The 72,089-nt window shown below is 45.3% G+C and overlaps 1 protein-coding gene across 2 annotated transcripts; it reads right to left on the minus strand.

Moving 5' to 3' along the window:
- Positions 1-25,544: 25,544 nt before the first annotated feature.
- Positions 25,545-59,384, minus strand: LOC123448808 (protein SUPPRESSOR OF QUENCHING 1, chloroplastic). 2 transcript variants are annotated; one of them, XM_045125827.1, is made up of 28 exons: positions 58,873-59,384; positions 57,902-58,002; positions 57,759-57,815; positions 57,589-57,683; positions 57,092-57,191; positions 55,413-55,471; positions 54,510-54,637; positions 54,086-54,206; positions 53,728-53,815; positions 51,100-51,178; positions 50,650-50,710; positions 50,459-50,534; positions 49,642-49,752; positions 48,935-49,030; positions 47,956-48,078; positions 47,089-47,286; positions 46,808-46,909; positions 46,433-46,497; positions 45,679-45,772; positions 36,330-36,487; positions 35,331-35,383; positions 35,128-35,249; positions 34,839-34,946; positions 27,972-28,064; positions 27,647-27,683; positions 27,273-27,520; positions 26,092-26,241; positions 25,545-25,929 (listed from the first exon to the last, which is right to left on the minus strand). In XM_045125827.1, the coding sequence occupies exons 1-28, from the start codon at positions 59,249-59,251 to the stop codon at positions 25,762-25,764; spliced, it is 3,270 nt and encodes a 1,089-aa protein (XP_044981762.1). In that variant the 5' UTR covers positions 59,252-59,384; the 3' UTR covers positions 25,545-25,761. The 2 variants fall into 2 exon arrangements, with proteins under 2 accessions (XP_044981762.1, XP_044981761.1); XM_045125826.1 differs by having other exon boundaries at positions 54,086-54,215.
- Between the last annotated feature and the right edge of the window lie 12,705 nt (positions 59,385-72,089).

Here is a 72,089-nt window from a genome sequence, read left to right on the forward strand (position 1 = left end):
CATCCCATTGGATATTCTGACTCAGACTATGTTGCCCAACGTGTGGATCGCAAGTGAACATCAGGCACCTGCCATTTCATGCGACGATCCTTAGTCTATTGGTCCTCAAAGAAGTAGAATTGTGTATCACTTTCCACTTCTAAAGCTGAGTATAATATTGTTGGCTCTTGTTGTGCTCAACTGTTATGGATGAAGCAAACCCTCAAGGACTACGACATCAACATGAAGAATGTGCCACTCTACTAAGACAATGAGAGTGCAATCAAGATTGCAAACAACAAGTACAACACTCGAAGACCAAGAACATCCAGATTCGTCATCATTTTCTTCGTGATCATGTACTCAAGGGCAACATCTTCCGCGACCACAAGAAGACTAAAGAACAACTGGCAGATATCGTCACTAAGCCATTGGATGAAAAGAGATTTTGCAAGTTGTGGTGTGAGCTAAATATCCTAGAATCTTCGATTGTTCTATGAAAGGACACACATCCTAACACTTATGCAAAACGGATGACTTAGATGTGCAACACACGAAGTGATGATTTTCTTCAATCAATGAAGAATAACGCTCTAAGTGTGAATGAATTAATGAAGAATTTGATTCTCAGGACCCTACGACAAATGTATGCGGTGTCTGAAATCATCACTCATATACCGTGGGTTACGCCACCAACTCAAGTTGAAATTCTTCAAAATTGAGATTTTTGCAAATTCTTCAAATTTTCATATTCCTCAAGTTTGCAAATTCCTCAAAATTCAAATTCTTCAAACTTTTCAAAATATGTTCTTAATTGACTATATACCTATATATATGAGCTTTCAAAGTCCTCAACAGCATTCACTCATTGCTAAGTCTTCATGATGTTTTTCTTCTAAGTGAATGTGACCGGACTCGTTCCCCCTCTATGCTAAGCTCAACCCAGTCTGTTCTCAAATTCTTCATATGCATTCTATTTGAAACCCGTTCAAAATCTTCGTCGAGTCCTTGTCACCTGAATAATTTGCGAACAAAGTCTTCAAAAAATTTATCAAAAAGTTTAGATCGTTACCGCTCAAACCGCACCCACTTCCCACGATTGGATAAGCACGATCTTCACTAACTCCTCCGCTTAATGCGTGTGTGCCACCTGTCGAGCGGAGAGGAAGGGCTAGGAGCAATCTGGTCCGAAAATTTTGGGCTGGACCATTTTCACCTCGGCCATAAATACCCCACTCTCACCCCTCACTCAATTTCTTCCTCCCATTTCCACTTCTCACCGCTCGAAGCCCAGACCTAGCGTCGCCACTAGAAATCATCGTCGCCAGTGAGGTAGAGCTTCACTCCCTCGACCTCGTCGTCGCCTTACTCACACCGGCCGCGGATCTCCTTCCTTAGTTGCCACCGTAGATGTCTTCAGTCGCCAAGTTAGGGCGCTGAATATCTGAACTGACGAGCTTCAACTTCACCTCCACCTGTTTGTCGTGTTCTTCGTGCTCTTTGACACGGGTAATTTAAATCTAATTTTACTGCCCTTGTAAATCTTTGTGTTTCCATAAAATCTTCAAAAAGTGTTATTCCTTAGAAAATTCATCAGATGAACACTTCCATGTCTAGAACACTTGATAAATTTCCCTAAGTCACTCTATTCTTCAAGAGATTCCTCAACTATGTACATTTTTGAATCTGCACAACTCTGGAACCCAAGATATGAACACTTAACGAAATTCTTCAAAAACAGTATTGGTCAATTTCCTCAACTTGAGTCATTTTTGAAAATCTTCTCAGAACGCATATGACCTCTTCAAATTCTTCGCACCTATACTCTGTTCACAGGTACAAAATGTCTGCTGACGAATCACTAGGTTCTCATCAACTTAACTCATTTACAGTATTTCTTGAACAAACTCATCACATTCCTCAAAGGTTCATATTCCTCAAGTGAAGAAATTGGCCGATGAGAAGAAATCACAAGGGAGGAAAGAAGCCAGAGTACAATACTACCTTTGAAATACCCAAAGACATATATGATGAATATTGCACCCCTCTCGAAGAAATTTATGGGAAGGACACAAAATAAAAAGCGCAAGACGCGCTTTGCAGACAATTGAGAGGATATGGGCTAGGGAATGGAAGGAGTATAGGTATGTGACTCCAAAATATATGAAGAAATTTGATTTGAAGCCTCCATGCCAAAGACCTCCTCTAGGCAATTAACAATTTGCTCATCCCACAAGCCTTGCCACTCGTGAAGACTATCCTGAAGAATGGGCAAAGCAACAGGCCAAACTGCACAAAGTTGCAAAACAGGTCGTGAAGAGATTCAATGAGGAATCTGTTGCCTCCTCCTCAAATATTGAGGCCTCTGGTACTGAACCTCCTCCGAAGTGAGCTATGCTGAAGAAATCAGCTATCAAGCCAAAGTCCTCAACTGCTTATTCCTCACAGCAAATTCCTAAGTCGGCTCCAAATGTGATAGCAAAGTCCTTAGCAACTGCCACACAGTCTTCTCCATCACTGTAACTGAAGACAAGTCAGCGTCCAATGGGGACTTCAATTCCCTCAGGACCCTCTGCTGTTGGCTCTGCACATACTTCTTCAAGTGCAACCATGAAGAAAAAGATGACCGTTGGGCGAGGAAAAAGGTCTACCCAAGAAAGGTAGTCATCAATGTTCCCTTTGGATCAGAGGAAGAAGAAGAAGCTGATGTTGAAGTACTTGCTGCAATCATGAGAAATAAGCAAGAAAGGGTTGCCAAAGGCACCATTATTCCCCTCATGTTGGATCCAAAGGTGGTGTTAGGCTTCATTGATATGTGGTACAAAGATCCTAAAACGCCTATTGATGACTTGAAGCTTCCACCTGGACCTAATCATATGCTGACGGCTTCCATAAATGAAGAAAAAATGGAAGGCACAGAAGTCCAAACAAGCCAAAAAAAGCACAGACTCAGAAAGAAAATTTTCCGAAGAAAAATATTATGTCTTTGACCCGTGATCAACTCGTTTTCACACAAACTGAGATCAAAAACCTCAATGAAGAATACAGTCACTTTCATGCGGACTGGAAGGGCACAAAGTGAAATTCGTCAATGTGGCTACAAAAGTCATCACAGGTCACAACAAAAGGATTGCAACCCCAAAGCAATCACAAATTCCTCAGGCCAACTACACTGTTGAACTGCGTGATGACTCTGACAGGGATGAAGAAATCCATGTGCCTAAGGAATCTGCACCTATTGACGCCACTCCTATCAGCCCAGTACCCTCTTACGAGGTGGTACCACTTGGTGTCGAATACGTCATCCTAGAAGGGGATGAAGAAATGGAAGAGAGTTGATATGTTGCTTCCACAGAGCAGATCGATGAAGAAATTGAAGTAGAACCACAACTTTCAATTCCTCAAGTATCATCTCCTCAACCTCAACACATATCAGATGATGGAGTTGAAGAAAAAGATGAGGAAGTGGATATTGGCAGCACCACTCCAGTCGTCAATGGCGAATACTAGGAAGCACCTCATCCCAACTCACCAATGGCAACTCCACTTCCTCAAATTCCTCAGTCCCCTACAGTCACTGGAGAAATGCATATAGGGTGTGATGTCAAAAAAACTCTGATGAAGTCCATTCCGAAGAATGCATCAGCTGCATTAGCTAAAGAAATTGAATCAAACAACCACTAAGGAAACTGCTGCGCCAGAAATTCATGAATCTGCACAACATATTCCTCAAACTGAAGAAACTATGGCTGATGGAACTATGCCTCCTCAGGGTAAGGAAACTGCTGCTGAATCTCATGTTGAAAATCCTCAGTCTACAATGGTCGTGGCTGAAATTGCTCAAACTGAAGATCTCCGAAGACTTTTGCTGAAAATGCTCAGACTGAAGATCTCCGAAGATTCTGAAGTGGTCGTGGCTGAACCACATGAGGACTTTGGCAACAATGCCTTCTCACCTTTTGATTTGAAGCCTTATGCGTCGTGGATTACAAAATTCATCAAGGCCAGATCCTCAATTCCTTACAAGGTCGACTTTCAGAATCACTTCACCTATTTGCCTCCACTCAAAGTCCTCAAGAAAAGCTTTAAATAGATTGAAGGAAAAGGCAAAATAGTGATTGATGAGGGATCTCGTCCCCTTGATGGACAATTTCGTAAGGCTGCTTCCTACTCCACCAATGATGACACTGCATCACAAGACTTAACCGCAAAAGCTAAAGATCCTCGCGAGTCTGCCCCGCGCATGATGACTGGTCGTGAGCTTCTACTTAGTCTTCATCGAAAGATCAATCACAATCACAAGTGGGTAAAGCGTCGGTTTGGTTCCATTGTGCATGATATAAATGCAACGCAAAATGCAGTGAAGAAAAATCACTATTATCTTCATGAAATCTTCGAACGCACATGGGCCATTCTGTCTCACCTCAAGACTCGTGGAGAACTCACTGAAATGGAGTTTCAGGAAGATTTTGATTGGTCCTGGCCGCCCAAGAAGAAATTCAAGAAATTCGAGTTCCTCACTTGGTGGCAAGTTCATATTCCTCATCGCGCATAACTAATGAAGTTGAAGACCTTGATGACACTACTGTCGGGCCAATCACAATGAATGACCCCGACAACGCTGGCGCTCCTCCTCCATCAACAAGTTGATACTCTTCATGGGTGTTAGTCCCCAGTTTTATCCTTTTTCGTCACTTGATGACAAAGGGGGAGAAATCTAAGTTAGTCTTCAAACGGGTCAACCTTATGGGCTTATGAACTTTTTTTTAAGTTGCAACTCTCGCTCTTCTAAAGTGTTTGGTTGTATGAGTTGTAACTTATGCCTGATGGTGGTCTTACACTTTTGAACCGTCTTTCCTCACATGCTTATTCCTCATGTTGATTAATGCATGCATGCTGAAATTCGTCAGATATCACTTTCCATCATGCATTTCAATTTCCTCATGATATATGTCAAATGCTTGCATGGTTTACAAGATATAGGGGGAGATCTCCATGTATAAATCCTCAATGTGCATTCGCAGTCCAAAGCAAATTCCTCAAATATGCACATCTTCATGGGGAGTTTCTTTATATCTTGCACTCAAATTCCTCAAACTATGTACTTGCACTTCATATTATTATCCCCGTTGAAAACTTAACATGTTTGTCATCAATCACCCAAAAGGGGAGATTGTAAGTGCATCTATTGCCCCTTAGTGATTTTGGTGTATTGAAGACTTATAGGTTAAGAGAATAATGTGTTTGTGAGTCTACACAGGCTCTATAAGTCGCTGAGGAGTTTGAGTTATTCGAAGAATATCGAACACTAAAAATGTATGTCTTCGGCTGAAGACTTTGGTATTTTCTCGATGACTTGGAAAGTGAGGAAATTGTTGTGTCCGTGAAGAAATTGATGCGGGGACTTTGAAGCGTGAAGACTCTTGTTTTCGTAGTTTCATTTCCTGTCTTTGAGTCATAGGACCGTTGTACTGTTAAAGGGGTCGATGTAAAACTATGGAAAAGTTTCCAAGTGATGCTCATCTCAAAGCCTACACATACCAATCCTTCGAGTGAAGCCTTTGGACATCTTTTACAGTTTTAGTCAAATTTTTCAGTGACAGAGATGAAGATCTTCTCGTCTCTGAGGAATTTCCTCTAACTGAGTAGTTAGGTTTTCGCGAGGGCAAATTACCTACCACTAAGGAGCATGAGTGATATGAGGACTTTCATAGTTGAGATGTTTCGACCGTTATTGCGCCGCGCGCGAGCTGTCCCAACCTTATCCACATAATGGTCATATCATTGGGGCATTTATGTCAAATCATGTCGGGATTGCTCTCACGCTATAAATAGCTGCTTCCCATAACCACTAGCTGGTTGGCTGCTCCAAGAGAGAAACTGACACTTGTCATTTGAGAGCAACCCATTCCTCGAAGACTTTGAGAGAAAATCATCAGTGAGGAAAAACCCAAAAAACCAAAACCAAAACCCAAAAACCCCCAAAGTGATTGAGCATGACTGAAGAGATTGTTCATGTGTGGAACTGACGCTTGTTACCTCTGAGGACTGTGCATCCTCCAGACGGTTAGGCGTCAGGGTCTAGAGTATCTAGCAGTCAATTGTGGATCGCACGATGATAACCCACAAGTGTAGGGGATCGCAACAGTTTTTGAGGGTAGAGTATTCAACCCAAATTTATAGATTCGACTCAAGGGGAAGCGAAAGAATATTCTCAAGTATTAGCAGCTGAGTTGTCAATTCAACCACACCTGAAAGATTAGTGTGTGCAAGCAAAGTATCAGTAGCAAAGTGGTATGATAACAACGGTGCCAGAAAAGGGTCTGTTCACGTCAGACTATTCCTAACTTGTTGTATCAATGGCGCCAGAAAATAGTCTTGCAGCAGGTAACAGCAAAGTAACAAGTAACAATAGTAGTGACAGCAGTAGCAAGGAACAGTAGTAGTGACAGCAACAACAAGTAACAGCAGTAGTGACAGCAGTAGCAAGTAACAGCAGTAGCGGCAAAGTAACGTAGCAAGGACCAGTAGTAAAAGACTCGTAGGCAGTGGATCGGTGATGGATGATTATGCCGGATGTGATTCATCATGTAACAGCTATAACACGGAGAGACATGTAACTAGCTCCCGTTCGTCAATCTAATGTAGGCATGTATTCCGTATGTAGTCATATGTGCTTAGGGAAAAGAACTTGCATGACATCTATTGTCCATCCATCCCGTGACAGCGGGGTCCTAATGGAAACTACGGGATATTAAGGTTGTCCTTTTAATAAAGAACTGGACCAACGCATTAACACTTGGTGAATACATGAACTCCTCATACTATGGTCATCTCCGGGAGTGGTTCCGGATATTGTCACTCCGGGGTTGCCGGGTCATAACACATAGTAGGTGACTACAACTTGCAAGATAGGATCTATAACACACATATATTGGCGACAACATAATAGGTTCAGATCTGAAATCATGGCACTCGGGCCCTAGTGACAAGCATTAAGCATGGCAAAGTAGTAGCAACATCAATCTCGGAACATAGTGGATACTAGGGATCAATCCCCGTCAAAACTAACTCGATTACATGATATATCTCATCCAACTTATCACCGTCCAGCAAGCCTATGATGAGATTACTCACGAACGGTGAAAAGCATCATGGAATTGGCGATGGAGGAAGGTTGATGATGATGATGGTGACGATTTACCCTCTCCGGAGCCCAGAACGGACTCCAGATCTGCCCTCCAGATGAAGAACACGAGGTGGCGGCGCCTCCGTATCGTAAAACGCGATGAATCCTTCTCTCTCATTTTTTTCCGGGCGAAACGGAATAAATAGAGCTGAGTTTGGAGGCGGTGGAGCCTCGTGGGCCCCACAAGCCTGGTTGGTGCGGCCTGGGGGGGGGGGGGGTGGTCGCGCCGTCTGGGCTTGTGGCCCACTGGCTCACCCCCTCTGGTGGATCTTTGCGCACGTATTTTTCATTAATTCCAGAAAAATTCTCCGTAAGTTTTCAGGTCATTCCGAGAACTTTTATTTCTGCACAAAAACAACACCATGGCAATTCTGCTGAAAACAGCGTTAGTCCGAGTTAGTTCCATTCAAATCATGCAAATTAGAGTCCAAAACAAGGGCAAAAGAGTTCGGAAAAGTAGATACGACGGAGGCGTATCACACGGTGACCGAGTTTGTGAGGGTTTGGAAGTCTGCCCTAAAGACTTACCAAGAGTGTTGGGCGAGGACTGTGTGTCCTTAGCTCAATGAGAATACAGTAAGGACTGTGTGTCTTGGGACTGTGTGTCCTTTGGTTTAAATACCAAGCCGCTCCAAACCAGACGTACAACTGTCACATCAGTTGGAACTGGGTCATCAAATCATTGTCTTCACCGAGTACCTGGTTCTATTTCCTCAACCCTTTCATTTCCTCAGTTGTATGTTGATGAAATTGATCGTTACTGTTTGAAGAATTTGACTGAAGACATTCACAATTTCCTCACTCCAAATTCTTCACTTGACTTGTTCTTCACCTGCATATCCTTAACACGCTACTTGTGCAAACCGAATGTTTCATTTCATCATGAAGACTATGTTGTTGTTTTTTTTGCATGTTTGCCTAAGTACTTAATTCGCTGATCGCCGTTCGCATTTGAGGAATTTCCTCACAATGAATTTCCTCAGTGACGAATTCTTAAAAATCGCCTATTCACCCCCCCTCTAGTCGATATAATGCACTTTCACGATAGTTACCTTCTGCTCAGTGCTATGTCCAAGCAAACTAGCACAATTCCTCCTCTACTCAAAGGCTCAGTCATGTTGTTTCACGGAATTGCAAATGTGAATGACTAAATACTCACACATCCTGAAATAGCAACATAAGTACTCCCTCCGTACTGGTGCATAAGTCATCTTACATTGTGCACTGCGGCCAATGCAGAGGAGAAAACGAGAGAACTTAGTATTTATTTACTAATTAATACAATTGCATGCAATTAACTGACCACTCCATGTCGTGCTAGGTAGTCTCAGGTCATTAAAAACATACACGCCCTACATCTCTTATTGGTTGATTCCTTTATTCAAGTCAAAAAAACAAGAAGTGAGGTGGGAGTTAATGCATCACACCTAAGTGTTTTGGGATTATTTGGTTTTTGTAAGATGACTTATGCACCGGTGCGGAGGGAGTACCTCTTCGGGAAAACAGGTGAAGTACAAAAATAGTTCTGCATCAATCTATCATGTGTCTCAACCCATTTTCTCCGGATGTACTCATGGCCAAACACAGAACCATCATGCTTTGAATTCTTCCTCTTTTGCATGACTACTAGCATAGCAATGTCGTCCTTTTTGGTCAAATTGGATTCCTCATCTGATGAGGGATCGTCCACAAACTACAATACTTAAATCATCGTCATCCTACACCTTAATGCACGATAAAAAACTTCAAGTTTGTGCGGATTTTTACCTTCGAGGAATTATGTCGCACACATGGTGTGCGCGGTGGAATATACCGGTCGGAGACTGGTTGAAGCCTTGATGGTGCTCACGTCGGCTGTCGGGGGTGGACGGTTGGGTTTACTGTGGCTAGCTAAGCAGTCCACTTGAGGCCATGCAACATCGTCGCCCTGACCAAAGCAGTGGCCTGATACGTCCATTTTGCATCATGCTTTCATGTTGATATTTATTGCTTTTTGGGCTGTTATTTCACTTCACGGTACAATACTTATGCCTTTTCTCTCTTATTTTGCAAGGTTTACATGAAGAGGGAGAATGCCGGCAGCTGGAATTCTAGCCTAAAAAAGGAGCAAGTTTGAGATGCCTATTTTGCACAACTCCAAAAGCCGTGAAAATCAACGTGGATTTTTTTGGGAATATATAAAAAAACTCGGCCGAAGAAGTGCGAGAGGAGCACAACCAGGGGGCCACAAGCCTGGTAGGCGCGGCCACCCCCCTGGCCGCGCCTAGGGGGCTTATGGGCTCCCTGCTGGCCCACTGGCCCCCTCTTCTGCTATATGAAGGGTTTCGTTCCGAAAAAATTTAGGAGGAGGCTTTTCGGAGGATTCGCCGCCGCCACGAGGCAGAACTTGAGCAGAACCAATCTAGAGCTCCGGCAGGATGATCCTGCCGGGGAAACTTCCCTCTCGGAGGGGGAAATCATCGCCATCGTCATCACAAACACTCCTCTCATCGGAGGGGACTCATCACCATCAACATCTTCATCAGCACCATCTCATCTGCAAACCCTAGTTCATCTCTTGTAACCAATCTCCATCTCGCGAGTCCGATTGGTACTTGTAAGGTTGATAGTAGTGTTAATTACTCTTTGTAGTTGATGCTAGTTGGATTACTTGGTGGCAGAGTTTATGTTCAGATCCTTGATGCTACTCATTACCTCTCTGGTCATGAATATGATTATGCTTTGTCAGTAGTTAGTTTTGTTAATGAGGACATGGAATAAGTCATGCTAATAGTAGTCATGTGAATTTGGTATTCGTTCGATATTTTGATGTGTTGTATGTTGTTTTTCCTCCAATGGTGTTATGTGAACGTCGACTACATAACACTTCACCATTATTTGGGCCTAGAGGAAGGCATTGGGAAGTAGTAAGTATATGATGGGTTGCTAGAGTGACAGAAGCTTAAACCCTAGTTTATGCGTTGCTTCGTAAGGGGCTGATTTGGATCCACTAGTTTAATGTTATGGTTAGACTTTATCTTAATTCTTCTTTCGTAGTTGCGGATGCTTGCGAGAGGGGTTAATCATAAGTGGGATTCTTGTCCAAGTAAGGGCAGTACCCAAGCGCCGGTCCACCCACATATCAAACTATCAAAGTAACGAACGTGAATCATATGAACATGATGAAAACTAGCATGACAGAAATTCTCGTGTGTCCTCGGGGGCGTTTTTCCTCCTATAAGACTTTGTCCAGGCTTGTCCCTTGCTACAAAAGGGATTGGGCCACTTTTCTGCATGGTTGCTACTTTTGTTACTTGTTGCTTGCTACGAATCATCTCACCACACAACTACTTGTTACCGATAATTTATGTGCTTGCAGATTTTACCTTGCTGAAAACCACTTGTCAGATCCTTCTGCTCCTCATTGGGTTCGACACTCTTACTTATCGAAAGGACTACGATAGATCCCCTATACTTGTGGGTCATCAAGACTCTTTTCCGGCGCCGTTGCCGGGGAGTGAAGCGCCTTTGGTAAGTGGAACTTGGTAAGGAAACATTCATATAGTGTGCTGAAATTTATTGTCACTTGTCACTATGGAAACTAATCCTTTGAGGGGCTTGTTCGGGATATATTCACCTTGAACGGAAGCACAAAGAGTTTCTCCTCAACCTGCTGCACCTACTGAAAATATTTTCTTTGAATTACCTTCGGGTATGCTTGAGAAACTACTCGCTAATCCTTTTACAGGAGATGGAACATCACATCCAAACTTGCATCTAATCTATGTAGATAAAGTTTGTGGTTTATTTAAGCATACAGGTTTGCCTGAGGGTGAGGTCAAGAAGAAGGTCTTTCCCTTATCTTTGAGGGATAAGGCGTTGACATGGTATAGGCTATGTGATGATACTCGATCATGGAACTACAATCGGTTGAAATCGGAATTTCATCAAAAGTTTTATCCTATGCATCTAGTACATCGTGATCGGAATTATATTTACAATTTTTGGCCTCGTGACAGAGAAAGCATCTCTCAAGCTTGGGGGAGGCTTAAATCAATGTTATATTCTTGCCCCAACCATGAACTCTCGAGAGAAATTATCATTCAGAACTTCTATGCTCGACTTTCTCATGATGATCGTACCATGCTTGACACTTCTTGTACCGGTTCTTTTATGAAGAGAGATATTGACTTCAAATGGAATTTATTGGAGAGAATTAAAGGCAACTCTGAAGATTGGGAGCGTGATGAAGGTAAGGAGTCAGGTATGAATTTTAAGTTTGATTGCGTTAAATCCTTTGTTGAAACAAATACTTTTTGTGATTTTAGCGCTAAGTATGGACTTGACTCTGAAACAGTAGCTTCATTGTGTGAATCATTTGCTGCTCATATTGATCTCCCCAAAGAGAAGTGGTTTAAATATCATCCTCCCATAGAAGTCAATGTAGTTTAACCCAATCTAGTTGAAGAGAAAGTCATTGCCTATAATGATCCTATTGTTCCCAGTGCTTACATTGAGAAACCACCTTTCCCTGTTAGGTAAAGGATCATTCTAAAGCTTCAACTGTGATACGTAGAGGCTACATTAGAACACCTACACCCCCTGAGAAAATTAGAGTTGAACCTAGCATTGCTATTATCAAAGATCTCCTGTCCGATGATGTTGAGGGACATAATATTCACTTATGTGAAGATGCTGCTAGAATTGCTAAACCTCACGCTAGAGATAAACATAGGCCTGTTGTTGGCATGCATGTTGTTTCTGTTAAGATAGGAGATCATTGTTATCATGGTTTACGTGACGTGGGTGCTAGTGTCAGTGCAATACCTCAATCCTTATATGATGAAATTAAAGACGAGATTGCACCTGTTGAGATAGAACCTATTGATGTCACTATTCAGCTTGCCAATAGAGATACTATCTTCCCTGTGGGAATTGTTAGGGATGTTGAAGTCTTGTGTGGTAAAACGAAGTATCCTGTTGATTTCCTCGTTCTTGCTACCGCACAAGATAGCTTTTGTCCCATCATATTTGGTAGACCTTTTCTCAATACTATCAATGCTCATATTGACTTTGAGAAGCAAATTGTCACTGTTGGCTTTGAAGGTGTGTCACACGAGTTCAATTTCCCCAAGTTTGGTAGACAACCTCATGAAAAAGAGTTGCCTAGTAAGGATGAAACTATTGCCTTAGCTTCTATTGTCGTGCCTCCTACTGATCCCTTAGAGCAATACTTGCTTGAGCATGAAAATGATATGCATATGGATGAAAGGGATGAGATAGATAGAGTTGTCTTAGAACAATATCCTATCCTTAAGAATAATTTGCCTGTTGAACTGCTTGGGGATCCACCCCCACCAAAGGGTGATCCTGTGTTCGAGCTTAAACAATTGCCTGATACTCTTAACTATGCTTATCTTGACATAAAAGAGATATATCTTGTTATTATTAGTGCTAGCCTCTCAGAGCATGAAGAAAAGAAGTTACTAAAAAGTCTGAGAAAGCACCGTGCTCCTATTGGATATACTCTTGATGATCTTAAGGGCATTAGCCCCACTCTATGCCAGCACAAGATTAAAACTGATCCTGATTCCAAACCAGTTGCTGATCATCAACGGAGATTAAAACCTAAGATGAAAGAGGTAGTGAGAAAAGAAATACTAAAGCTCCTGGAAGCAGGTATTATCTATCCTGTTGCTCATAGTGATTGGGTGAGTCCGGTGCATTGCGTCCCTAAGAAGGGAGGAATTACCGTTGTCCCTAATGATAAGGATGAATTGATCCCACAGAGGATTATTACTGGCTATAGGATGGTGATCGATTTTAGGAAATTGAATAAAGCCACTAGGAAAGATCATTACCCTTTTCCTTTTATCGACCAAATGCTAGAAAGACTGTCTAAACACACACACTTTTACTTTCTAGACGGTTATTCTGGTTTCTCCCAAATACGAGTTGCACAATCTAATCAGGAGAAAACCACTTTCACCTGCCCTTTCGGTACCTTTGCTTATAGACGTATGCCTTTTGGTTTATGTAATGCACCTTCCACCTTTCAAAGATGTATGATGGCTATATTCTCTGACTTTTGTGAAAAGATTGTTGAGGTTTTCATGGATGACTTCTCTGTTTACGGGTCTTCTTTTGATGATTGCCTCAGCAACCTTGATCGAGTCTTGTAGAGATGTAAAGACACCAATCTTGTCTTGAATTGGGAGAAGTGCCACTTTATGGTTAATGGAGGCATCGTCTTAGGACATAAAATTTCTGAAAGAGGTATTGAAGTCGATAAGGCTAAAGTTGATGCGATCGAGAAAATGCCATACCCCATAGATATCAAAGGTATAAGAAGTTTCCTTGGTCATGCTGGTTTCTATAGGAGGTTCATTAAAGACTTCTCGAAGATTTCTAGGCCTCTTACCAATCTCTTGCAAAAGGATATTCCTTTTGTTTTTGACGATGATTGTGAGGACACCTTCGAAATACTTAAGAAGGCTTTGATAACTGCACCTATTGTTCAACCACCTGATTGGAACTTACCTTTTGAAATCATCTGCGATGCTAGTGATTATGCTGTTGGTGTTGTCCTAGGGCAAAGAGTTGATAATAAGTTGAATGTTATTCACTATGCTAGTAAAACTCTAGACAGTGCCCAAAGAAACTATGCTACTACGGAAAAGGAGTTTTTAGCAGTCGTGTTTGCATGTGAAAAGTTCAGGTCTTACATAGTTGATTCCAAAGTCACTATTCACACTGATCACGCTGCTATTAAGTACCTCATGGAGAAGAAAGACGCTAAACCTAGACTTATCAAATGGATTCTCTTGCTACAAGAATTTGATTTGCACGTTGTCGACAGGAAGGGTGTTGATAACCCCGTAGCAGATAACTTGTCTAGGTTAGAGAACGTTCTTGATGACCCACAACCTATTAACGATAGCTTTCTCGATGAGCAATTGAATGTCATCAATACTTCAGTAGTTCACCATGGTATGCTGATTATGCAAACTATATGGTTGCCAAATATATACCACCTAGTTTCACATACCAGCAAAAGAAGAAATTCTTCTTTGACTTGAGACATTACTTTTGGGATGATCCTCACCTTTATAAGGAAGGAGTGGATGGTGTTATTAGACGTTGTGTACCTAAACATGAACAGGGACAGATCCTACAGAAGTGTCACTCCGAGGCCTACGGAGGACAACATGCGGGAGATAGAACTGCACACAAGGTATTGCAATCAGGTTTCTATTGGCCCACTCTCATCAAGGATGCCCGTAAGTTTGTCTTGTCTTGTGACGAATGTCAAAGAGTAGGTAATATTGGTAAACGTCAGGAAATACCTATGAACTATTCACTTGTCATTGAACCATTTGATGTTTGGGGCTTTGATTATATGGGACCTTTTCCAAAATCCAATGGGTATACTCACATCTTAGTTGCTGTTGATTACGTCACTAAGTGGGTAGAAGTTATCCCCACTAGTAGTGCTGATCACAACACATCTATTAGGATGCTTAAAGAAGTTATTTTCCCTAGATTCGGAGTCCCTGGATATCTAATGACCGACGGTGGTTCACATTTCATTCATGGTGCTTTCCGTAAAGCGCTTGCTAAGTATGATGTCAACCATAGAATTGTGTCTCCCTATCACCCTCAGTCCAGTGGTCAAGTAGAACTAAGCAATAGAGAGATTAAACTAATTATGCAAAAGACTGTCAATAGGTCTAGAAAGAATTGCTCTAAGAAGCTCGATGATGCACTGTGGGCTTATAGAACTGCCTATAAGAATCCCATGGGCATTTCTCCGTACAAAATGGTGTACGGTAAATCATGTCATTTACCTCTTGAGCTAGAGCATAAAGCTTATTAGGCAATCAAAGAGCTCAACTTTGATTTCAAACTTGTTGGTGAGAAGAGGTTATTTGACATTAGCTCGCTTAATGAATGGAGAGCTCAGATATATGAAAATGCCAAGCTGTTCAAAGAAAAGGTTAAGAGGTGGCATGATAAAAGGATACAAAAGCGTGAGTTCAATGTACGTGATTATGTCTTGCTATATAATTCTCGTTTAAGACTTTTTGCAGGCAAGCTTCTCTCTAAATGGGAAGGTCCTTACATTGTTGAGGAAGTATATCATTCCGGTGCTATCAAGATCAACAACACGAAAGGTAATTGTCTGAGAGTTGTAAATGGGCACATAATCAAGCATTATATCTCAGGTACTCCCATAAATGTTGAAAGCAATGTTATCAATACTATAACTCCGGAGGAGTACATAAGGGATATTTATCAGCCTGTTTCAGACTCCGAAAACGAAGAGGTATGTGATTTGGTAAGTAAACAGACTCCAAAACTTTTCCAATAGGATTTTATCTCCGTTTTGGAATTTTTTAAAAAATAGAAAAATTGGAAGTAGTCCGGAAAGCGCGCGAGGAGGCGACAAGCCTGCCAGGCGCGGGCCCACCCCCTGGCCGCGCGTGGGGGGCTTGTGGCCACCTTGTGTGCCTCCCGGACTCCGTTTTCATGCGTAGTAATCCTTCTAGTCTGGAAAAAATCATTATATATTCTCCCGTAAGGTCTGACCCTCGTATCACGCGATTTTCCTCTGTTTTCGTTTCGAGCCTGTTTTCTGCCGCAGATTTAGAGCAAGATGTCGTCCCAGGAATCTGTGGGGGAGAACAATCTCCCTCAAGTCTATGGAGAAGTAACCAAGGGCAAAACTAAGGAGAAGAATCAGGCGTGGGATGAAGCACAATATGTGTTCAACAAGGAAGAAGTTGAAGAAGTGGATTTCCTCCAACCCTACCTCCACCTACTGTCTCCATCCTTGATTGAACTCTTGAGGTTTTGTGAAACAACTCGTGCTCGCAATACTTATCTCACTCGTGAAGTTGTTTTGCTGGAGAAACATATCACAGATCTCCAAGGTATAAATCAAAGATTAATGGCCCTCTTGGAATCAAAGATTGCAACAACTCCACCACCATCACCTCCAAAGGAAGACAACTAAGCATGGGTATGGGCAATCCCCTTGGCTTGTGCCAATCTTGGGGGAGTTGCCCTGGTATCGTATCACCATCACATCTTTTGCCTTTACCTTTGTTTTAGTTTGTTCATTTTCAGTTTTATTTTTCTCTAGTAGATTAAAAGTCTTAGTGTTTTAGTCTTGAGTTTTTCTTTGTGTCACCCCCGATGTATTCGAGCTCGTGAGCCATATAATAAAGAGTGTCTTAGTTGAGGGCTTTGCCTCTTGCCATGATCAAAACAGTGAGAAAAGAACAAAAACATGAAAGATCATGTAATGATCTTATGGGAAGTGATGGCTTCACATATAAAAAGAATGTTGATTGAAACTTGTTGAGGGTAGACAAACGTAGACCTTGGTCATTGTTGCACTTAATAGGAAGTGATAAAGGAGGAGAGGTTCACATATAAATATATCATCTTTGACACCATCTATGATTGTGAATACTCACTAAACTATTGCATGCTTAGAAGTAGACGTTGGACAAGGAAGACAACATAATGAATTGTGTTTGCTTGGTTCCGAACAATGTTATATGATTAGAGATCCCTTAGCATGTGACGATTGCTTCCACCTCATATTAGCCAGAACTCCCGCACCAAGTAGAGATACTACTTGTGCATCCATAAACCTTCACCCAGTTTTGCCATGAGAGTCCATCATACCTACCTATGGATTGAATAAGATCCCTCAAGTAAGTTGTCATCGGTGCAAGCAATAAAAATTGCTCCCTAATATGTATAGTCTATTAGTGTGTGGAAAATAAGCTTTGTACGAACCTGTGATAAGGAAGACATAAAAGCGACAGACTGCATAATAAAGTTCTTTATCACAGAAGGCAATATAAAGTGACGTTCCTTCGCACTAAGAGGACACGCATCCAAACCTCAAAAGCGCATGACAACCTCTGCTTCCCTCTGCCAAGGGCCTATCTTGTACCTTTACTTTTTGCCCTTGAAAGAGTCATGGTGATCTTCACCAATTCCTTGTTTCGCCTTTATCTTGGCTAACGTCATATGCTAGGGAAAGATCTATATTCATATGTCAACTTGGAGGTAAGCATTCATGAATTATTACTGTTGACATTACCCTTGAGGTAAGCAGTTGGGAGGCAAAACTATAAGCCCCTATCTTTCTTTGTGTTCAGCTGAAACTTTGATCTCATGAGTACCACGTGAGTTGTAGCAATTGTAGAGAACGAAAAGATGATTGAGTATGTGGATTTGCTTTACAAGCTCTTATTTGACTCTTTTCGATGTTGTGATAAATTGCAATTGGTTCAATGACTAAAGGCTATCGGTTGCTAATTCTCGGTAAGGTTCTTGATCCATACTTTACTTTGTGAAGGAATTTTGTCACTTTAGCAGGAGAAATTATATGTTGGTATTGTTGTTCTGATCATGATCATGATGCATGTATGTCCGTATCTTGTTTTGTCGACACCTCTCTCCCTAAACATCTGGGCATATTTATTGAGCTCGGCTTTCGCTTGAGGACAAGCGAGGTCTAAGCTTGGGGGAGTTGATACGTCCATTTTGCATCATGCTTTCATGTTGATATTTATTGCTTTTGGGGCTGTTATTTCACTTCACAGTACAATACTTATGCCTTTGCTCTCTTATTTTGCAAGGTTTACATGAAGAGGGAGAATGCCGGCAGCTGGAATTCTGGCGTGAAAAAGGAGCAAGTTTGAGATGCCTATTCTGCGCAACTCCAAAAGCCGTGAAAATCAACATGGATTTTTTTTGGGAATATATAAAAAATACTAGGCCGAAGAAGTGCGAGAGGAGCACAACCAGGGGGCACAAGCCTGGTAGGCGCGGCCACCCCCCTAACCGCGCCTAGGGGGCTTGTGGGCTCCCTGCTAGCCCACTGCCCCCCTACTGCTATATGAAGGGTTTCGTTCCGGAAAATTCAGGAGGAGGCTTTTCAGAGGATTCGCCGCCGCCATGAGGCGGAACTTGAGCAGAACCAATCTAGAGCTCCAGCAGGACGATCCTGCCGGGGAAACTTCCCTCCCGGAGGGGGAAATCATCGCCATCGTCATCACCAACACTCCTCTCATCGGAGGGGACTCATCACCATCAACATCTTCAACAGCACCATCTCATCTCCAAACCCTAGTTCATCTCCTGTAACCAATCTCCATCTTGCGACTCCGATTGGTACTTGTAAGGTTGCTAGTAGTGTTAATTACTCTTTGTAGTTGATGCTAGTTGGATTACTTGGCGGAAGAGTTTATGTTTAGATCCTTGATGCTACTCATTACCTCTCTGGTCATGAATATGATTATGCTTTGTGAGTAGTTATTTTTGTTCCTGAGGACATGGGATAAGTCATGCTAATAGTAGTCATGTGAATTTGGTATTCGTTCGATATTTTGATGTGTTGTATGTTGTTTTTCCTCTAGTGGTGTTATGTGAACGTCGACTACATAACACTTCACCATTATTTGGGCCTAGAGGAAGGCATTGGGAAGTAGTAAGTATATGATGGGTTGCTAGAGTGACAGAAGCTTAAACCCTAGTTTATGTGTTGCTTCGTAAGGGGCTGATTTGGATCCACTAGTTTAATGCTACGGTTAGACTTTGTCTTAATTCTTCTTTCGTAGTTACGAATGCTTGCGAGAGGGGTTAATCATAAGTGGTATGCTTGTCCAAGTAAGGGCAGTACCCAAGCGTTGATCCACCCACATATCAAACTATCAAAGCAACGAACGCGAATCATATGAACATGATGAAAACTAGCATGACAGAAATTCACGTGTGTCCTCGGGAGCGTTTTTCCTCCTATAAGACTTTGTCCAGGCTTGTCCATTGCTACAAAAGGGATTGGGCCACTTTGCTGCACCGTTGATAATTTTTTTACTTGTTGCTTGCTATGAATCATCTCACCACACAACTACTTGTTACCGATAATTTCAGTGCTTGCAGATTTTACCTTGCTGAAAACCACTTGTCAGATCCTTCTGCTCCTCGTTGGGTTCGACACTCTTACTTATCGAAAGGACTACGATAGATCCCCTATACTTGTGGGTCATCATGGCCTCTCGGAGAGGTCTTGGTGGTCGCTTGGCTGCCCATGCTAGCTCCGGTGGTGAGCAACGCTACTCCGGAAGGTGACCTTGGGCTGCTCGAGCCATATCGAGCGCCTACGCTCCGGCCAATAGGCAAATGGGCTGCAATAACGATTGCAGGGCGAATCCAAATTGATGCGTCGTTGAGGACTCTGACAACAGAGATGAGTGATGAGGCCAGGAGCATGGACAAGTGGCGGCAACGACGTTTCTAGGGAGAAATCGCGAGCGATTGGAGGCAGGTGGTCAAGCGGCAGGAAGTTTCAGAATGGTAGTTAGGCATTAGCGCGGCTATTGGTCGTTTACATCACATGCGGCCAAGTGATGTATATTTGCATCACTTGGGTGTGTTTGGTTACCTTCACCGTTTCTTTTGCATATTTGTATGCTTGTACCAATTGGGCATGGTTGAGCATCTGCATGCAAAAACCTAACATTTGCATGTTGGTTGGTTGCATGCATCCTCTCTCCCTACATCATAGCAATGCCTCTACGTACTGTATTTGGTTGCTCGCATTGGCTGGGTTCATACTAGTACACGTTGTTTGGTTTTCTGCATGGGATATGACTAAGACTTAACAGCTACCCAACACACAGAGTTACACAGCGACATGACAATTGCAGTTGACGATGGTGGCGCCGAAGCGGTTTGGCGGCGTCGGGTTCGCGCTGAGTTGCGACTTCAAGGACCCCAAGGCCGTGGCCGCCGAGGTGGGCTCCTCGTTGACGCGCTCTAGTACGGAGACGTCAACGTCGACGTCACAAATACAAATACCATCCTCCTTGACATTACCTTGTGATCTTGATCGGATCAAGCTCATCCAAGAAATAGGTCGACAACCAAGCTCTCTTCTATTGCCGGCCAGGACAAGCATGGAGTAAGACTAGAGTTGGGGGTAGCCACCAGCCCGCTCCCGTCCTTACCACCACACTTCCTCCTCGCCGATGCATGCGCAGTCGTAGCCTCTGTGGCAAGGAAGCGGTTGTCAATGCGGAGCCGGTCTATATCGGGCTCTCGGCGACACCGGCCATGCGCTAGGCCTCCCACCCGGCCATGGCCTCGAAGCTCTCTCGGTTGCAGAGCTCTAGTCCGTACACCTACTGTGCAACGTATCGACCTTCCTCCCCAACATGCATGCTTGATGGTTGTCCCGCATCTTCACCGCCAACCGGGCTAGGTCCGCCGTGCGGCGCCGCGTTCTCTTCCAACAACACTAGCCGTTCCAACTCGAGCACCTCTAGCAGGCTCCCCTACAGCTCGATCTTGGGCACCGATTCAGCCCTCCAATGGTTTGCCTCGTCCGCCAACACGTCTCTATACTCCCGTTCTCCTCTCCCTCCGCTGCTTCTTCTCTCTCTACTCCTCTCCGATCTTCCCCTTCTCTTGTGTGCTCACAGCCACACATGTTGCCATGGCCGCTTAGGAAGGTCACATCGCCTCTACGATTGACGAAACTATGAACCGATCGTCTGAATGGAACCGTGACATCGATAGGCCTCTCTTTCGTATAGACCTTATCTCGAATCAAAGTACCGTTTGTAGATCAAAAGGGACTAACAAAGGGGGTTAGGGAAGAGTTTAGTGGAAGTAGGAGAATAAACCACTTAGAGAGCTCGCATCCCTCATGTATTTGCTCATGCAACTGGACCCACCATGTGCGCTTGAGGTGGATCGACCCAACCTGCCTCGCTCGAAACTATGGATTCGGTCGTTCCTGGCGGCCCTGGCTGGGAAGTGCTTTAAGTTTCATGTGTGCCAACATTTGTATGTGACCCAACCAACCAAACAACCCGAAAACATCCCGCGTGGGCCTGGCTGGACCTAATGCATGCAACCAAACGCCTCCTTGATGATGTATTTCACACTAGATGTGAACTCATATGTAATTTTTTGCATCTACATCATGTGTTGGAGGAGACGTTTTTGGTCCTAAGGGCATCTCCAATGCCGACGCCCAAACCGAACACCACATTTATCCACGGAGAGTGGGGGGTCAGTCCACGGACATGGATGCGGGAACCGAGCATCCAAAGCTAGCCGCATATGTCCAGTTTACATTTGGAAGAATTTTAACGAAAATGAACAAATTTGATGCATATTTGAATGTATTGTATAGTATTCATTCATACTCGGGTGATTTTTACATAAAATTGGATGCTTTTCAGCTAAAACAGAGAAAATTCATTGCATTTGGACATATTTCAACTAGACTGAACTCTAAACTCAGACTAAAATGAACGTCAGCGCTCATTCCCAATCTTCGGCCAATCATTAGCCCCAGAAAAGGAAGCCTCACCTCCTCCACAACCATGATCCCCGGGAACTGAATCTATCCGCCCCATATCACTGGCCAGCGGCTAATCGACCGACGATGTTGAGCCTACCAAGCTTGGCTTCAACAGGAGGGCATGCGCGGTGGCCTTCATGGAGAAGAGGTATCGGCGACCTTCCATGTGTTACCCTTCTTCATTTTTGGCAGCGCTCACGGACGTGTTGGCTTCGTGGTCGTGACGATGGGGCGTGGCCGAGTTGGCGACCTCATTTTTGTCCTCGCTCTTGTCAAACACCTCCTTTGCCACCTAGTTAAACTCCCGATAGGCCGATTATAATTTCTCCCAGCGATGGCGGTATCGCCAGCGGTCACGGGGATGTCGCGGATGGAGTGGTAGGACTTGAGAAGCGCCTCCTGCTCGGGAACGTCCATGTCCGACACGATGGACCTGCCGGCAGCGAGCAGCTCCTCCATGCACTGATGCTTGGCGAGCAGGCTGAGGTTGTACGACTGGTCGGCCTGCGCCTGTCGAAGAGTGCCCTCCCGCTCCTCCAGCACCATGTCCATGTAGTGCACACATGGGTCGCCCATGATGATGCTGGCATTGGCCAGCGCAAACGATGGCGTCGACTCGGTTGCCTCCACCATAGGCGTGTCCGCAGCGCTGGCCTCCGGTGAGCTCGTACTTTTGGTGCCCTGCCAGCCGGCTGCAATGGCACCAATCTCCTTCTTCTGTCCGGATGACATGATGATAGGTCGTCCCACAAAGCTTTGGAGCTCAAGGAGGCTATGGTGAGTGTGGTGCGGAGAGGAGACAGAGAACGAAGGATGGTGTATGGATGCGACTGTTCTATGGGCCTATGTGTTAAATAGTGGGTAGAGGATAGGTGAGGCGGCGAGGTCCTTAATGGCAAGCGGTGGATGGAAGGACGAGTGCTGTTTGAATGCGGACAAACGTGGCATGTACCAGGAAGCGGCGTTGTGACGCTCTCGGTCGGCGCACCATTTCAGTGCCGAATCCAGTGAGCGGTCGTGTTTGCTCTGGGCTGACATGAATGCGACGCTGACACTATGAAGCAGCGCCGACCAACATCAGACTAGAAAATTGCGCGAGCGCGGGAGGGGTTTGTGGTGAGCCAGACTAGTCAGAAACGGACGTGGAAACGGTCCAGACGCTCGCAAAACTCACACTCCCATTTTATCTCCGGTTTGGGAAAAAAACACATCCGAACTGGTCGACGAACCGATGCATGTCTGTGTTGGATGACAAAAAAATATTCGGATCACACGGTTCGGACAATTACGGTTGGTTCGAGGGTCGACAGTGGAGATGCCCTAGATGATATATATTTCGGTTATTTTTACATCCATATCAACTATTGGAGATGATCTTATCTTGTAAACCTTACCTACTTTGCATCTCTGCAATTTCCCCTCTCGGAGCAATTCTCCGAGCTAGTATATTTTGGTTATTTTTAAATCCATATATAGGCACGATTTTGACCGGATCAAGAATCTCTCTCTCAATTATTTTGATTCACTATCCATCCTTAGAATTGGGGGTCTCTTATTCAATTGAGGTCACCAATTTAGAATTGGGTCACCGATTTTGAATGGATCAAGAATCTCTTACTCAATTATTTTAATTCACTATGCTCACTTATTTCATTGAGAGATTAAATATTGGATTTCGTTCATGATTTCTCTCACTCAATTATTTCAATTCACTATGCTCTCTTATTTCATTGGAAAAATAAATATTGAATTTCGTTCATGATTTTGAGTGGGTTAACAATTTTTCAAATCAATTGAAAGTAACCAGCCTATAAGAACTTATCAATCCTAGGCACCCTCTCATCACCTAAAAGAATACATCAACATGTGATACTGTAGCACCAATATAGTACATGCAGTCACCGACGCAGAAATTTTCCACATATAAGTATGAGTTGATTAACAGATCATAAAATCATACCACAAAAGCCCACCAAAACCACCAAAACCCTGCATTATATGAATATAAAAGAAAGACACTATCATCTTTTCCACTAATCAAACCTAATCCTCATTCCGTACTGAAGTCCAAGGTGTATTAGTTTATTGAAAAGTTAACTTTTTAATTTTTAATAAGGTAAAGATATCGACCTCCACAATACTAAATAATAATATATAAATATCCATTTCATGATGAATTTAAGAATCCGAATTGATATTATGGATACTGATATATTTCTAGAAAAAATATGATCAAATTTAAAGAGGTTTGACTTTTCAAAAAACTAATACATCTTATATTTTAAAAAAAATTGAGTACATAAATTATGAAAATTTAAAAACATTAACAAAGCAGCAAAGCATGTCCAACCCTTCTAGTATCAACTATCGGAGATGCTCTTATCTTGTAAACCTACCTACTTCGCATCTCAGCAATTCCCCTCTCGGAGCAATTCCCCGAGCTAGTCGCCAACAATCTCTCCTGTTCTTCTTCGATTCATAGTGGAGCGCTAACGAACACATCCCCAGGCCTTTCCATGGCAGGATTGGTAGCTCCGGAATCGGGATGCCGCTCGGATTCCGGCGATCGGGAGGGCCGCAGGCGTCGAGGGCAGTTCGCAACGCGCAGCTCGGATATGTAGGTCGGCCGGATGAATCATGCATGTGCCGATTGGCCTGGCAAGCACGAGTAAAGAAAGTGTAGGCTCAAAAGTCAAAACGACGAGCGTTGGAATGCGATGAACTTTAGCTAGCCACCACCATGTGCTCTGCTCGCAAGAACACCGCCATAACTGCACAGCATGTGTTTTCTGAAGTATCCCAAGAACCAGTGGAGTCTGGAGTTCCGACGGTCGCTGCTTGCCATCTTCATGGCCCTGCCCTGTGTGGGCCGTGGCTGCACATCAGAGCAAGGGAAAGACCAGCTCAGTACCAACGCTGCCTGCCATCAAGCTTTCGGCTCCAGACGCCGTGAGACTAACCATGTGCATGAACAATTTAACAGGTCTAGCCAACACATGCAGGTGACAGTCATAAGGCTGTTCAAACACATGGAATCTCATGAAAACATTTGACAATCTGGCTGACAGTCGGTCGCGTCTGTCTGAGCCCCACAAAGATTAACAAGCCTCGATAATCATCTGCCGCTAGATTTCAAGTCCGTACAAAGTTTGTCATCGCAATCGTTTGGACGTTTGGTAGACGTTTGAGAAGCAGGCGGTGAATGGCAGAGGAGGTCAACAAGACGTGTAAGCTGATGCCTTATCAATCCTCTGAATTCAGGGTCACTGCAGGGGACTCCTCTCCCGAAGTGCAAAGGCCCCGTTCGGAGTGCCTCTGCTCCGCTCCGCGGCGGATAGTTAAAATTAGTGAAGGTGCAAAGGCCCCGTTCGGAGTCCCTCACCTCCGTGGCTCTACTTCCGAAGCGGATAGTTAAAATTAGTGAAGCGGCTACACAAGTGCTCCGTAGATTCTTAAATTTTGAGGAGCTGGTGGGTTACCGAATGGACTCCCTCCCACGCTCTTGAACAACTAGTGCTGCTTGCAGTCTAATCCTACTGATATCTTCACAGGAGAATAATGGCCATGGTGCAAGATGAATTGATTATGAAGCGATACCGGTCATGATAAGCAATATCGCAAACTGAAGGAGCTATCAGCAAACATACTTATATGTTGGACAGGATGGGGCCATGACAGCTAGTGTTGCTCTTCCTGTCGCTCCTAACAAACAGAACTGAGGGGGGTACATAACGTCTGGACCGGTACAAACTTCCGACACCGTTTCTCTCTGTTGATATCCAAACTTGAGATTCTTGATGAGGCACGTCTCAACTCCCTAATTGGATAACTAATCAAATGATTGCCCCTAGATGCCCATGTGCAAGACTAATAAATCAGTTGAATGAAATAAAATTTCCGATCCCCAAGAGCTCTTGTGCGAAGATAAAGGGTGAGAATCACACATGTATCCTCCTTTCGAAACACATGCACGCCACTACAATGCATGCTGGACTCGGTTTGTTCAGCGCAAAGCAAATAATCATCAGTGATTTGGATAAAGATGATTCTTGCTGGATGACAAATGGACTCCATATGGGTGTTCAAACAATCAATGGACTGGCAATATTATATAACTAATCACGCTCGGTGTCCGTCAGCCACGCAACATAAACTAGAGACAAATTCACATTCAGGACAAGAATGCACGGTACGCAACCACCCTGGATCTAACTATACCTTATAAGTTCTTAGCAGCAGCCATTAACTGCGAACTACCTGAATTATCTCTTGGCACCACAGTATAGGCTAGAGTAATTGGTGCAGGGCTGGGTACTCCCTCTTGGAATTTGACATCAAAAGCCACAGATTGGTAAAGACAAACTTCATCTTCTTTGCAGTAGTAAACCTGCAAATTGGAATACAAAATACTCATAATATGATCTAGAAAGATTTTTTTTTCTTTAGTTTGGCTATGTGCTGTGGAAAAGATCAGTGTGATGTTCACGATGAACCAAGAAATTAAACATAACTGTTGCTTGAAGGTTGTTTAATACGAGTATACCATTACCTTGCAGTTGATCCTTCCCATTGATGATGATGACGATGTCCTTTTAAACTTGAGTGACGCCTGCCCGTCTGAGTTTAGAGATCCATTCACTGGCTCGATCTCAATTGCATTAGGTGGTTCTGTTTCCACATAATATTTGCTGCCAGCTTCCTGATTCTCAGAGGTGATAATAAAATAAAATAAATTAGTCTGCTGAAAACAAGCAAATTTATCATCTGAAGCAGCTCATGTTGACAGAGCTGTTTCAGGAAATGTTTTTTAAAACACTGAACTGACATTTAATCCAAATATACTAAATGATAGTAATCCCGTGTAACATGTTAGATCTGATTAACTGTTACGCCTGTTCATGTCTTACTGTCCTAGACTTCATACATGAATCAGATACCTTCATCCGTTTTGGAAAAAAAAAAGATACCTTAAGGTTTCCAGTCCAGCTAAGCTGTATGAATATATCGCACAAGATTTTTAACAAAACCATTCTTTGAAAACAGAAGTGCATGTGCAGAATATGGAGGTTGCAAGCATGAACCTTAAAGCATCAAGACAAAACAAACATGTTTTAGGCAGTACGGAGATGAGATGCTGGCACAATCAAATAAAGAATGCTGCTAATTTTGAATTTGTACCACACTATAAGGTGTACAATTTCACAAAACTCTACATTTGTTGTATAAGTTATCACATAACTCCACACTAAGACATAGTTTCACAAAATTCCACATTCAGGGAGGCAAGGTATCACAAAATTCCACATTTTAGATTTTAACAGCGGTCTGACAGGCGCCCACCTGCAAAACTCTTATAAATAGCAAACGACCTTTAGCAACTACTCCCTCCGTTCCTAAATACTACTCCCTCCGTTCCTAAATATATGTCTTTTTAGACATTACACTACAAACTACATACGGATGTACAAAGATATACTTTAGAGTGTAGATTGACTCATTTTGCTCCGTATGTAGTCCCTGGTGGAATCTTTAAAGGACTTATATTTAGGAACAGAGGGAGTACATACGAAGCAAAATGAATGAATCTACACTGTAAAGTATGTCTATATATATATCTAGTGGAACCTCTAAAAAGACTTATATTTAGGAACGGAGGGAGTATAAATGACTATCATGCACCATCTACGAGAGACTATGATGCAAAAGATAAAATCCTGAGAATTTTTGGACCTTCGAGAAATGGTAACCATCAGGAACTGAGATTGCAAGAGACAAATATCCTTCCATTGAGGAACCACCATCAACATTAATAACATTTGTGTCTGCTGATAACCGTCGTCTTAGGCGTCTCAATGCCTTCGGTTTTGCTGATGGCGGCTGCACTCCAGTCAAATCTAGTGTGCGCACCTCAGCACCTCTCTCATTCAGAACTATAGATCTGATTGCGCTGTTGTTTGTATCTGCTACAAGAAATCTTCCTACAATATATCAGAAGCACAAGCAATACCCTTAGTTAACCTAAAAGAGAAATAATATAGGGAGTAGAATTATACTGTAACACTTGTATTCAACAACTTAACATAGAAAATAAAATGAAGTATTACCATCTCCCACTTCAACAAGTCCTGCTGGCTCAGATAGCTGCATGAGCCAATTCAAAACATTTCATGTCATAATGCGCTTTCTAGACAATATTTCTTTTCACAGATAGTAAAATAAATAATACTCCATCAACCTATGGTTGAATTAGTATAGAGTGCTTATTACAGTGGTATTTTTAATTAATAAGCATCACATACTATGAAAGTTCTCCCTCCGGCCCATAATATAAGAGCGTTTTTAACATTATTGTAGTGTCAAAAACGCTCTTATGTTATGGGACGGAGGGAGCAAATGCAGACAACAGAAATTGGTCGAGTGATCCCTCACTTGAGCTGACAAGGCTTGACCATCCTTGTATCCTGCACGCCCAGTACCAGCAATCGTTGTAACTTTTTTGGTGACAGGATCTAACTTTTTTATCTGCAGTTTCAGAAGAGGACGTGAAAACAATAGCATATCTTGCAGCAAAAATAACAATGGTTAAAAGCGATAAAAGAATGAGGATATGTTGTGTGCAGTAGGCACATGAGGTGATAGTGCACGAGATGCACAATTAGCATTTCTAGTGGCCATGAAATTTTTGAAGAAATTCATCTACCATAGCATAAAACTTCCTATCCAAATTCGTCCACACACCCAAGTGAATAGTAGCAAATTTAGATTTAGTGCAAATAATAGCTTTTGGGTAGTGGTACTATTAAGTAATAAGTACTCGCAACATGATTCATATCTTGGTGTGTGTGGATTGAATTTATATTTAGAACTTTGTGGATAGATGCTCTTCGTCTCAATGTTGTCTTCTTTTTTCCTTTTCCAAATTATGACATAGAGGCCTTGTTTTTAAGGCGTCCCTGAAGCGTCGCCTAGGCGTCAGAGAGCGCTCTCCCTCCGCTTTAGAAAATCGACCGCTTTGGTCGCCTAGGCACCTAAAGCGTCCGCCTAGTCGTCGCCTAGGCGTCAAAGCGCTCCCCCTCCCTAAAGCGGTAAGGCGTCGCCTTAAAAACCATGCATAGAGGTGCTAATTTAGCCTCCAGTACAATAGTACATCAAGTCACATGCAAAGTTGGTGAAGGATGAGGCATATGTCCATCTATTTTAATGGAGTACATACCCCATCTATTACCAGTTATGTACTCCATGAAAAAGCCTGCGTATTTTTATACAGTAGAACCAACCTGTGTAATTTGCTGCTATGAAGTTTTACTCACATATTCTCTTTCCTCTATGCTTTTTGGGGACATATTGCTTGTGCTAAGGGGCAATTCTACTGGAGCCTAAATTAGCGCTGAAAATGATAGCTCATGTCCAATCACATGCCAAGTTGGTAGATGATTAGGCATAATCAGTCTGCATGGCATCGAATTGAGATCTAGATTGCACCAATTAATTGAGTTCTATGAGCCAAAGGAGAAATTGATAAGTCCTGTGGTTACTTATTTGATGGAGAAAAACCTGATTATGTTCCCTTGCAGGGTATCCCTTCATAACTAAAGCTATAGACAACATTCAGTTTTGCGATCACTTATTTATTAATCAACTGGATCTGCTATTTGGTAAAGAAAACTCTACTTTAGTCATGGCTCTATGAAGCATTCTAGAGCACTACTAAAAAGGAAATAAGTCCATTCTAGATCGATTTGCACAAGGGCAGCCAAGATAAATTTACAGCTGGCTCCTTTTGCTGGCAAAAGTTTCCAGTTACCGCTGGAGTTGTGGGTGAAATATCTTTGAAGTGTATATGTGGATTGTCTAGCTCTTTCCATCAGTTCGGACTTTTGGTTGTGTTGGCTAGTGAATGAAGCTTAACATGGTATGAGGGCCTAAGGTCTTGAGTTCAAGTCCTGCCTTTCGCAATTTATTCAAAAATTGCTGCCGCCCCCTATTTGTCCACGTATAGGCCTCTTGAGCCATACCTTTGAGTTTGTCCACATGTTGACTTTTCGTGTCACACGTGAGAGGGGGTGTTGAAGTGTATATGTGGATTGTCTAGCTCTTTCCATCAGTTCGGGCTTTTTTGGTTGCATTGGCTAGTGCATGAAGCTTAACAATATCAACTATATACACTTAAACTTTCTACAATATTATAATAGTGATTAGAACTTGTCAGAATTTCTTAGGATAATCCAAATCTCAACTCTGATTATGCTAATCTTGTTTCTTGGAGGCAAATTCACATGATAGTGTTTGTGTTGGCTAGTGCGTAAAGCTTAACATGGTATTAGAGCCTTAGGTTTTTTTAGCACGCGCAACTCATGCTTTCGATCCAATCTTCCTTCCACGTTGCTGCCGTCTTTCTTCTCTGGATGGTGCTGCTCTCCGGTGCCTTCTTCACCGCAGGTCAACCCTGCTCTGGCGCTCTCCCCGTCTCATCTGCAGAACCGTGGCGTCGCATTCTCCCTGACGTCGGTTTCTGCTTCTTCCACTAGTCAATGGCCTCCCGTCCACGAATTGATCCAGATCAAAGGCCACCCGATTCGCCAGCTTCAAGGCCTCCACTAGTCAATGGCCTCCCGTCCACGAATTGATCCAGATCAAAGGCCACCCGATTCGCCAGCTTCAAGGCCTCCAGATCGAGCCGGCTGCAGCACCTGTCCGCTTCAAATCGAGTCGGGCCCTTGGATCACGTCGCTCGCGCCTCCGGATAGAGTCGCCCACACTGCAGCCACTGATTCCTGCCGCCGCCGGCCGCCGATTCCCACCCTTCCTGCCGCCGCCGGCCGCCGATTCCTGCCGCCGGCCGCTGTTGTTGCTCACCCGCTTCATCTCACAGACAGGAACGCCCTGGTCAACGCATCCTTCTTTTCCACGTACGTGTGTGTGCGCGTTCGATCCAGCCGATCGATCTATTTGCTTGGGCTGCTTGTGGCTTAGTTAAGGAGGCCTGATTCTTTGGCCTGACAGTTCCGTTACCGCTGCTCAAAAAAAAGATGGTGTCTCACGCCCGCTCTGAGGTGATTCCTGATGGTGTTGTCAGTGTTCCCTATGCTGACCCAGTCTCGCACATGTGCCTTCGGTGTTTGGTGCTTGTCTGTTTGTGCTATCGTCCCATGCGGCGACTCCCGTAGATGGTGATGATCGTTCTACATGGTTTTCCACCTACGACCGTGGTGGTTGCTCTTCTGCGACTCCTCTTTGTGCCTTCCTCGGCGTTTGGTTGCTTGTCCGTCCGTGCTATCGTGCCGTGCGGCGACTCCCGTAGATGGTGATGACCATTCTACATCGTTTTCCACCTACGGCCGTGGTGGTTGCTCTTCTACGACTCCTCTCTCGAGCTTCGCACATGGTGATTGTTACTCTACACGGACTCCTCCTGCGACAGTCACCAACTGTGTTGGTGCATATGACCCCATCAACATGCGACTTCCTTTGGCGCTTGGAGCTTGTCTGCATGCGCCTTCGTCTCCTTCACCGACCTCTATGGATGATGTTGGTTATGGAACGCTGCCTCCTCTCTCCCGGTGCCACTATGACGCCTACTTCAGTTGTGTCCTTTACTGAGGAGGAGATTGCGCGACTTCGCGCCCTACTGTCGGGTGCATCTACATCGACATCTTCAGTTGCGCCCTTGACTGAGCAGGAAATTGTGAGCTTGCGATGCCTGCTAGCTCCATCTTTTGGTTCTCCATCAACAAGTGTTGTCAGTGTTCCCTATGCTGACCCAGTCTCGCACATGTGCCTTCCTTGGTGTTTGGTGCTTGTCTGTTTGTGCTATCGTCCCATGCGGCGACTCCCGTAGATGGTGATGATCGTTCTACATGGTTTTCCACCTACGACCGTGGTGGTTGCTCTTCTGCGACTCCTCTTTGTGCCTTCCTTGGCGTTTGGTTGCTTGTCCGTCCGTGCTATCGTCCCGTGCGGCGACTCCCGTAGATGGTGATGACCGTTCTACATCGTTTTCCACCTACGGCCGTGGTGGTTGCTCTTCTACGACTCCTCTCTCGAGCTTCGCACATGGTGATTGTCACTCTACACGGACTCCTCCCACGACAGTCACCAACTGTGTTGGTGCATATGACCCCATCAACATGCGACTTCCTGCGCTTGGAGCTTGTCTGCATGCGCCTTCGTCTCCTTCACCGACCTCTATGGATGATGTTGGTTATGGAACGCTGCCTCCTCTCTCCCGGTGCCACTATGACGCCTACTTCAGTTGTGTCCTTCACTGAGGAGGAGATTGCGCGACTTCGCGCCCTACTGTCGGGTGCATCTACATCGACATCTTCAGTTGCGCCCCTGACTGAGCAGGAAATTGTGAGCTTGCGATGCCTGCTAGCTCCATCTTTTGGTTCTCCATCGACAAGTTATGTTGTTTCTGCTACGGACTCTTCTGGCATTGGGAGACCACCTTCTACACAAGCAGGTACATCTCCATGGATTCTTGATACTGGAGCATCTTTTCATATGACTCGTGATTCATCCACTCTATAATCTACTCGACCTCTCGAGTCTCCTGTTCATGTTCTTACTGCTGATGGTACCTCTCTCCCGGTTACTGGCCGAGACACTCTTAGCACTTCATCTTTTCATGTTCCCGATGTTGCTCATGTTCCTCGGCTTACCATGCAACCATTTCTGGTGGTCAGATTGTTGACTCTGGTTCCAGGTGTTATGAAGTATTAGTATTAGTCTAGGAGTCCTCATTAGTCTACTAGTATTAGACTAGGAGTCCTTATTAGTCTATGTTTACTTTCCTTGCACCTCAAGTCTTGTGTAATATATATATGCCCCTTGGGCCTTCAATAAACATAAGTTGCTTTCCTAACATGGTATTAGAGTTTAGGTTAATTTTTTAGCACGCACAACTCGTGCAGATCCAATTTCGTGATGCTGCCATCGTCCTCTGGCCGTCTCGCGCTGCCCTCCCCGATCGATCTCCAACCGGGCCTCCCCGATCGATCTCCAACTGGGCCTCCCCGCTCGATCTCCTCCCGTCCTCGGAGCGCCGGCTCGCGTCCCCGCTCTTTCGTGGATCTTCGTCCCCTCGCCGGATGTCGGGGATCTTCGTCCCCTCGGTCGGGTTCCGCCCATTCGACAGGCCGGACGACGCCGTGCCGTCCCCGACGCTCGCCTTCGCCTCCGCCTCGGTCCGCGTCCCAGGCCGTCCGCCGCCGCCGTCCGCGTCAGATCGCACCATGGGACCAGCCGACAGCCGCCGCCTCATCCCGCTAGATCCGTTTTGGCCTCCAGCCGCCGCCAGTTTCTCGGATCCAGATCGAGGCGCCACCCCTGCAGCGGATCGATTCCCAGGGTGCTGCTCTCGTTCCCTGCCGGCTGGACGGTTGCCTTCCGCCAAGACGCGCAAGACGTGCGTGCTGCCTTCAGCCAACAGGGGCATAACGCACGACTGTCAGCCTGCTTGCTGGGACGTGGTTCTAGCCATCCGGTCAAAGTTGTGTTGACTAGATTGATTCAGCAAAAGAAAGAAAAAAAACATGTGCTACATGGTGCCGGTGTGCTGCTACGTGTTGCTGGCGTGCTACTACCTACTGCTCGCATGTGTAGCCTATGCCTAGCACGTGGCTGCTGCCCTCCACCCAACGTGTGTGTGCTTGCTGCTGCTATTGCTACGTCCTCATGTGCCGGGTGCTCCAATTTGGTTGTTTCCTCCTTTGTCCGGTGTTGCATGCTCATGCACCTTGTCTGCTGTTGCATGCTCTTCTTGCTAGTTGTTTTCTAGTTTTCTATTTTTTCCGCTGCGTCCACCAAATTCGTTGATATTTTGTGTTTTCTCATGCCATGGAGTCCACCATACATTTGTCCGTCGGCCTTTTCTCCGGTCCTGATCCTTTCTATGCAACGTGTGTGTGCTTGTTGCTGCTATTGCTACGTCCTCATGTGCCGGGTGCTCCAATTTGGTTGTTTCCTCCTTTGTCCAGTGTTGCATGCTCATGCACCTTGTCTGTTGTTGCATGCTCTTCTCGCTAGTTGTTTTCTAGTTTTCTATTTTTTCCGCTGCGTCCACCAAATTCGTTGATATTTTATGTTTTCTCATGCCATGGAGTCCACCATACATTTGTCCGTCGGCCTTTTCTCCGGTCCTGATCCTTTCTATGCAACTTTTGTGGCCTACTTGTCCTTGTTGTTTTCTATAGGATTGTCTGGACTTCTTTTGCATTGTCGATCTACGTCCATCGTGCCTTATCCGTCGAGCTTCTTTCGTCGACGGTTGTCGTGGACTATGATTTTCCGCGCAATGCTTTATTCTCTTGATGTGCCATCTTCTTTTGACAACCCATCTTCTCTTGATACTTATGTTGTATCTTCAAGTGATGCGGTGTCTTCCTCTGATGTGTCATCTCTTCGGTGTCTTCCTCTTGATGTGCCTCTTTTGACAACCCATCTTCTCTTGATACTTATCTTGTATCTTCAAGTGATGCGGTGTCTACCTATGATGTGCCATCTCTTCGTTATCTCCTTCGGCGACTCGACAAGTTTTGAAGACTCTTCATGCTACGACGACACTCTCAAGACGCGGATTTGGATTATCATTTTTTTTAATATTACACTTCTTCAAATGCAGTGCTATTGCATACGCTTTGCATTTGAGGGGGGTGTTAGAAAGTATTAGTATTAGTCTAGGAGTCCTCATTAGTCTATTAGTATTAGTCTAGGAGTCCTTATTAGTCTATGTTTACTTTCCTTGCACCTCAAGTCTTGTGTAATATATATATGCCCCTTGGGCCTTCAATAAACATAAGTTGCTTTCCTAACAGCAGGATCATTCTCGACTTTGACTCATGTTTCGTTCTAAACCGTCACACTAGTGCTCTTCTTGGTGCTGGCCCCCGGCGTCGTGACTCTCAAGGTCTCTGGGAGCTTGACTGGCTTCACCTTCCATCCGCTGCCACTACTGCCAGTCTCTCCACCTCTGTTGCCTTGTCAACCAGCTCTTCTCAACAGTGGCATCATCGCAACTCACGTGCAACCCTAACCCGACATGTATGACTCAAGAGACCTCTACGTGGACACAAAGAGGGCCACCAGCAATCTTTTAAAGAAATTGCGAAACCAGGACTTGAACTCAAGACCTTAGCTCCGATACCATGTTAGAAATATGCAACTTGTATTTCCAAGAGGCCATAGGCCAGTATATATACATGTATAGGTGTAGCAGGAAACCCTTATACAATAGGGTAAATATGAAGGGTTACATGGCTACATATATAGTACTCTAACAAGAAGATGATTGATTACCTTGTGATTATAAGAATCTGCAACATATATTTGATTATCGCTAGCATAGACAACACCCAAGGGATGCTGGAGTAGCACATCCCAGCCAGTCCCATCATGATCGCCAAACTGAAAAGGGGGGACCATAATTACCTCTTAATAGGATAAATTTAGAAAATTATAACAAAACAAAATAAACATGACTTAAAATGCTCGACCAGGTCAGTGCTCCACCAATAAACCATAACATCTTTTGGTACCAACTACCAACTACCAAGAGAGAGAGAGAGAGAGAAGGCGAGAGAAGTACCCTAAACAAATTATCTGGAAAATTTGGATCTCCCCCAGCAAGCCATCTTGACCCCCCTGTCTTCAAATTAACAGCTCGAATGGAACTGCTTTCACTATCAGCAACAAATAACTCCTTCAATTCTGCGTGGATAACTCATTGTGAATCAGGGCTCTGTGGCCTCACATAACAAAGTAGTAGAATGGTAATCACACAAAATATACCAGGATCCAATGAAATCCCAGATGGCTGCGCAAACGATGTGTTGGTGGAGGAGCTGCAATGTGAAACAACTAATTAAGAAATCGTAGTGTGTAAATCAAAGGACCAAAACACTGCAGCAGCCGCATGAAAACTTCTAATTATCAGTGTGAATAGGCCCAATTTGGTAATGTAATTAAGTAAATCAGTGAGGCATATGGAAACCTTGTTGTTAGTTGTCAACCAACGTAGATGTGAACCCAAGGTAGCACGACATAGGGTAAAAGGTTCCAAAACAAAGAATAGTTATTAAGTTATACACTGATACAAAGCAAGACTATAACTTGCAAGGTTGTTCGGTTCTAACTCTCATTGAAATTACAGAAACCATCAACACAAGGCTGCCTGTTATTGTCTACAAACATATCAACTGCACAATGACATCCAGACTTCCTGATGAGACACAATAGAAAAAAGCTGCCATGTGTTAGGTCCTCCCGATGTCGAGGCAGGCGGGCGGCGCGGCCGGGAGGAGTTCAGGCACACGCGCCATGGGGGGCTGAGACGGGATCCAGCGGGGGCTAGAGCGGGAACGGGAAAAAAAAATTGGATCGTGAGGACGAGTTGCGGCGTCCGGAGACCTAAACCTAGGCTCTAATACCATGTTAGGAAAGCAACTTATCTGTATTGAAGGCCCAAGGGCATATATATATTACACATGACTTGAGATGCAAGGAAGTAAACATAGACTAATAAGGACTCCTAGACTAATATTAATAGACTAATGAGGACTCCTAGACTAATACTAATACTTCCTAACACCATGCTCATTCATCTAATAGTCATAGGGATCCATTTATCATGCAATCTCCCAGTGAGACATAATTAAATAAATTGTTGGAAAAGATAGCAGCAGTCATTGTTAAACAATCACAGCTAAAAACTACATGCTTTGGCACTGTACACCCATAGAGACAGCAGCTTACAAACTACTTTCCTGGCTGAAAGGGAAACACGATTACCTTGAATCATTCAGATTTTTTTCAGAGCCATTACCACTGAAAACTTCAGTTACACCATCAAGTGTGTTGTGTTTCCAGATCTGATGTTGTCCCGCCATCGCAATGTACACGGTCTCCTTCGAGGGAGCATAGCAGACATCCCATGGTGAATTTAGAACCTAGAATAACACTTCCAAATAAGGCTAACTGCGTTCTACCAACATCAAGTTTGATAATTAACTTCCACAGATAGTGTTAAGCTAATCAATAAAATGTCCCACAGATGAAATAATGTTAAATAATATGACTGTCCACTTTTTGAAATTGTGGAGTTATATTTTCTCAAACTATCGATAATATAAGCATCAGGTCATCAAACTTTACATCACCCCATCAATCAACACTTTTAATAGAATATCTTCAGATGATCTGATATATGCATGTGCATTCTAACATCTAAAATCACTGCAATGCCGATGGTTCTCAACACATGTCCTCATCATGTTGGTAAAGGATCGCCCGGTTGTGCACATTGGTAGTGACCAACATTCATCAGTTCATATTTGAGGTGCAGGTATTTAAAACAAAAAGGTAGTTGTAAAATGGAAGGCACTATTTATACCTAATGTTCTATACTTTATGCATGAACAAACAAAAACACATCAAATATCACAATTCAGGGTGTGACTGGATAGGGAACTGTTTTAGTTTTTTTTCCGAGAAAACGCAAAAGACTTTTGCGTTTCATTGTATTGAAAAGAAGGGGTTTGGTACAATCCTCCTAGGAGGCAGATTTACAAGGTGAGTACAGGCACACTAGTGGACATCCCAGGTCTGTGGCAAGATGGCCCGGAGCCCCAAGGCGCCAGCTCTGGCCCAGAGTGCGGCCTCTTCCTTAATCCTAGCCGTCAGGGAGGTAACTGACGGTGCTGCACCCTCGCCGTCAGGGAGGTAACTGACGGTGCTGCACCCTCAAACACGCATCCGTTGCGATGCTTCCAAATCATCCAAGGGACGAGCAAGACAGCGGAAGCCAATCCCTTGTGCATAGGTTTAGGGGTGTCATGTCGTGCAGAGCGCCACCAGTCGGGGAGAGTGGCATCGTTATTGGGCAGCGGGCAAGAGAGGCGCAGCCATGAGAGGATCTCATGCCACACTTCCAGGAGAAGATGATGAATCGTCTCCGGAGCCTGATCGCAAAGAGGGCAGCGCTGTGGGTGCGGCAGGTTGCGCCTCGCGAGGCGGTCGGCCGTCCAGCACCAATCGAGGTTGGCAAGCCAGTGGAAGAAGCGCACCCGAGGCGGTGCCCAGCACTTCCAGGTAAGCTTCCAAGCCTGGCATCTAGAGGAGCCCTGGAAAGTGGCAAGGTATGCGGACTTGGCGGAGTACTCGCCGTTCGCGGTCCACTTCCAGCGAATGCAGTCCGGTGCGTCAGTGAGGGCAGTTTTGGCGAGCATGTGCCAGAGGCGCAGGTATTCTCCAATCTCCGGGATGCCAATCATGCCGTGGATGTCCGTGGCCCATTGGTTCGCATGAAGGCCGTCCGCAACAGTTCTGGACTTGCAACGCCGTTTGGGGATGAGAGCAAAAAGGAGAGGCGCGATCTCGCAGATCGCACGCCCGTTGATCCATCTGTCCTCCCAGAACAGGGCGCGTTGGCCATTGCCAATAGTCATGGTAGTGGAGGCGAAGAAGAGCGCGCGCTCCTCGGGCGCGAATTGCAGGTCAAGGCCGCTCCAGGCCCTGCCATCATCGACTCGGCTGAGCCATTGCCACCGCATGCGAAGGGCGAGGCCAGTGCGCTCGAGGTCATGAACGCCGAGGCCACCGAACTGGATAGGCCGGCAGACGCGCCGCCAGTTGACGTGGCAATTGCCTCCATTGGCCTCGGCGCGGCCAGCCCAAAGGAATCCTCTTTCAATCTTCTCCAAGAGTTTGATGGTCTTCTTTGGCGGCGCAAGCACAAGGAGCTGATGAATGGGAGCGCTCAAGACAGCCTTGACGAAGGCAAGGCGGCCGACTTTGTTCATGAGCCAAGCCTTCCAGGAGGGCAGCTTCCCAGCGACCTTGTCGACGACAGGTTGGAGCTGGGCAGCAGTGGGGCGACGCAGCATGAGCGGGATGCCCAAGTAAGTAAGCGGGAATTCGACGATGGGGCATCCCAGGTGCGCGACAACATGAGCAGCGTCCACGGTGTCGCAGCGGATGAGGGCCGCAGCGCTCTTCTGGAAGTTCACGTGCAGACCAGAGGTGCGCCCAAAGAGCTGCAGGATCTCCTTCACCGCCGCGATATCATCCGGCGAGGGGTGGCACAGGAGAATTACGTCGTCGGTGTAGAGGGATATGGTAGGGATGGTGCGGCGCGGGTGTAGCTGCTGCATGACTCGGAGCTCGACCGCGCGATGGAAGAGCCTGCCCAACGTATCAACAGCAAGGACGAAGAGCTGCGGGGAAACTGGATCACCTTGGCGCAGTCCACAGTGGTGCCAAATCGCGGGTCCAGGGTTGCCGTTGAGGAGAACCTTGGTGCTGGCCAACGACAGGAGAAGGGCGATCCAACCAAGGAAGCGGTTGCCAAAGCCATGGCATCGCAGCACCTCAAACAGGAAAGGCCACGAGACGAAGTCGAAAGCCCGCGCCAAGTCAAGCTTCAGAAGCACGCGAGGGGCACCAAGCTGATGCAATAGCCGCGCGGATTGACGCACTAGGATGAAGTTGTCGTGAAGACTTTGCCCAGGGATGAACGCGTTCTGGACGTTGCTGACAAGGTTGTTGAGCTTGGGAGCTAGGCGGAGCGAAAGCAGCTTGGCCAGGACCTTGGCGACAATGTGAATTAGGCTTATGGGCCTATAATCTCCCAGGCCATTGGCATCGGCGCGCTTGGGGAGGAGCGTAATTAGCGCCTGGTTAAGGCAGCTAAACCCTCATCCACGCAGCGCGTAAACCTGGTCATTGGCATCGGCGCGCTTGGGGAGGAGCGTAATTAGCGCCTGGTTAAGGCAGCTAAACCCTCATCCACGCAGCGCGTAAACCTGGTCGAAGACGCATCGGAGGTCGTGCTTGATGACCGGCCAACAGGATCGGAGGAACTCCGCGGTGAAGCCGTCGAGGCCGGGCGCCTTGCGAGACGGCAAGCTTTTGATGGCTTGCCAAATCTCATCTTCGCTGAATGGCGCGTCGAGGTCTTCCAGGTTTGAGGGCTCAATGAATTGCGACAGGTCAATGGTGCAGTCACGCTGCACGTCCGTCCCAATCCGGCTGTCAAAGTGCTCGAAAGTGGCCGCGGCCATGTCGCTAGGATCAGTGAGTACGGCGCCGTCGACAGAGATGCCATGGATCCAGTTCTTCTGCTTGCGGTATGTGCATTGGTGATGGTACAACATAGTGTTCGCGTCGTCGTCTTTGAGAGAAGCAATGCGTGCGCGCTGCCGGGCGATCGTCCGCTCAAGAGAAGCAAGGCCAAGGTAGGAGAGCTTGAGTTGGCGACGCAGCCTGTCCTCATGCGGTGATAGGGCCCGTTGTTCTTGCGCGGCGTCGAAGCGGAGCAGCAGCTCACGAGAGATCGCAAGCTGGTCTCGCACATTGCCAACGGAACGCGCGCTCCAGCTGGTGAGCTTACGCGTTGTGGCCTGCATGCGCCGCATGAACCGCCGGAACGGGTCGGCGTCGTCCAACGAATGCCACGAGGCCGCCACGATCTCCGGGAAACCGGCGAGACGAGTCCAGTACTCCTCGAAGTGGAATCGTCGGTGCGTTGATGGGAGAGGCGAACAGTCGAGCAAGAGGGGGGAGTATCCGAGACGACCGAGGCCAGGCAATGCAGATGGCATTCGCCGTGCAGCTCATCCCAGTCCGTGGAGCACAACACTCGATCAAGATGGACCAAGGTGGGCGGGCTCTACTCGTTGGACCATGTATAACGCCGTCCGCTGAGGTAAATCTCCTTGAGCGCGAGGTCGTTGAGGACGCGTCGGAACCGCCCCATCATTCTCCGATTGAGATTGCCGTTGTTCTTGTCTTCGTCACGGTAGATCATATTGAAGTCCCCGCAGATGAGCCATGGGCCGGGGCATGCGTCGCGGACGTCGCGGATCTCCTGCAGAAAAGCGATCTTGGCGTTGTTGTCCTGGGGGCCATAGACAATAGAGAGCCACCATGGCACGCTCGTGCTACCAGGTGTCGTAACCCGGGCGGAGATGGTGTTGGTGGTGAACATCGGGTCCGTGATCGTCACGTCCCGGCTCTTCCAAGCCAGCAGGATCCCGCCACGAGTGCCGTTCGCTGGGAGATAAACATATTCATCAAACTCAGATCCCAACATCTCAAGGACAGTCGACGAGTAGACGAATTCCATTTTAGTCTCTTGGAAGCAAGCGATCGAAGCACTGGAAGTTACAACGAGCGAGCGAACTGCCGTACGTCTGGCACGGGCGTTGAGGCCGCGAACGTTCCAATTGATGATTTTGAGGCCGTGATCCAATAGGCAGAGGTCGACGAATGGGCACGCGTCGGCGCGGCTAGGCCTCGATCGGGCTGCCCGAGATCACCGTGGTGACAGGCGCCGTGGACGGGTCGGCGGGTAGCGCGCGGCCAACGAGCGCGGCAATGGCCGTCAACACGGCATGAGAGAGGGGCGCAGCAAAGACCCCATCGTATGCCTTCATGGCCTCGGCGGAGATCACCTGATACTGCGCACCCTTGGCATCATCGGCACCGATCAGGTTCAGGGGTTGTCGGCGTCGTTTGCACGCAGGGTTGGGGAGGGCAGAGCAAGTTTGCTTTGTTGCCGCGGCGAGGAAGTCCCCAAGGGTCCAGGAGCTGACAGAGGCCGGCTGTCTGGTTCGTCGCAGAGTGATTGGCGGCGTGGCAAAACGCCATGCGCTGCGCATCTGAGGCGCATGGGACACAGGGGTGGATTGCAGCGTTGACGGGCTTGGGGAAGCGGGCCTGTTGGCATTGGCATCAGGAGGCGTGGGCCTTTGCAGTATGCTTCTGGGCTCCTGGGCCACGGGGAGGGGCAGCCCAAGTCAGCGTCCCCGATGGCAGCGGCAGGAGGGGGCGAAGGCGCGATGGATGGAATCACACGACCCGCGTCCCACGTTGGCAAGGAGGGGGTGGCATGCAGATCAGCCAGGGCCACGGAGGTGGACGAGGGCGCTGCATCACGCGTCGCAGTGGCGGGGCCGGCATACAAAGCAGCAGGTACTTCATCAGCCACAGGAGCTGCGGATCAGCCTCGGGAGCCACAGGGAGCAAGTCCGGGACCTCACTGGCAGAGGATAAGCCATCCGGATCCCCAAGCGCACAAGCATTGGCCGTGGTGGGTCCATCGCCAGAGGGGCTGTCTCCCTGCGCGCACGGCGACGCGCAAGACCGGGTCGTTGCGGGCCTGACTGCAGGAGGAGGGCGGGCGGGCGCCAATTGGCTGTTGCCAGCTGTCGGGGTGGCAAGCACCAACGCTGGGGTGGGCGACTCGGTCGGCCTGGGATCCGCTGCAGCTGCAGCTTTGGCCAGCGCAGCCTGAATCCTGGCAGGCTTTTTCTTTCCGCCATGCTTTCTTCTTTTGGCTTTGCGACTAGGCGGGTGGGCCCCAGCCTGCGGCCATGCATCCATGCATCTGGCACGGGACGGGACGGGTGGAGGCGCATGCGCAGCCGCGGCGGCGCGGGACGCCAGCCAGCCAAGGTCAACCGCCTCGCCATCGGCCCGTAGGCGGCCTCTGGAGCAAGTCCAGCCGGCGGAGTCGACCGCCATGCCGTCGACGCGTCCGTCGGGGGCGGAGGTTGGGCGGCGACGTTTCCGGCTACGACGGCGTTGCTGCCCAAGTCCATGACCACGGCCTGCGGGGTCGTGCGTGCTGCCATGAGCCTCGCCATCGCCATTGGCAGCATCATCAACCGCCCTGGGAAGGTACCGAGAGGAATCAAGTGATCCCATGGTATGGTAAGCATTGTCCATTACGTGTTTGTGTACTAACCCATGGTCTTCGTGAGAGTTCTATGTGGGGGTTAGGTGTGTTTCCATGGGCTTGCGTCAAAGAGAAGATCTCATACAACCCATGAAGTATGACATCAAGTTGTGATCGTCATCAAGATTGCGATGTGCAAGTTCAAGTGGATCAGCACGAAGATATCATGCTTGAAGCTTGCTGTCCATTGTGGTGGCAATGGACTTGTGAAGATATGCTAAAGAGTGGCTCACCCATAGTGAGTATGGGGGAGCAATCAACTAGTCTTCATCAAGCCAACGCAATCAAGAAAGGTGGTCCATCTTGAGGAAGCCAAGATCATCATCATCTAGCTCAAGAGGACGAGGTGCAAGGTATAGGTTTGCCCTTGATAGGTTTTCCGTTTAGGATAGATTGTTGTACTATCAAGGGGGGCTCTCAGGTGAGTAGCTTGATCGTATCGTTCGTTGAGAGCTCAAACCATTTGCATCCTTGCATCATACTTCTTGGTTCTAGTTTGGTGTTTCTCTTTGTGAGTTTTACAGCTTATGGTCATCTTCGTGACAAGCTCGAGTTCATCGAAAACGGAGTCCATATGCATCTACTATGATGTTTTCAATGTTGGAGTTTTTGCTGGTTCTTCATTCACAGATGACTCACATCTCTATATCATTGGCATCTTCATATCTGCATGGTCTTAAGATTTCCAGTCGCTGTTTGGATAGCTCTTGTCGTCCTGAATCCAACAAGCTTGGGTTTGCTCGATTCGGAGCTCGTATGCGAAAGTTATGGCTGTTTCAGTGGCGAGCGGTAGTACCGCTGGACCTAGCAGTAGTACCGCTAGAGTTGGCGGTAGTACCGCTGGCCCTAGCGGTAGTACCGCTAGAGCTGGCGGTAGTACCGCCCCTGGCCAGCGGTAGTACCGCTCCAAGTTTTTAGTACCGTCATCTTTGCGGTTGTACTGCGTCGGACCTTTTTGCGAAGACTTTCTTGGCGGTGGTAGTGCCTTTACACTACCAGGGGCCTAGCGGTAGTACCACTGGGACGAGCGGTAGTACCGCTGCAGCCAGCGGTAGTACCGCCCCTGGTCAGCGGTAGTACCGCTGGAGTGCCAGCGGTAGTACCGCTGGGCTCGGGCTGTAAGTGGGGGTAACGGTCTGATTCCTTCCCCCACTATATAAAGGGGTCTTCTTCCCCCTTGGCCTCATCTATCCGTTGAGCTCTTGTTTTACCTCCATTGTTGACATTCTTAGAGCTTGCTTACTCTCAATCCCTCCAATGATTCTTGCTTGTTCTTGAGGGAAAAGAGAGAGGAGATCTAGATCCACATCTCCACCAATCACTTTCTCCTCTATGTGAGGGGAACCCCTTGGATCTTGATCTTGGAGTTCTTTGTGAGCTCCTTGTTCTTCCTCTCATATTTCTCCATAGCTTTCGTTGTGGTGGAGGGATTTGAGTGTGAGGGACTTGACCACTTCGTGTGTTCTTGCCATTGCATTAGTTGCATCGGTTTGAGTTCTCCACGATGATACGTGGAAGTGAAGTTTGAGAAGCTTATTACCTTTGGTACTTAGTACCCTAGATATTGTTCTTCGCGGATGCTTTGGCGTCCTAGAAGCTTGGTGGTGTCTCGGAGCTCAATCATTGTGGTGTGAAGCTCCGGGCAAGCGTCGGGGTCTCCAATTAGGTTGTGGAGATTGCCCCGAGCAATTTGTACGGGTACCGGTAACCGCCCCCAAGGGTTGCCACGTGTACGGGTTCGGTTACCGCCCCTAAGGTTTGCCATTTGTACGGGTTCGGTGACCGCCCTCAAGGGTCCCTTAGTGGAATCACGGCATCTTGCATTGTGCGAGGGCGTGAGGAGATTACGGTGGCCTTAGTGGCATCTTGGGGAGCATTGTGCCTCCACACCGCTCTAACGGAGATTAGCATCCGCAAGGGTGTGAACTTCGGGATACATCATCGTCTCCCCGTGCCTCGGTTATCTCTTACCCGAACCCTTTACTTATGCACTTTACTTTGTGATAGACATATTGTTTATTGTAATATATCTTGCTATCACTTAGTTGTTTATCTTGCTTAGCATAAGTTGTTGGTGCACATAGGTGAGCCTAGTTGTTTGTAGGTTTTGTGCTTGACATATTAAACGTTAGTTTTATTCCGCATTTGTTCAAGCCTAAACCTTAATTATTTTAAAGCGCCTATTCACCCCCCCTCTAGGTGACATCCACGTCCTTTCAGTTGCGCGGCGGGGTGTCAGGCACAGGACGGTGAACCGCCGGAGGCTGCGCACGGTGGTCACCGGGCAGCAGCGTCTCGCAGCAGCTGGACTCGTGGCCAAAGATGAGGCAGCGACGGCAGCGCACGGGGTTGGTGCAGGCCCGCACCCGGTGTCCGGCTTCCAGGCACCTGAAGCCCAGGCCGGCGACTTCCTCGGGCGACGGGCTGCGACGACGGCGCTGGGAGGGAGGGGTGGCCGAGCGACGCGCGCGCGGGCGACGGTTCCTCCGCCGCAGCTGCTGGAATCCATCGGCGTCGAGTACAGGGCCTCCAGAAATGCGATGGACCTCCGAGCGTGGTCCCAGGCGGGCGGCGGCCGGCGCGGTCGAGCGGAGCGGCACCAGGGCCGAGGAAGCAGGGGCCGGGCGCGGCGCGGCCGGCGGGGTGCTGACGACCTCGCGGTAGGAGCGCGAGTCAGAGGATTCGCCCGCAGAGCCGCTCCAGCGGATGCGACCGTCGGGGCTGGAGTGTTCCGGGCATCGGCGGAGGCCATGGCCGGGGGGGGGGGGGGAGGGAAGGGGAGGGCTACCGGCGGGTATTCGACGGCGGCGAGGCTGGTGGGCTAGGCTAGGCTAGGGAGCGGGAGCCATTTTTCATCAACTGTTTTAGTTTTAGCTGCAGTATAGTGTTTTCTGGATAATCTGGACCATAATGGGTGGATATGATAGGAGACTGTAGATTCTATCTTTAATATAGATCCTCAGGACTGCGGTAATACAGGTCCACAACCCTACAATCAATCCCATTCTACAAAGCTGGACCTTAGACAGCAACCAAGATGAGCTATTGACAAGCAGCTAGCAGCCAAGAGCAGAAGAGAACACACCACCTGCCAGGCTATGACAGATATTGTTGTTAACTATCTCTGCTTCAGCTCATGTGCGGATTAAGGATAATAATTGAGCAGTATAATTTCTCTGGTATGAGCATAGGAGTCAACCAAGTGATCAACGGTCTGGTTTGACTACAGAAACTGCAAGTGGAAGTGTGGAACTAGTATAATCAAGGTAAATAGAACAGAAATGGCAGCAGCATTGCAGTTGCATGCAAAATAATCCGTATTCAATTTCACGACTCCACAAATCCATATTCAATTTCATGATTCCATAAAATATACATGTTAAAGAGAACGTGGAAGCATGCCTGATTAGTTCCTTGACCTCCTCCTTTGTAATCGGAACCTTTGGTTCCATTTCCAGCTAGTGTTCTGACAGTCTCATTAACAAAATCAATCTCTCTGGATAAGGATAAAAAATCATTCATGTCAATAAAATCAATACTTTGGAATATAAGAATTATTTGCGGACATGGTTAACCATGCTAATTGACTGTGTAATCGATATAAGATATCGACAAGCAGCAATAACAATCTTGCCAACAGCCAGGGCAGAGGGGAGACGGTTCCAGCCGGTGCGGAGTAGGGAGAAGGAGAAATCATAGGTGGGTGAAGAGGTCTATACAAAATCTCTAATACATGCAGAAATAACAACAGCCAATATGTTTGCTCAATGCAAAATTTTATGGAATTTTTTCTACAAAAAGACTACTACATGACATTAGGCTACCTTCACCCATTACAGCCAACGCTAACACCATTTGCTTTATCTCGCTCGCAATTCTTTTTTGCTCTTTCTTGGGTCTTACTATCCTCCATTGCCGCTGGTGTGAGAACAATTGTCATGTCTTTGTTCTCTATCTATTTCTTTTGCTCTGAACAGAAGGTAGAGCCTACCTCCCATTGCTCTCTCCGAGTAAGGCTAAATGGTCCCACATAAGCTACTCTTCAAAAATAAGCCATGAGTATACATTAACAAGTAACGTTTCATGTTATCACTGAATGCCCACCCCCGGAAAATATGAACTAAGCGTCCTAACTTAAGTCAGTGGGAGTACTCACCGTAGTGCATGGTTCTCAGTGTCCGCTACATATAGGATATTCTTTTTGAAATTGTATGCAAGACCCTGAAAATTCATAGCAAGAAACATGAGATCATTACATCGAAATGCATAACAAAGCAAGTTCAATTCAATGAAATATGTATTGTTTTCTTAAGAAACACATGATGGAACAACTGATGTTGATAGCTTAGCCTCCTGTCAGAACAAGCATCGGTTTTGAAGGACATTGAAATGCCCTCTGTTCACATTCAGCAGAGATATTGCATCTAGATCTTTACTCTAGTAAAGCCATGGTACCACCAATTCAGTACCCAGCATGCTGCTGTAAGAGCAGAATTTTATTGCAAGGACACAACATAGTCATGTTCCTTACTTGAGGGCGATTAAACGAGGCCGTATCAAATTGGCCATCAAGTAGTCCTTCTTCCGAACTTCCAACTTGACATATAAATTCCCCGTCCAGATTAGTGACCACCTTAAGTTTCGGAAATGAGGATAGAATAAACAGCTCAGTACACTCGTATGTGAAATAAATTTGCCAAATAATGTTATTGCCATATTATTTTAAAGGTGTATTTAATTAAGGAGTAGTATGTTCATTACAATCGTAGGAACTGAGAAATAGATACTCAATGTAAAAGAACAAATACTCACAATTCGGTTGTGGTTGCTGTCTGATATAAATAATCGATTGTTCTGTACATCAATTGCAAGTTTCCCAGGAAACTTTAGTGGTGAAGTTATTAATCGACTATCCCTGTCCTTCTCCAACGCCAAGGGGAGGGAATTATTCTGTAATAATTTCCTTTCATCATAGAACTCCAGTGCTGCACCAACTACGTCATCAAGGTCCTGGAGAGAACACAGTTAAGAATGATTGACAGGGCATTGGCATATGAACTGTGTGGAGGGGGGGGGGAGGCAAGAAGAGGTTTTCAAGAGAAGTAGGAGTACTTCACAAACATCGCAACTGAAGACAGTATAGAGTGGATTTTACTAGTCTAACGTTTGCAAATTTTAGGGGATTAAAACGGTGAGAATAAGTAAGCAAGTATACGCATCTCTACATCATCCAAATTGACAATCACGTGACAACAAAATAGTAATCTAAATCCATGTTTTGCAGTTTTGTGTTCATCTGTTGGCATTGATCAAAGGCAAAAGGTCAGCAAACAACACTGATTGAACACATTCCATCTTCATATTATGCTCAGCAATATGCACATTTCCAGTTTATTTGGGGTTTGAGGTTGGTACGGCACACAGCATAGCCTATTTGCTGGTATATCACAGGTAGCAGTTAAAAATTAATACACAACATCAAGAGTTAGTAAATGTTAATTTGCCTGGTTCTAAATATAGAATAAAGTTTTTGAAACCTTGCTCCTTACTAATGCTTCAACTCCTCAAAGTGCATTTAGTAAATATTTTTTGTAAGGTTAAAGCATATACATGAGAATATGCTAACACACAACTTAGGACTTGAGTCTCATCATCTTTGGAAAAGATGCTCAATAATACCTTTCTATGGCCTTCGCCTGATATTTGTGCTAGAACCTTTCCGTTGGGCGCGACAACCACAAACGTCGGCCAAGAGTTCACCCCCAGTTCTCTCCACAAGTACATGTCACCGTCATTTACAACCTTTGAAAAGGTGGAGGGTCAAATAAGTTACATAGCGCACAAACACACGGTCCCACGTGCGCGCACACACATGCAAAGGAAAAGTGCATGATAGTCACTCCAAAAAAAAGGTAAAAATAATGGCAAGACACTGACTGAGAAAAGTGATATTTGTTTCAAAGAACACACATGAGGACAGATATTCTTGCATAAACAGATAGTGTCTCACGTACAACAAAGTACCAAATAGAAAAATAAGTGCAACTGCCAACAGCAAGGTTGACTGACAAAATACTAACAGGACATCTACAAACTAAACAACTAATTCTGAACAATAATGAAATGTGCCTGTAACGGTAAAAGAAAAGCATGGAAACTAACGAGATGCAAAAGGGGAAATTTGGGGAAAATGGGTATTTGCCACCACAAATCTCAATGACATGTGACCCAAGAACCAGATGTCAGTCAGACACTCAGACATCAGTGGCAATTCATTATTTGAAGTGGCCAATGTCTAACTTTTCCTTTCAAAATACTCAGCCCAATTTTTTTTCTCGCTCACTCACCCGAGTGCATGTTACTTTATAATAGAAGAAAGTGTTGAACGCAGGTCTTACAACAGAAAACGATCTGAAAAAACAGAAACCAAAAAAATAAAGCAGGCTAAAGCCACAAGAAGAAACAGAAGAACTAAGAACGGATGCCAAAAGCCAAAAGCCCAAAACCAAACTGTGCAGCTAGCCTACTGCTGTGCACATATATAATTTAAAGAAATAAACGAGTACTTGTCCAAAGTGGGACTGCAAATTGAGCACGTGAAGGCACTTGAATGATGTTCTCCACTTGAACATTGCGAGAGTTATGGCTATTGCCTTACTGGATGAGTAACGTTGTAGCGCAGGGCAGCACTGCGGATGGCTTCAAGATCTTTCTCATTATCAAATTTGGCAGAGTGCACACCAACAACAGTGAACTGCACAGGGCCAAGCAACATGTAAATATCACATACATATATCTTACAACTTATCAAAGTCTTTAAGTGGCAGAAAAAACACATAAACTTAATTGCATCATGGTCAGCTAAGCAGTAAGGCGTCATGAGTTGTACCGGTAATAATGCCAGAGCAGGTGTGACATATTTTCAGACAATACATACGCGTACAATGTTAGAAATAAGGAACATCAGGTAACCGTAGCTGCATGAGGAGAGGGCTGTACTAACAACTGCACAAGTTGACATTTTTATGGTAGCTAACTCTAATATACAGTACAGTTTACAACTCAATCAGAAGACCTACAGTACGAAATTATAGAGAGCCTTTCAGTTTCAAAACTAATGATTACAATGGGATCAAAGTACTGAAAAATAGCAAGGTGAAACAAAATGCGGCAAATTTCTGATATAATAGATAACATAAAGAGTATTCATGTCAAGGCTCACAGCACCCAAATACCAAAGTTGCTGTGTTAGAAATCATATCAGGATTCACAGCTTCTAAAACCTGCACTTTTGTATTGCAACCTGAACCAGTAATCTAAATATCATTTCCTGTGCAACATGTGAAGACAAAAGCAGAAGCTCACAGGTTTATCTTTATACTTCTTCTCTATAAACTCCAGGTCTGGCAAGACATGCATGCAGTTGATGCAACAGTAGGTCCAAAAATCCAACACGACTACTCTTCCTTTTAAATCCTGCATTTTGCATAGGAATGATTTCAATTATAATTGCAGTTCCAGAGGCCTTTGAAACAGACGCCTTCTTTGGAGCAAGAAGGAATGCTAGTTCGCAAGCTGTGACTATGTGGTATGCAATATTAAAATCTGATTTCTAACTATTACTGAAGAGAAATCAAAGGTTGTAATAGCATATGAACAGTTGCCAAGGTATATTTGTGCAGACCTGTGACTGAAGGGGCAAATATCCTGTAACATTAGACTGACACTTCCGCATATGAAGTATATATTGTAATCCCATGTTTCTAACAAAAAGATCCTCAAAATCTATCATATACTGTATGAATAAAGGGGGGCCTGAAATCAGGTGTTTGTATGTGACGGATTTTACTGTTTTAATTTCGAGGTATTTATCAGTAGAAACTGCAGTATAGCATACCATGTTCCAATATATGTTTTTGGACACCAATCAAGTAGGCACAACATCGTCACTATGGCAATAATAACGACTAGCTGACAATCAGAGCACAGACACAAGCTGTTTGCTCCAAATCCCTTCCAATCGGATGAGAATTTGAGACAAACTTGTGACAATGTCCGTAGGTGAGATTTAGATAGAGACTACCATGAAAACTGAAAGATCCAATAGGATAGAAAATGAAACATGTGGTACTGTAGCAAAGTCGCAGCTACTGAGAATAACCTAAAATGAGTTCAAAATTACTCTTCCAAACTGAAGTGGGGCTGTATTCAACCAGTCGAGCTTCCTTGGGAACTCAGGTACGTAAGTGGCAGAGCCCCTGTAGAAAATTTTGGAAGTGTGTAAGCGTTTCTTTAAAAATATTCAGCCATGAAGAAAATTCTAGCATTACAGGCCTAGAAAATTGAAGAATAGGCAGGTAGCCAGTTACCTACCCAGTTTCAAAATCAGCTAAATACTTCTTTATTTGCTGAACTCTTGATGACAGTGATTCTCCTACAAAAACAACGCAGGGCGAGCAACATGTAACATAACAACAGATTTCCCAGTTGCAAGAGAAAGATGAGACCAATCAACAACTAGTTTTTTTATCTAACTGCTTCCAAGATAGTTTCAATCATCTTTCTACGTGCTGCAAAAAAGAACATTGAATTCGCTACAGTAAAAAAACTGGCATGACCACTCTAACTGCCTAAAATGATATCATGGTGTTATGACTGCCAGATGGGGTCTGAAACTACTTCAGAGCAAATCTTGTGTAATAGCTCATGGTCTTATTTTTGTCAAAGCTAAAATTGTAGTTCGGACTAGAGACTTCAAAGTACTTTCTTTAATCAATATTGAGCTTGCAAATCCCACATGGGGTTTAATATTTTTGTGCTTACCTTCATTAGTTACAAAAATTGAACTGTTCCCACCCGTGAAAAAGTTAAGCAGACCTTTAGGAGATGCAAACTGCATTGCCTGGATAAATTAAACGAAACCGAAAAATTAATCTAACACTTCCTGCCAGACAGAATTTACTCATGGCAAGTGTAAACAATTGTGCACAATGAAGCAGAAACTTCAAGATGCAGCATAAACTGTAGAAATTGATATGAGAGAAACAGAAGTGCAATATGAACCAGTGCTTCCGTATATGGATCAACAAAACTGTTGTTATTTTACTACGAGAAACTTTAGAATGGACCCTCCCATGGACCCAGAAGGCAACACCACAGAATTAGGCTTATCCAACTTGTGTTAGCCATTCACATGCAAGGCAAGTCTCTTTTTCTATCAGATGATGGCCATAAAGCCCATAATACCCACGTATGCAAAGTGTCACGGCCTATGGGATGAGCAGTTTCAATCTGAAGCTCCAAAGTACTGGTAGGCAGGCATGCACCATGAACAACACTACAGCAGTATAAAAGTGAGGACTTATCTAGGTTTCGTAAAAAGCCAGAAAAAGGCAGTACTGAATTCAGACCAGGTGACAAGGGATGCTACGGCTAACAGCTTACATGGAAGATGTGAATGTTGCCTAGAATCCTCACCTTGTATGTTGGGGCATTATCATTTGGGGTCATTTCAAAAACAAATCAGGCAACTCTTTTTTTTAACCGTTCATTAAAAGTACTAAACCAACAAAAATATTCAACCATTGAAGCCACTAAGACCAAATTTGAGGGCTTAAGCTGAAATATTTGCTCCTTTAAACATTGTAATTAGTGATAATGGTCTGTCTGCCATCCCACCTACCCCTCCACCAACTTCCTGACTGTTGGGGATATCTCCACTACGTCCAGTCTTTCCTCAAGTACTCTGTAACTACCACGGTGGTGTATATTGGTAACTGTAGTTGTAGTTAGTGGTTAGAAACTATAAGTATAGGATCACATTGCTAAAACTCTGGTGATATAACACATGAGGACAATAACTGTTCTCTGCCTCGCTAAGCTCAAACCATGCACCACCAAACTGGAATAAATTGGTATAATTTTCACTTTGCTTATGTTAGAGCTTTGGACAACTGTAACTTCCCTAATGGAAATCACAGGTTAATCTGAATGACAATCTCACATGTTTTAGATGGATGATTTGCAACTTGAACAAATAACACCTCTTTTAGAGAGAACGCGTAAGCCTAGTGTCTCAGTGCACTGATAGAAAGGAGAGTTCTGTATAAGCCCTAAGAAGGGAACATACGGTATTTACAATGCGACGCCTCTGACCGCTAGACACAGTTGTCACCGGAAGCAACACCGCAAGACCCTTCCTCCCGCCATCACCCACTGACTGGCTTCTGTCTTGACCGTGTTAAGGAGGCAAGCTAAGCTGAGTTGCGCGCTGTCAAAGATGCCTTCTTCCACCAGTTTATGAACTTGTCCCCAGCAGCGGAGGGAGAGACTATTGATCAGATCCAGGAGAGTACCTCGTACCACACCATGCAGGAAATGGAGTAGCTGGTGAGGAGGTGCACCATCGTCTTCTCGGACTGGTAGCAAAGCACACAACTTAGGTGCATGTTGCAGACCACGTCGGGTTAGCCTCTCAGTGGTCCAGCAGTGATCCTGGCAGGCGAGCCACATGAAGAACTTCACTCTAAGGGGGCCGAAGACTTCCAGTTGAACTTCCAAGAGCTCAAACCAACCATCCCCTGAAATAGGGTGTTGTAGTAGCTCTTGAACGTGTACGGGCCGTCGAGCATCCAACGCCACAGAATGACATCCGGCAAACTATAACTGCACCCTGTGCACCAACCACCAGAGCTGGACCTACTGCCACAAGGCTAGGGGGGTCAAAGTCTCCTTGATGTGCATGATCCAGCAACGGTCGGGCAAGGCATCTCGGAAAGTCAGGGGTTTCCTAGTGCGCACTAAGACCAAAAGCAGGAGTTCAGGTGCAATCTGCAAAATGGATCTACCGTCAAGCCAGCGATCCTCCCACAAGAGGACCGATGCAATCTTGGTGGATGCAGCAAACACCTCCTGCTAATCCTGGGAAAATTGCAAGTCCAGGCCCGTCCAAGGGTGGAGTGGGTCGGCGCGCATCGTCCACAGCCAACGAACCATGAGGCTGACCGCCACCCTACCTAATTCCGGAGCACCCAAGCCTCCAGTCTGAGGGTCCGGCACTGGGCGCCCTGCCCCTCCAGAACCCTGCAAGATCTTGTCGACCTGCTTCTGCACCTTCTTGTACATTCCGACCAACAACTAGTGTAGAGGCATGGTGGCCAGGACCGACTTGACCAGGGTGAGGCTCCATGGCGTCGTCATCACGGATATATACAAATTAATTAATGAACCAAATAAAGGCAGAAAAGCATGGAACAAGATAATAGTTGGATGTGCTAATGAAAGCAGTGTGTTCGTTATTTCAAAGAGAACAGAAAATGCATACTATTTTCAGCTGAATTTAGAGCCCTTGAACATATTTACTGACAGCAAAAAGAAGGGTAAAATGTAGCTTAGAACTTATACAACAAAGACTGAGGGCAGGTGGCAAAGTGTACTAGTATACAATAGTACCTTCCAATTTCCGATTGTAAAGAAAAGACATGAAAAGGCTATTCCAAGACTTCCATATCTTAATATATCCCGACGAGAACCCAACAACCTGCAGAATTTCTTCTCTGGATGTCAATCAATTATGCGTTGCATAGAGTTACTATGAACACAACTGCATTTCTCTGAACATGTGGAACACCATTCTATTGAGGAGAGTGAATAACCCCTATGGGAATTCTATAACAAGACAGTTTTCAGTGTAAAATGTGTATTCGTAGAAAAAGATTTAAAATGGGCTGCAAGTTAAGTACTTGCAGATAATAGCAGAGCTTAGCTTCTACAAATAAGCACTAAGCTTCTTTGCAGAAACTGACCTTACCCTTGGTCTTCCGAACTTGGAGAGTTTGTATTCTCAACAGATTCAGCAACTGTTGCTCCACTCAGAATTTCAGAAGCATTTCCTAAGGAACTAATATTCTCAGTATTTTCTATCCGTTCATCTGCATCAACTTTCTTTTGATCAGTACTAAGGACACTGATACAACCAAAAAAAATAAAAAATAAATAGCATTCCAAAGTCAATGAAACAGAAAATTGGCATATGACAAAGTTTCTGCATGGACCAATTCAAGAAACCCAACGAAAGCCATTAAGATTCAAGAAAACCACACAGGGCATTATTCATTGAAGTTCATAGAACAAAAGAAGTGAATTTTGCACACAAGATACACAGGTTTTTCTTTCCGGTTTCTCCTACAAGAGATGTATTATTAAAGTAAATCGATTATGCTTGAACTACATACTGTGGTAAGCATTAGAACCACCACACAGGATGTCATTAATTGAAATATCTCCAATGTCTTTTCTGATGAACACAGGACTGGCTTGTCGTAATGCATCTTCATCTAGAGAAGTCGTCACAGCAATACATCTGCAAGATGTGTAACCAGAACAACTATTTAATGTGATAAAAAAATCACATTGAGGCAACTGAACAGATAAACTATAAGGCATATTGCATTCACATATTTGAATTGCATGGGTTCATGGACACACTAAGAACAAATACCAACTAAGATGTGGTGATCATTACATGCAAATCTCTTTTTTTGCAAGAACACAAGCGATTCATGACTACATCAATAGTTGCTGGTCAAATGCCACACTGCTCATGGAAATAATTAATAGAACAGAGTAGCTACTTTAGATGTCAAGAAAGACCATCTGACTCATTAATGGCCTTATGAGAAAATAAGGCTTTGAAGAACTTAAGCACCACTATCATTGTCAGGGTGGTTATGTAATGCTGCATATCATGAGGCCATGTACAAAGGAATGCCATCAGCTGTCTATAAGAAATGCCACATCCCACATATGATCTTTTATAAGGTTGGAAAAAGCGAGCGAGGATAGAAAATGAGGCTCTCTGTTTGTATATATTCTCGTAGACAGCTTCGCCGTCTGTATCACCCGTCCACAACATGTGGTACTACATATAGACCAATTATAGACATATCATTGTACATTCGTCTCTGATTTACTCTATAGATGATATGGATCATACAATAGTAATAATTAGTAAATGCCAGCATTTATGCAAGTCCATGGTAAAAGATTTACTACAATTGACTAAAAATATTCGGATTTGTGCAGTATGACCAAAATCAGCCAGACAATGAACAGCTGGATAAGAATGCAATACAAACCGTATTTCTGCAGCTTCCGCAGCTTGAACTCCAGCAAGCGCATCTTCTATCACGATGCACTGGTACAATATAACATATTCAAATTTTCATATCCAAAATAAATGAAAAACTAGAGAAGGGGTATACCAAGTAATTAAGAACTAAAATCTCAAAAGTAGGATGGTTACTTACATATCTTTTGTCTCGAACAAGCATTTATTATTTTACTCATTGTATATTGGAACAAGAATGTTACAGTATATGTGAATTGCACTAGCCCTTTCCATCAGTTCGGACTTTTGATTGCGTTGGCTGGTGCATGAAGCTTACCATGGTATCAGAGTCCAAGGTCTTGAGTTCAAGTCCTGGCTTTCCCAGTTTATCTAAAAAATTGTTGCTGCCCCCCTTTGTCCACGTATAGGCCTCTTGAGCCATACCTCTGAGTCTATCCACGTGTTGACTTTCTGCGTCAGACGTGAGAGGGGGTGTTGAAATGTATATGTGGATTGCCTAGCCCTTTCCATTAGTTTGGACTTTTGGTTGCGTTGGCTAGTACATGAAGCTTAACATAGTATCAGGGCCTAAGGTCTTAAGCTCAAGTCCCGGATTTCGCAATTTATTTAAAAAATTGCTAGTACCCCCTTTGTGTCCACGTAGAGGCCTCTTGAATCATACATGAGTTTCACACGCCGTCGCTCTCTTTCGGTTGCACGTGTTGACTTGTCTTCCCCGTCACACTTGAGAGGGGGTGTTACAGTATATGCGGATTGCACTAGCCCTTTTCATCAGTTCGGACTTTTGGTTGCGTTGGGTGGTGCATGACCAATAGACGCAAAGCAGTACATACCAACATTGGTGGCATCAACCACGCGACCATAATAACAACAAAAAACCGATGAAAACTATCCTAACCTAAGACCAAAACAAGAGAACAAAATTATCAAATCCTGCTAAGTGTGCCAGGGGGTCTTGTATGCAGTGGCAGGAGGCAAAGCCCCTTGCCCTGGCCAGGGAACAAAACTGTCTAATACTGGCCTTCCCCAGTTCATGCAATAAAACAGAGCAGCTCGTAGTGATGAAAGTCTGCACAGAGTGAAAACCAAGTGGTGGAACAGCATCCAACATTAGATTGAACCTCTTCTACCTTGCCATCGGGCACATACCAACTAAACATTCCAGTTATCATTCGTCACACCCAATTACCCAAAACAGTCCACAGTTAAGCCACATAAGTATATAATTATGGCCACAAATAGTGACTTGCCTAATGATGTTTCAAGCGGCAACCTAGGAAATGGCTATCTGATGTACATGAAAGACTTTGCACTATTGAACTATAACTTCTCTTTGTTATCTAAAAATATGAAAAAGCTACGAAACAACAAAACTTATCCGAACTAGGGCATTAAGGAGAAAAAAGAGGACTAGAAGCAAAAGTAAATATAATTCTAGCCTTCTGCTCCTGTCTTTTTTATCTTGGATATGCATATAATAAAAGGTTTATTTATGAACTTCGTAGAAATCTATCTACTGTACAAATGTCCATGTAAGCAGCAATTGAGATTATATCAGCATGGTTGCAGATTTACCAAAGTCACTCGATTGAATCCATCATGTATATATATTTTCCACAGTCAGAAGATCACAATTTTTAAACGCTTCATAACAGGGTTGTGCATGTGATATGCAAGATAAATTACCTCATCCGTGTCAACACCTAAGTTCTTAGATGCTGCAAGGAAAATGTCTGGAGCCGGCTTTAAATTTTCAAAAGCATCAGCGGAAACAATAGCATCAAATCTGAAATTGGGAAAAGGTTCATCAAGGCCAACTAGCAAATGGAGGATAAAAATTAATTCAATAGTCTATCTTCAGATTTATCTGAAGTCAGTAAAAATTGTTCAGAACAAGTTTAAAATAGTATCGGTCATACTTTCTGCAGACTATGATTAACAGTTCTAAAGTGGTAAAGCAATTGATGTGTTAACCAATAAAGGAATCGAAATTATGAAATTCTAGGATGCAAGAAATTTTTTGAAAATTTATAGGCCCAACTCCACTGAGGCAGTACAGCATAATAGTAACAACAAAAATTTCGGTGTCATTCCAATCAGAACTTTAGTACAACTATGAGATTCAAAACTCAATAGAAGTTTATGAACATGGTCTTGGAATTCAAATAAAAGGAGACACTTACAGCGATACAGGCAAACCAGCAGCTGCCAGATTCGCGTCAACCTTAACCCTATCAGCGCTAGATGCAACAGCGACCTTCAGACCTGCGTTTTTGCACTATACTGACAAAGCAATAATCACTTCCTAACACCATGAGGCTAACACAAATATAAATTCAGAAACTGCAAATACCTCCATGATGAGTTCCAGAGCCCCAGGGAACCCAATTCCAGAATTTGGTTTAGCATACTGCAGAACAGAACATAATATTTTAGCATGGTGCAATCAAACTGAAATGGAGAATAGAAGAAACAGATTGCACAACAAATTTAAACCTTCTCAAGGTATATCTCAAAAAAGCGCTTCTTGGCGCTTTCAGTACTGAAATCTTTCACTCCTTTCACCCTGGCAACACCTCCAAGGAAATTGGCCTCACCTATATCATTTTATCCACATTGGAAGCAAGCAGAAAAAAATGAAGCTGATAATAATTCCTTTATTGTGCAACTCAGATCATGCAAAAAAAGTAACGAGAGAAGAAAATGTACACAATTAAATGTTTGATAATTGGTATCATGTCCACCAATGCAGGGATTGGTAGAACATTTATGCTTATAGCTAGAGCTAACATACTCTCAAGAGTACTCTGATGTGACAGTATTTTTTCAGTTCAGTAAATGGCTCTATGGGCTGTGACAGAATGTTATTGTTTTAAAACTAGAAAACTAATTTGCGAGGGATCATGGTTACTGTCAAATAAGCATATAACCAATTAGTGGCCAATGAAAATACCAAGGAATCATAATGATCCTTACAGACTGCCGAATAACACAAATTAGAAAACTTAAGAAGCACGGAACTTGGTTCGAGCATACTGTTCAATTATTCTGCTGCGGAAGTGGTGTACAATGTACTATCAAGCCAGTTACAACCGAAGTACAGTCGTACAGATACACGTTTAAAAACAATAAAGTACTTCCTCCGTTCCTAAATATAAGTCTTTCTAGAGGTTTCACTAATGGATTACATACGGATGTATATAGACATATTTTAGAGTATCGATTCACTTATTTTGCTCAGCGTGTAGACACCTATTGAAATATCTTAAAAGACTTATATTTAGGTACGGAGGGAGTAGCTCGTAGTTTTAAAAGCAATATATGTAGGTCATATTGTGCATACAGTATCTGTAGTTCAGATTACACGCAACTTAATAGGATACCAGCATATAGGATGGGATGGTCGTCAGAGATCGCGAACTGCATTTCCGATCTGACAGTACAAGTAGCACAGACAGATAAGTCACCTGTGCCCGTGAAGGGGATGAAGTCATCCACGTTGACGTCGACGCCCATCTCGGCGAAGACGTCCACGGCGGCGCGGCGCGACGGCTCCTCGCTGTTGCAGAGCACGCCGTCCATGTCGAATAGCACAGCCGAGACCTTCCCCCATGCCCCCGGCACCGCCTCGGCCTCCGACGAGGAGGGCGCTGGGGCGGAGGCGGAGGCGGCGACGACGGGACGTCGCCCCCGGCGTGGGAGTTGCGGGGCGGCGGCGGCGGTGGCCAGGGATAGGGCTTTCGGTAGAAGCAGAGGGCGGAGCGGTGGTGCCGGGGAGGCCAGCGGGTAGTGCCGAGAGGTGAGCAGGCGGTGGAAGCTTCTAGAAGGCACGATTTGCCGCGCCATTGTAGCCGTTGGGGACCGCGAGCTCGGGAGTAGGGGGAGCCTGCGGCGGTTTATGTGGCGGGGCGGCCACGGTGCAAGAGCGGGTGGATATCTGATTCTAAACGTGGCTCGTCCTTTGCTGCGGTCTCTGCTTGGGTGCTGCGACCTTATCTTGGCATGATCCACACAAAATGCAAGAAGGAAAATGAGGCGGAAGAATTTAGGAAACGTTTATACACGGTGCTGGTTGAACCATTTCGGCAGGACCCATCGCGTTCGGTTGATCTACGCGGATCACGCGCGTCCTGTCTGTGCACGTCGTCGTTGCCCCCTCCCCCGTACAAACGCCGCCGTCACGTGCGTCCCCTGTGCGCAAGCCGCCGTCGCCCCTTCCCCTGCACAGGCGCCGCCGCACGCCCTCGTACCTTCGCTGGCGTCCCCTTTAAGTAGGCCGTCGTTGTCCCCTTCCCCCCCCCCACCCGCACGCGCCGCCGCACGCCCTCGTACCCTTCGTTAGCGTTGCTGCAAAACCACCATCGTCGGTGCTCGGGCCGAGCCACGGAAGATGCCATGGCTGCCTCCTGTCATGGACGGATCTGTGCGTATGCATCTATTAAAAAAAGCTACAAGCAATGTGCAAAAAGCTTCAAACGGCATGAAAGAAGCTTCAACCGGCATGAAAAAAGGCTTCAAGCGTTGACGGAAATTTTGCTACAAGCGTTGGCATGGCGAGCTGCAACCATGATGAAAAAATGCTACAACCATTATACAAATTTGCTACATTCTTCATTTGATTTGCTGCAACCGACGATGTAAAAAGCTTCAACCGGCGACATCGAAACATAAGAAGCTGCAATAGTTGACACAAAAGCTTCAACCACAGACCAACGAGGAAAGCCTGTCATTTTTGCTACAACCAGCAAAAAGCTTCAAACGACATGGAAAAAGCTTCAACCGTTATGGAAAAAGCTTCAAGCGACACGGAAAAAATTTCAACGAAAGTGAAAAAAGCTTCAAACCGGCGGCGTCGACGGCGACGAGCTCCGGCGAGCGGCTCTGACGAGCGCGCCGACGAGCAGCTCCGGCGAGTGGCTCCGACAAGGATGCTGGCGAGCGCGCCGACGAGAAGCTCCGGCGAACGGCGGCTCCGGCGAGTACGGGGTGTGTTGTGCTGCTTCAAGCTCAGTCCCCTCACGGGAGATTACGGCCGGGGTCAATGGCACTCATGACGCTGCAATTTTCCAGAGAAAGACGATGCAAGAGATTGACGAAGAGACAAACCAATCTGATGGCTAGCAGCTGTTGCATCGCAGGGTCACGCGTCGACCGACGGGGGCGCTCGCGCCGGTGCGCCGGTAGAACGGTGCCCAAGAATTTACAAGTTTACAACCACAGACAACGGTGTTCGAACATTTTTTTTCGTCTCGAACGTAAACGTTAGGATCACTTTGGTCGCTGTATTTCAGAGGTATCACGGCATCTCTACGAGATCCCGCAAAAGAGCGTGTAAAATTCCGACCGTTTTGCAAGTTCCTGCTTTTTTTGGCCCGAAAAGATCCGCCAAACAAAGCTTGACCCATAACAAAATTACATGTGGTCCGCGTATTCATCCCTCCGGCGCTATATTTACAGGGCCGGTCGGGTTTTAGGGTTAGCAAACCCTATCCCCTCCGGTGCAATTTGCACGTTGCGTTGCTAGCCCCCTTCAATTGCGGCGACATATATCGTTGTTTTCTTTCTCCTCGATGGTCGATGATGCTCATGGGCGCGGCGAACGTGGCGGGTCGCTGCCACGCAAGCTCGCACGGCATGACGCGGAGGCTGGCGGCTCTAGTCAGCGTGTCGTCGAGCCATGGTGCTCGAAGTAAGCACGTGACCGCGGTCGGCTCTTCCGCAGCGGCAGGCGGAGCCCTTGGGCCGACTTCCATGAGATCGGTGCCAACCTCTTTCCGCACTTCCATAGGTGTCGGGTGGTCGATACAGAGCTCATAGCCGCGGAACGTGTGGTGGTGGCCGGTTAAGAAGGCGTCAATGCCAAGGAGGAGCATGCCCTTTGCCAACGCGCTCGGAAAGTCCACTGCCAAGTTCTACCTCGACGCCGATGAGTGAGACTGACGATTTAGGTTTAATGTGTAGCGTGAAGTTTGTATTTTCTATGTATGCACTATGATTGCGGAGATATTTTTGAATTTGCACTATGAGATTTATGGGATTTGTTCCGTCATAGCTTTCGCGTTCCCGCAAAATCATTTTGGGGGGAACCCTAATTGTAGTGGATCTGCAAGAGATGCTCTCAAAATACCATTAGCATACTTTGACAGGCGTCCACACCGTCGGCTGCGCCAGCTGGACATGCTCGGGTGGCAAATACAAACCCACTCTCTTCTATACGATTGTACTGAACGCCTCTGCGTGTCCACCGCCGAACCACACGGCATGCCACCACCAATGGCAAAGCTCTCTTGTTGCTTCCCTCACTCTCTAAAATCCTCCGTAGATGAACACTTACCAACACCAACACCGCACGCCCAAGCATCTTCCCAGTAAATCGCAAGCACCAACCACACACCTACGATGCACGATACAGTAAAGTAGGTTGATGACTTGGGGGGAAAGAGATGGTTGACGGTGTCCTGGATTAGGAGGCGCTTGCCATGTTGGTCTGCCAGTCATGGGTTGGGCCGAGGACTCACCAACAACTAAAGAATGGGTCATGTAACCATGGCCCCCGACGTGCTCAAGATGAAATCCTCCGTAGGCTTGGCGCATCCTCCAAGGCATAATTGAATGATCGGCATGTTTATCCCTAGATGTAGCTGACATGCTTGTAACCCAAGATACCCCCAATGTATATATAAGCACAACAGTTTAGACCGTAAAGGTTAATAATTCACTCATACGGTCTCGAGGTAGATCTTCTTGTACTTTGTACTCGAGCACGATCAATATAACAAGAGCATGGCAAAGGGTTTTACCTCTTCGAGAGGGCCCAAACCTAGGTAAACATCGTGTGTCTCTTTGCTTTGTGTTACCATCTAGCCGAGAACACCAGCTCCGGTTTTAGCACCAATGTTGGTGTCCCATGGATGGCCCGTTGTGTGGTCATAAATGCTCAATGGAAGCATCAATCAATGATACGATCCACTCTAGTGCAATCTTTATGCCGAAGCAACAAGACCTTGGCTCGACCGAGACACCAGGGCGCCCTGGAGCTCCCACTCCCAGTCAGGATATGAATCCCGACGAATCAAATCTAGTGCTAGGACACCCGCCATGTCTTTGGATCTTGCCAAGGATCTCCGCCCAATTACTTCCCTGAGTTGGTTTCGCACCGGCCTTGGGATAACAACTACCCTTGTTCAGATCAAACCTTGAGTTCGGATCCGAGGACTCATCACTGCAACTCGGCCAACATAGTCGAGCACTCCTCCCTGAGGCCAATGGTAAATTAGCCACAAGAAAATTTCTCTCGAGAACCGACTCTAGACCGGTCCATGATTAAATTTCAACTCCCACCCGCCCCCATGTTGCGTATCACCTCGAAAACTCCGAGCGAGACAATAATTGGGACTTGGGTCTTATCATACAAAAACCAGAAGAAAATGTCTGACAAATTTGGATGAGATTTTTGTTTGTAAAAAAACAATCCCACACTAATGTGGTGTTGAGTCCCTAGTGGCGTTCTAGTTCAATTTGCCTCAATGAGGGAATTGCAAACACTTTGGCACGCAGACGCTGTTAGAGCATATTTATCCATGTGTGGTTTTGGTAATTGATGACAATCCCTATGGACTAATGGTTTCCTTGAGTTATATTCAAAGGATTTGTCCATAGGCACTTCTTCAAGTACATCTATTGGTTTCAAGGAGTTTATATGATGACCAAGGTGGTATTCAAGGTTTTATCCAAAGATTGGTCACAAAGACACAAGGTTGATCAAGACTAAGTCAAAGAGTGAATTAAGTTGATCAACACACAAAGCATACAAGATTTACCAAGAGGGATCAAGTGATCCCATGGTATGGTAGGCATTGTACATTACACTTTGTGTACTAACCCAAGGTCTTCGTGAGAGTTCTTTGTGTGTTAGAGCATATTTCTCCATATGTGGTTTTGGTAATTGATGACAATCCATCTGGACTAATGGTTGCCTTAAGTTATATTCAAAGGATTTGTCCATGGGTACTTCTTGAAGTCCATCCATTGGTTTCAAGGGGTTTATATGATGACCAAGGTGGTATTCAAGTTTTTATCCAAAGATTGGCCATAAAGACACAAGGTTGATCAAGACTAAGTCAATGAGTAAATCAAGTTGATCAACACATAAAGCGTACAAGATGTATCGAGAGGGATCAAGGGATCACATGGTATGATAAGCATTGTCCATTACGCTTTGTGTACTAACCCATAATCTTCGTGAGAGTTCTTTGTGGGGTTAGATGTGTCTCCATGGACTTGCGGCAAGAGGAGGATCTCATACACCCCATGGAGGATGACATCAAGTGTTGATCATCATCAAGATTGCGGAGTGCAAGTTCAAGTGGAGCATCACGAAGATATCATGCTTGAAGCTTGTTGTCCATTGTAGTGGCAATGGACATGTGAAGATGTGTTGAAGAGTGGCTCACCCATAGTGAGTATGGGGGGCAATCAACTAGTCTTCATCAAGCCAGCACAATCAAGAAAGGTGGTCCATCTTGAGGAAGTTAAGATCGTCATCATCTAGCTCAAGTGGACTATGTGCAAGGTATAGGTTTTCCCTTGATAGGTTTTATATTTTAGGATAGATTTTGTACTATCAAGGGGGGCTCTCAACTAGGTAGCTTGGTCGTATCGTTCGTTGAGAGCTCAAACCATTTGTATCCTTGCATCATATTTCTTGGTTCTTCTTTGGTGTTTCTCTTTCCGAGTTTTAGAGCTTATGGTCATTTTGTTGGGGAACGTTGCATGGGAAACACAAAAAAATCCTACGCACACGAAGACCTATCATGGTGATGTTCATCTACGAGAGGGAGATCGGATCCACATACCCTTGTAGATCGCTAAGCGGGAAGCGTTAAGAAACACGGTTGATGTAGTAGAACAGCTTCGTGTTTCAAATCACCGTCGTCCCACGATCCGTCCCGATCTAGCACCGAACGAATGGCACCTCCGCGTTCAGCACACGTACATCTCGATGACGATCTCCCCCTTCTTGATCCAGCAAGAGAGACAGAGAAGTAGATGATTTCTCCGGCAGCGTGACGACGCGCCGGTGATGGTGATGATCTATTCCTGCAGGGCTCCGCCCGAGCTCCGCAGAAAATCGATCTAGAGGAAGAACTACGAAGAGGTTTAGGGTTGCACGTGGAAAAAGTTATGTCTCAAAACCCCTAAAACCTCTAGTATACATAGGAGGAGGGGAGGGGCTAGCCTTGGGGCTCAAGAGAGCCCCTAGGGCGTCGTCCGAGTGGAGGAGGAGGGACTCCCACTTCAATTCGGTTTGGGAAGGAGGAGTCCCTTCCTTCCTTCCACCTCCCTCTTTTTTTTCTCCTTTGATTTTTCCTCTTGGCTGAAATATCCCTATTGGGCTGGCCTCACCAGCCCACCAAGGGTTGGTGCGCCACCCATGGGCTATTAGGTTCATTCCCGGGTGGGTGGCCCCCTCCCGGTAAAAACTCGGAACCCATTCGTCACTTCCGGTACATGGTCGGCGATGTCCGAAATCCTTCCGGAGGCCAAATGAAACAATCCTATATATCAATCTTCGTTTTTGGGCCATTTCGTAAACCCTTGTGAAGTCTGTGATCTCATCCGGGACTCCGAACAAACCTTCGGTCACCAACACCTATAACTCAACTATACTGAAACGTCACCGAACCTTAAGTGTGCAGACCCTGCGGGTTCGAGAACTATGCAGACATGACCTAAGACACTCCCTGGTCAATATCCAATAGTGGGACCTAGATGTCCATATTGGATCCTACATATTCTACGAAGATCTTATCGGTTGAACCTCTGTGCCAAGGATTCATATAACGACGTATACCATTCCCTTTGTCCTTCGGTATGTTACTTGCACGAGATTTGATCGTCAGTATCCCTATACCTATTTCAATCTCGTTACTGGCAAGTCTCTTTACTCATTCCGTAATACAAGAACCCGTGACTAACACTTTAACCACATTGCTTGCAAGGCTTATATGTGATGTTGTATTACCGAGTGGGCCCCGAGATACCTCTCCGTCACACGGAGTGACAAATCCCAGTCTTAATCCATGCTAACTCAACGGACACCTTTGGAGATACATGTAGAGCACCTTTATAGTCACCCAGTAACGTTGCGACGTTTGATACACAAAAGGTATTCCTACGGTGTCACTGAGTTACATGATCTCATGGTCATAGGAATGAATACTTTACACGCAGAAAACAATAGCAACAAAATGACACGGTCACATGCTACATTTATAGTTTGGGTCTTGTCCATCACATAATTCTCCCAATGATGCAATCCATTCATGAAGTGACAACACTTGCATATGGTCAGAAAACCTTAACCATCCTTGATCAACTGGCTAGTCAACTAGAGGCTTACTAGGGACATAGTTTTGTCTATATATCCACACATGCATTTATGTTTTCATTCAATACAATTATAGCATGGATAATAAACGATTATCTTGAAATAGGAAATATAATAATAACTATTTTATCATTGCCTCTAGGGCATATTTCCAACAGTCTCCCACTTGCACTAGAGTCAATAATCTAGTCTCACGTCGCTATGTGATTTTCATTGGAATGAATCTAACACCCATACAGTTCTGGTGTTGATCATGCTTCGCTCTGGAAGAGGTTTAGTCAGCGGATCTGCAACATTCAGATCCGTGTGCACTTTTGCAAATACTTACGTCCTCTCCTTCGACATAGTCGCGAATGAGGTTGAAGCATCGTTTGATGTGTCTGGTCTTCTTGTGAAACCTTGGTTCCTTGGCTAGAGCAATGGCACCAGTGTTGTCACAGAACATAGTTATTGGATTTAGTGTGCTCGGCACAACTCCAAGATCCGTCATGAACTACTTCATCCAGACACCCTCCTTAGCCACCTCCGAGGCAGCCATGTACTCCGCTTCACATGTAGAATCTGCTACGACGCTTTGCTTGGAACTGCACCAGCTTACCACACCCCCATTGAGAATAAATATGTATCCGATTTGAGACTTAGAGTCATCCGGGTCAATGTCAAAGCTTGCATCCACGTAACCCTTTACGACGAGCTCTTCATCACCTCCATAAACGAGAAACATTTCCTTAGTCCTTTTCAGGCAGTTTAGAATATTCTTGACTGCCGCCCAGTGTTCCACTCCTGGATCACTTTGAAACCTGCCTGCCATACTTATGGTCAGGCTGACGTCCGGTCTTGTGCACAACATTACATACATGATAGACCCTATGGCTGAAGCATACGGGACGGTACTCATCTTTTCTCTATCTTTTGCAGTTACTGGACACTGAGTCTTACTCAACTTTATACCTTGTAACACTGACAATAACCCCTTCTTGGATTGCTCCATTTTGAACTTCTTCAAAACTTTATCAAGGTATGTGCTTTGTGAAAGTCCTATTAGGAGCCTCGATCTATCTCTATAGATCTTAATGCCTAATATGTAATCAGCTTCTCCTAGGTCTTTCATTGAAAAACATTTGTTCAAGTAATCCTTTACGCTCTCTAAAAACTCCACATTGTTTCCAATCAGCAATATGTCATCCACATATAATATTAGAAACGCTACAGAGCTCCCACTCACTTTCTTGTATATACAAGATTCTCCAACTACTTGTATAAACCCAAATGCTTTGGTCACCTCATCAAAGCGCTTATTCCAACTCCGAGATGCTTGCACCAGTCCATAAATGGATCGCTGGAGCTTGCATACTTTGTTAGCATTCTTTGGATCGACAAAACCTTTGGGTTGCATCATATACAACTCTTCCTTAAGAAAACCATTAAGGAACGCCGTTTTGACATCCATCTGCCAGATTTCGTAATCGAAAAATGCAGCTATTGCTAACATGATTCGGACGGACTTAAGCATCGCTACCGGTGAGAATGTCTCATCATAGTCAACTCCTTGAACTTGTGAAAAAACCTTTGCCACAAGTCGAGCTTTATAAACGGTTACATTACCGTCCGCGTCCGTCTTCTTCTAGATCCATTTGTTCCGAATAGCCTTGCGACCTTCACATAATACTTCCAAAGTCCATACTTTGTTTTCATACATAGATCCTATCTCGGATTTCCTGGCCTCTAACCATTTGTTGGAATCCGGGCCCACCATTGCTTCTTCATAATTCGCAAGCTCATTGTTGTCCAACAACATGATATATAAGACATGATTCCTGTACCACTCAGGAGCAGTACGTGATCTTGTCGACCTGCGAGGTGCGATAGTAACTTGATACGAAGCTTCATGATCATCATCATTAGCTTCCTCGTCAACCGGTGTTGCCTCGACAGAGATTTCCCTCTGCCCTGCGCCACCATCTTGAGGGAGCAGAGGTTCCAAAACCTCATCAAGTTCTATCTTCCTCCCACTCAATTCTTTCGAGAGAAACTCTTTCTCAAGAAAAAGCTCCGTTCTTAGCAACAACCACTTTGCCCTCGGATATGAGATAGAAGGTGTACCCAACTGTCTCTTCTGGGTAACCTATGAAGACGCACTTTTCTGCTTTGGGTTCCAGCTTTTCAGGTTGAAGCTTTTTGACATAAGCATCGCATCCCCAAACTTTAAGAAATGACAACTTTGGCTTCTTGCCATGCCATAGCTCATACGGTGTCGTCTCAATGGATTTTGATGGTGCCCTATTTAAAGTGAATGTAGCTGTCTCTAATGCATAGCCCCAACACGATAATGGCAAATCGGTAAGAGACATCATAGGTTGCACCATATCTAACAAAGTACGATTACGACGTTCGGACACACCATTATGCTATGGTGTTCCAGGCAGTGTCAACTGTGCAACAATTCCACATTGTATTAAGTGAGAACCAAACTCAAAACTCAGATATTCTCCCCCTCGATCAGATCGTAGGAACTTAATCTTCTTGCTACGATATTTTCAACTTCACTCTGAAATTGCTTGAACTTTTCAAATGTTTCATACTTGTGCTTCATCAATTAGATATATCCATACCTACTCAAATCATTAGTGAAGGTGAGAAAATAACGATATCCGCCGCACGCCTCCACACTCATTGGCCCGCACACATCAGTATGTATGATCTCCAACAAATCACTTGCACGCTCCATTGTTCCAAAGAACGGAGTCTTAGTCATCTTGCCCATGAGGCATGGTTCGCACGTGTCAAGTGATTCGAAATCAAGTGAATCCAAAACCCCGTCAGCATGGAGTTTCTTCATGCGCTTTACACCAATACGACCTAAGCGGCAGTGCCACAAAAAGGTGGTGCTATCATTGTTAACTCTACATCTTTTGGTCTCACTGCTATGGATATGTGTGTCATCACAATCAAGATTCAATATGAACAAACCCCTCACATTGGGTGCATGACCATAAAAGATATTACTCATAAAAATAGAACAACCCTTATTCTCTAACTTAAATGACTAACCGTCTCGCAATAAACAAGATCCAGATATAATGTTCATGCTTAACCAGGCACTAAATAACAATTATTTAAGTTCATAACTAATCCCGGTGGTAACTGAAGTGAGACCGTGACAACGGCGATTGCATCAACCTTGGAACCATTTCCCACGCGCATCGTCACTTCGTCCTTCGCCAGCCTTCGTTTATTCTGCAGTTCCTGCTTCGAGTTGCAAATATGAGCAACATAACCGGTATCAAATACCCAGGCACTACTTTGAGAGCTAGTTAGGTACACATCAATAACATGTATATCACATATACGTGGTTTGGCGTTGGCCACCTTCATATCCGCCAAATACTCGGGGCAGTTGCGCTTCCAGTGACCCATCCCCTTGCAATAATAGCACTCAGTTTCCGGCTTAGGTCCAACCTTGGGTTTCTTCGTCAGAGGGGCAACAGCTTTGCCGCTCTTCTTGGAGTTACCCTTCTTGCCTTTGCCGCTTTTCTTTAAACCAGTGGTCTTATTGACCATCAACACTTGATGTTCTTTCCGGAGTTCTGACTCTGCGACTTTCAGCATCGCGAATAACTCACCAAGTGACTTATTCATCCCTTGCACGTTATAGTTCAACACAAATCTCTTGTAGCTAGGTGGCAATGATCGAAGAATTCTGTCAGTGATAGCCTCTTGCGGGAGTTCAATCCCCAGGTTCAGCTAGACGGTTTGAGTACCCAGACATTTTGAGCACATGTTCACTGACAGACGAATTCTCGTCCATTTTGCAAGCATATAATTTATCGAAGGTCTCATACCTCTCGATCCGAGCATTCTTCTGAAAGATAAACTTCAACTCCTGGAACATCTCATATGCTCCATGACGTTCAAAGCATCGTTGAAGTCTTGGTTCTAAGCCATACAAGACTGCACATTGAACTACTGAGTAGTCCTCCTTACGTGCTTGCCAAGCGTTCAAAACATCTTGTTCATACGTAGCGGGTGGTTCATCTCCTAGCGCTGCATCAAGGACATATTTCTTTTTCCCAACTTGTAGGATGAGACTCAGATTACGAGCCCAGTCTACAGAGTTGCTACCATCATCTTTCAGCTTAGCTTTCTCTAGGAACGTATTGAAATTCAGGGTTGCTACTGCGTGAGTCATTGAGGTACAACATAAAATATTGCAAAGTTTACTTAGACTATGTTCAAGACAATTAAAGTTCAACTAATCATATTACTAATAAACTCCCACTCAAATAGACATCCCTCTAGTTATTTGAGTGTGGCACGATCCAAATTCACTATCTCAAGTCCGATCATCACGTGAGTTGAGTGTTGTTTCAGTGATAAACATCTCTATGTTAATCATATCAACTATACGATTCATGCTCGACCTTTCGGTCTCTTGTGTTCCGAGGCCATGTCTGCACATGCTAGGCTCGTCAAGTTTAACCCGAGTGTTCCGCGTGTGCAACTATTTTGCACCCGTTGTATGTGAACGTTGAGTCTATCACACCCGATCATCACATGGTGTCTCGAAACGATGAACTGTCGCAACGGTGCACAGTCAGGGAGAACACAATTTTATCTTTAAATTTAGTGAGGGATCACCTTATAATGCTACCGTCGTTCTAAGCAAGATAAGGTGCATAAAAGGATTAACATCACATAAAATTCATAATTGACATGATATGGCCATGATCTTGTGCTTCTTGATCTCCATAACCAAAGCACTGGCATGATATTCATCATCACCGGTGCCACACCATTATCTCCATCATCGTGCCGCCATCGAGGCTGTCGTGCTATCTATGCTATTACTACTAAAGCTACAACCTAGCAATATAGTAAACACATCTGCAAACACAAACGTTAGTTTAAAGACAACTCTATGGCACCTGTCGGTTGCCGTAGCATTGACGTGCAAGTCGATATTTAACTATTACAACATGATCATCTCATACATACAATATATCACATCATGTCTTTGGCCATATCACATCACATGCATACCCTGCAAAAACAAGTTAGAGATCCTCTAATTTGTTGTTGCATGTTTTACGTGGCTTCTATGGGTATCTAGTATGATCGCATCTTACTTACGCAAAACCACAACGGAGATGTGCAAATTGCTATTTAACCTCTCTCCAAGTACCGCCTCGGTCAAACCCAATTCAACTAAAGTTGAAGAAACAGACACCCGCGAGTCATCTTTATGCAACAAGTTGCATGTTAGTCGATGAAACAGGTCTCTCGTAAGCGTACGAGTAATGTTGGTCTGGGCCGCTTCAATCCAACAATACCGCCGAATCGAGAAAAGACTAAGGAGGGTAGCAACTCAAACATCAACACCCACAAAAACACTTGTTTTCTACTCGAAATTACATCTACGCATGAACCTAGCTCATGATGCCACGTTTGGGAACGTTGCATGGGAAACAAAAAATTTCCTATGCACACGAAGACCTATCATGGTGATGTTCATCTACGAGAGGGAGATCAGATCCACATACCCTTGTAGATCGCTAAGCGGGAAGCGTTAAGAAACGCGGTTGATGTAGTGGAACAACTTCGTGATTCAAATCTCCATCGTCCCATGATCCGTCCCGTTCTAGCACCGAACGGACGACACCTCCGCGTTAAGCACACGTACAGCTCGATGACGATGTCTGCCTTCTCGATCCAACAAGAGAGACGAGGAAGTAGATGAGTTCTCCGGCAGCGTGATGGCACACCAGTGATGGTGATGAACTATTCCTGCAGGGCTCCGCTCGAGCTCCGCAGAAAACCGATCTAGAGGAAGAACTACGAAGTAGAGGTTTAGGGTTGCACATGGCAAAAGTTATGTCTCAAAAACCCTAAAACCTCTAGTATATATAGGAGGAGGGGAGGGGCTAGCCTTGGGTCTCAAGAGAGCCCCTAGGGCATCGGCCGAGTGGAGGAGAAGGGACTCCCACTCCAATTCGGTTTGGGAAAGAGGAGTCCCTTCCTTCCTTCCCACCTCCCTCTTTTTTTTCTCCTTTTATTTTTCCTCTTGGCCGAAATAGCCCTATTGGGCTGGCCTCACCAGACCACCAAGGGTTGGTGCGCCACCCATGGGCTATTAGGTTCACTCCCGGGTGGGTGGCCCCCTCCCGGTAAAAACCCAGAACCCATTCGTCACTCCCGGCACACTGCCAGCAATGCCCGAAATCCTTCCGGAGGCCAAATGAAACAATCCTATATATCAATCTTCGTTTCCGGACCATTCCGGAAACCCTCGTGATG

Source organism: Hordeum vulgare, chromosome 4H (assembly GCF_904849725.1).
Source record: "Hordeum vulgare subsp. vulgare chromosome 4H, MorexV3_pseudomolecules_assembly, whole genome shotgun sequence".
Classification (NCBI taxonomy): Eukaryota; Viridiplantae; Streptophyta; class Magnoliopsida; order Poales; family Poaceae; genus Hordeum; species Hordeum vulgare.

Excerpts from the sequence above, each read along its gene's own strand:
- LOC123448808 (XM_045125826.1), bottom strand. The coding sequence starts at position 59,251 with ATGGCGCGGCAAATCGTGCCTTCTAGAAGCTTCCACCGCCTGCTCACC. Across the intron at positions 54,216-54,509 it reads TGGTTCTAATGCTTACCACA|TTGATGCAGATGAACGGATA; the intron begins GTATGTAGTTCA and ends ATCAAAAGAAAG. Across the intron at positions 46,498-46,807 it reads CCTCGTTTAATCGCCCTCAA|GGTCTTGCATACAATTTCAA; the intron begins GTAAGGAACATG and ends ATGAATTTTCAG.